At 35.9% G+C, this 72,089-nt stretch overlaps 1 long non-coding RNA gene across 1 annotated transcript; it reads left to right on the forward strand.

Annotated features, from left to right (window-relative positions):
- Positions 1–2,080: 2,080 nt before the first annotated feature.
- On the forward strand, positions 2,081–11,085 carry LOC115837585. The gene is made up of 3 exons (XR_004032578.1): positions 2,081–2,164; positions 4,799–4,804; positions 11,076–11,085. It is a non-coding gene; the product is annotated as an uncharacterized LOC115837585 (long non-coding RNA).
- Positions 11,086–72,089: the final 61,004 nt, after the last annotated feature.

Raw genomic sequence — 72,089 nt, forward strand, 5'->3', positions numbered from 1 at the left:
CTTGTGGGGAACTGAAATAAAGGTGACTCCTGTTCTCCTTTAGTAAAAGACTGGGAACATTTTGCCCCTGCCTTAGAGAGCTGTGGAACTTTGAACTTGAGAGACATGATTTAGGGTATCTGGCAGAAGAAATTTCTGAGTAGCAAATCATTCAAGAGGAAACAGAGCATAAAAGTTTGGAAAATTTGAAGCCTGACAATGCAATAGAAAAGAAAAACCCATTTTCTGGGGAGAAATTCTTAGGGAATAAGCAATGTCACCCTCTAAACCTGCTGCAGAAATTTGTATAAGTAACAAGGAGCAGAATGTTAATCACTGAGACAATGGGGGAAATGCCTCCAGGGCATGTCAGAGACCTTCATGGCAGCCCCTCCCATCATAGGTTGTGAGGCCTAGGAGGAAAAAATGGTTGTGTGGGCCAGGTCCAGGGCCTTCCTGCTCTGTGCAGCCTCAGACATGGTGTCTTGTGTCCAGGCTGCTTCAGCTTCAGCCATGGCTAAAAGGGGCCAAGGTTCAGCTCAGGCCATTGCTTCAGAAAATGCAAGCTCCAAACCTTGGTGGCTGCCAAGTGCTGTTGAGCCTGTGAGTGCACAGAAGTCAAGAATTGAAGTTTGAAAACCTCCACCTAGATTTCAGAGGATGTATGGAAACACCTGGGTGTCCACACAAAAGTTAGCTGCAGGGGCAGAGCCCTGATGGGGAACCTCTGCTCGGGCAGTGAGGAAGGGAAATGTGGGGTCAGAGCCCCCACACAGAGTCCCCACTGGGACACTGCCTAGTGGAGCTGTGAGAAGAGGGCCACCATCTTCCAGACCCCAGAATGGTAGATCTGCTGTCAGCTTGCACCATGTGCCTGGTAAAGCCAGACTCAACACCAGCCTGTGAAAGCACCTGAAAGCGGAGCTGTACCCTGCAAAGGCACAGGGGCAGAGCTGCCCAAGGCCATGGGAGCCCACTTCTAGCATCAGCATGACCTGGATTTGAGACATGGAGTCAAAGGAGATCATTTTGGAACTTTAAGGTTTAATGACTGCCCTATTGGATTTCAGACTTCCATGGGACTAATAGCACTTTTGTTTTGGCCAATTTTTCCCATTTGGAATGGCTGTATTTACTCAGTGACTGTACCCCCATTGTATCTAGGAAGTAACTAACTTTCTTTTGATTTTACAGGTTCATAGGCAGAAGGGACTTGCCTTGTTTCAGATAAGACTTTGGACTTGGACTTTTGGGTTAATGGTGGAATGAGTTAAGACTTTGGGGGACTGTTGGAAGGGCATGTTTGTGTTTTGAAATGTGAGGACGTGGGATTTGAGAGGGGCCAATCATAAAATGATATGGTTTGTCTCTGTGTCCCTGCCTAAATCTTACCTTGAATTGTAATCACCATAATCCTCATGTGTCAAGGGCAGGACCGGGTGGAGGTAATTGAATCACGGGGGTGGTTTTCCCCATGCTGTTTTTGTGAACGTGAATGAGTTCTCACGGTATCAGATGGTTTTATAAGCATCTGGCATTTCTCCTGCTTGCACTCACTCTGTCCTGCTGCCCTGTGAAGAAGGTGCCTGCTTCTCCTTTGCCTTCTGCCATTATTGTAAGTTTCCTTAGACCTCCTCAGCAATGTAGAACTGTGAATCAATTAAACTTCTTTCCTTTATAAAGTATCCAGTTTTGGGTATTTCTTCATAGCAGTGTGAGAATGGACTAATACAAATGCTAACTCTGTTAGGTTGCTGAATAGAGTAATTGTGGCTTGGATTTTACATATGGCACCAAGAGCTAGAGAGTGCTGTCTAGGAGCCATAGCACCATATCACTTCCCTCTCACCTTCCTATCGAATCACTCCCATTTTGTCCAGTTAATTCTTTAGACCCTGACACTATAGTCCTTGGGTTCAAATGTTCACTTTGCCACTTGCTAGTTGTTTGACCTTAGGCAAAATTATTAAATTTTCTTTTTACTAAATTTTGTCTTTTCTGTAAAATAAAGATAATAGTATTTACCTCACAGGATTATTGTGAAGATTATTTGTTTCTTTTCCCTTGCTGCATTTAGGATCATTTCTTTATCCTTGACCTTTGGGAGTCTGATTATTAAATGCCTTGAGGTAGACTTCTTTGGGCTAAGTCTGCTTGGTGTTCCATAACCTTCTTATACATAGATGTTGATGTCTTTCTCTAGGTTCGGGAAATTCTCTGTTATTATACCTCTGAATAAATTTTCTACACCTATCTCTTTCTCTACCTCATCTTTAAGTCCAATAACTCCTACATTTGCCCTTTTGAGGCCATTTTCTAGATCCTGTGGGTATGCTTCATTCTCTTTATTCTTTTTTCTTTTCTTTCCTCTGACTGTGCATTTTCAAATAGCCTCATTAATTCTTTCTTCTTCTTGATCCATTCTACCAGTATGAGACTTTAACTCATTCTTCAGTATTTCAATTGCAGTTTTCAATTCCAGAATTTCTGCTTGATTAAATTTTAAATTTCAATCTCTTTGTTGAATTTTTATGATAAAATTTGGAATTCCTTATCTGTGTTACTTTGAATTTCTTTGAGTTTCCTCAAAATCCCTATTTTGAATTCTCTGTCTGAAAGGTCATATTTCTTCATTTTTCCAGGATTGGTACCTGGTGTTTTGTTTAATTTGTTTGGTGAGGTCCTGTTTTCCTGGATGATCTTGGTTCTTATAGAAGTTCATTGTTGTCTGGGCATTGAAGAGTTAAGTATTATAGACTTTGCAGTCTGGGCTTGTTTGTGCCTGTCTTTCTTGAGAAGACTTTGAAGATATTTGAAGGCACTTGGGCCCTAAGCTGTGGTTTATGTAAACTCATAGAGGTACTGCGTTGTTGGCCTTGGGTAAGATACAGAAGAATTCTCTAGATTACCTGGGAGACTCTTATTCTTTTCCCTTAATTTCATGGAGACTTTCTCTATGCTGAGCTACCTGGAACTGGGGGTGCGATGATGCAAGCACTCCTGCAGTCACCAACACTGGGACTGTGCTGGATCAGACCTGAAGCCAGCATAGCACTGGGTCTTGCCCAAGGCCAACTGGAACTACTACCTAGCTACCACTGATATTCACTCAACACTCTAGGGATCTACACCTAACAGATGATATAGCCAGCCAAGCTTGTATCCCTCCCTTCAGGGCAGTGAGTTCCCCCAGACCCTGGGTGGGTCTAAAGATGCTGTCTGGGATCCAGGGATTGGAGTCAAAAACCTTAGTAATTTGTCTGATGTTCTATTCTACTGTGGCTAAGCTGGCACTCAAACCAAACACAAAATTCTACCCACTCCCCGCTCCTCTTTCCATAGGCAGAGGAGCCTCTTCAAGTGGCCACCACCGCTGCCCATGGGGGGGTTCAGCCAGGCCACTGCTGATGTTCACTTAAAGCCTGAGTGCTCTTCCATCAGCTTGTGGTGAATGCTGCCAGGCCTGAAACTCACCCTTCAGTGCAGTGGGTTCCCCTCTGGCCCAGGCCAGGTCCATAAATGCTGTACAACAACCTAGGCCTAGAACTGGGGACTGCAAGAGCCTACTTGTTACTTTGCCTCCCTATGGTCACGCTGGTCCCTAAGGTGTAAGACAAAGTCCTCTTTGTTTTTCCTCTGCTTTTCTCAGTCTTTCACTGTATTCAGCACAGCTGAGAATATGCTGGGTTATACCCGAAGTCAGCACATCTGGAGCCCAAGGCCTATGGCATACTACCTGGGTTTGCTGCTGGTTATTCAGGGCCCAAGAGCTCTTTAGTCAGCAAGTGATAAATCCTGCCAGGACTGGGTCCTTCCCTTCAAGGCAGTGGGTTCCCTTTTGGCCAAAAGTGTGTCTAGAAATGTCATCTGTGAGCTGCGACCTGGGATGGGGGCCTTGTGACTGTGCTAGGTGCTGTATTCTACTGTGGCTGAGCTAATATTCAAGATGCAAGACAAGATCCTCTTTGCTCTTCACTCTCCTCTCCTTAAGCAAAAGGAAGGAGTCAATTTTGTTGCTGTAAGCTGCACTGCCTGGGCTTGGGGGAAGGGTAGTGCAAGCACTCCCTTAGCTGCCCTGGCTTGTGTCTCCCTAAGTCACACGCCACCCTAGTTCTCTGGCTCTCAGCCCAGCCCAGCACTAGGTGTTGCCAGGGAATTGCAGTCCTTGTGTCCTCGACTGCCTTTCAAGTTTATCCAGGATCACTTTGGCCAATGGCGATGAGGCTTGCTGAGGAACTCAAGTTCCCACCACTGATGGGCAATTCCCCTCTAGGTAGGGCAGGTCCAAATGCTCCAGGGGTGCTGACTGAGCCCAGTGTGGCTTTGCTGTCCACTATCACAGGGCAGCACTGAGTTCAGTGTAAACTTCCCAAGTTGCTGCACTCTCCCTCCCTCAAGTACACAGACTCTCTGTACCTCAAGGCTTCTCCTGGAGGAGGGGTTGTGTCAAGGAATCCAGCTGTCTCTCTGACACTCCTCAATGCCTCTTTCAGTGATGTGAATTTAAAACCAACACTGTGATTGCTCACCTAATTTTTGGTTCTTTCGAAAGTGCTTTCCTGTGCGTAGATGTTAAAATTTGCTGTTCCTGCAGTGGGGATGAATGGTGTAGGCTCCCATTCTGCCACCTTGTTACACTTTCTATCATGAAGATTAAATAAGCCTCATAAAGCAGTTAGAGCAATGCCTGGCACACAGTCATGCTCAGTAAGTGTTAGTGATTATGATCATAATTCTAATTATTATCAAGTGTACATAAATAAAACTTAATAGACCCCAATTTTTTGAGTATATTTTTTCTTCTTTATATAATAAATAGATTTTTGTGTTAGCCATGAAACAAAGTTTTCTCCTTGGTTAAATTTTATAATAAATTATATTTGTTTCTCAAAGTTAAAATTTTGATTATTCATAACAAATATTAGATTGGTACAAAAGCAATTGTGGTTTCAGACCATGAATTTTAAATCATTATAACTAGGCTCAAATACATCCTTATTAATCAAAATAGGAACCATTACAATCAACATATTTTTGCCAACGAGAAGTAAGTTTATTTATTCCTGTAGTATAAAATCCGTGCTTTGGGATTCAATGAACTCACTCTTGGAAAGCATTTTCTGCATCCTGCTGGTTGTGGAAGTGTTTTACCTGCCAAAAGTTGTGGAGATGCTTGAGGAAGTGGTAGTTCATTGGCAAAAGGGCAGATGAATATGGTGGATGAGGCAAAACTTCATAGCCCAGTTTGTTCAGCCTTAGAGTGCTTTGGCGCTTCTTCTCAGTCCAACCACTAAGCTGGCCATTGCTGATTGTTACATAAAATCCATTTTTCATCGCACAGCACAATTTGATCAAGAAATGGTTCATTGTTGTTGCAAAGGATAAGACAACACTTCAAAATGACATTTTTTTTTCTTTTCCTTTTTTTTTTTTTAAATTTTTGCTCAGCTCATGAGGCACCCACTGTAAGGGATAATTGGAAGGACAGCCAAGAAAGGAATGAGGCCAATAGACCCAAGTTCAGGCAAGCTAATTTATTGTCAGTCCTACCAGGCTACCTCCTGACAAAAGCAGAGGAAGCAGCCCCGCTTACAGACGACAGCAGGGCTTTATAGGGAGAGGAACTGGGTCAGGGTTGGGGTGCTGATTCGGGGGTGCAGGTGTCTTGTCCACATCCTGGAGATGATTTTTGCCAGCTTTGTTATGTGAGATGAACAGTCATGTTAACTGCATCCTGTAACTGCCTGGACAAACAGTTAGTGGAGGGGTCAGTGAAGTGGTGGGTTTGTCTTTTGCCCTGGGGTGGCTGTGTGGAGAGTGCAAGAGACTGTATCGTAAGGCCTGTGGGAGGGGAAGGGAATGGTCTTCTTGGGTGACCCTAACACCCACTTATTAAGCTTTTTCACCTTTCCAATTTACTTCAAATGCCGAACAATCATAAAATGGTCAACAATGAGTTCTTTGGCAACTTCTCATGTAGTTGTCAGAGGATCTGCTTTGATGATTGCTCTCAACTGGTTGTTGCCAACTTCAATGGCCGACTACTGTGCTCCTCAACTTCAGGGCTGTCTCCTTTATGAAACTTCTTGAACCACCACTATACTGTAGGTTCATTAGCAGTTCCTGGGCCAAATGTATTGTTGATGTTGCAAGTTGTCTCCACTACTTTATGACCCATTTGGAATTCAAATAAGAAAACTGCTGAATTCACTTTTGGTCTAACATCATTTCCATTGTCTGAAATAAACATAAAATAAATAGCAAGTAATAAGTCTTTAGCAAAAAAATAAAATAAAGTAAGAAATGCCCATTATAATAATGTATAACATAACTGCATTTATTTAAGAATGTATTCCAACATCAAATGGCAAATTCCAACAAGTGCAAAAACCACAACTACATTTGCGCTCACCTAATAGTAACTAAACAAAATTCAACTAATATTTTAAAAAGGGACTATAAGCCACTACACGTACGGAAGCTAATATATGTGATTATACACGACTATCAAGAATATTTCTGTAGTGTAATATTCGCAGAATTGTAATTGTTTAAATAAGTAAAATTAATGTTTATTACTTCCTGTTTCGCTTAGTGATGTTTAAGTCCTCATATTTTAAATTTTCTTAAAAATACAGATGATATAATGTAATAATTTTAATTTTAATGTAAATTTTTTTATTATTATACTTTAGGTTTTAGGGTACATGTGCACAATGTGCAGGTTTGTTACATATGTATCCATGTGCCATGTTGGTTTGCTGCACCCATTAACTCGTCATTTAACATTAGGTATATCTCCTAATGCTGTCCCTCCCCCCTCTCCCCACCCCACAACAGTCCCTGGAGTGTGATGTCCCCCTTCCTGTGTCCATGAGTTCTCATTGTTCAATTCCCACCTATGAGTGAGAACATGCGGTGTTTGGTTTTTTGTCCTTACCATAGTTTACTGAGAATGATGGTTTCCAGTTTCATCCATGTCCCTACAAAGGACATGAACTCATCATTTTTTATGGCTGCATAGTATTCCATGATGTATATGTGCCACATTTTCTTAATCCAGTCTATCGTTGTTGGACATTTGGGTTGGTTCCAATATTGTGAATAGTGCCGCAATAAACATAGGTGTGCATGTGTCTTTATAGCAGCATGATTTATAGTCCTTTGGGTATATACCCAGTAATGGGATGGCTGGGTCAAATGGTATTTCTAGTTCTAGATCCCTGAGGAATTGCCACACTGACTTCCACAATGGTTTGGAGGTTTTATAGCCTATATTCCCTCTAAATATTTTCTCTTAAGGTGATTTTTATAGACATATATTTTTGCATCTTAATAGACAACTTTTTGATTAAAAGTGGAAAGCAATCATACTCCCAAAATAAACACAATAGTACAAAAATAAGTTATTAAGTAATATAATGAGAATTTTCTAAAAAATGCATTAGAGAAGTTCTATATTTCTTTCCTTCCTCACCTGAAATATTTTTGCATGAAATAGTGGCAAATGAATCAATATTATAAGAAAATTTTTGGCATCTTACCTTAAGGCATTTACTTTTCTCAATAAATATTTGTTACTTTAAAGAAATAGTATTTAGCTTATTTATTGTTGCAGAGAAATTATGCCAAAATTTAGTGACTTAAAACAACAAACATTTATGTTCTCACAATTTCTGTGGGTTGGGAATTCAGGCATGGCTTAACTGAGTTCTCTGGCTCAAGGTCACTCATGAACTTGACTGAAACCAAACTTTGGATCAGGGCTGTGGTCTTTTCTGCAAGCTTGATGAAGGAAGATTCACTTCCAGATCTACTCCTGTGCTTGTTGGCAGGATTCACTTCCTTGTGGTCTGTTAGACTAAAGCCTCAGTTCCTCACTGGCCCTTGGTCAGAGGCCTCACTTAGTTCCCTATCACTTGAGCCTCTTGAGAGCAGAGCTCACGTGATGACAGCTGGCTTCCCTAAGAGGGTAAGAGAGAGTTAGAAAACAAGGGAGAGAGAATCCAAGACCAAACCCACGGTATTTTTCTAACTTAATATTGGAATTGACATCCTATTACTTTGCTGTAATATATTCATCAAAACAAGTCACTAGATGCAAGCCACACTGAAGGGGAGGATATTACAAAATAACTTGGTTACCATGAGGTGCAGTCATTCAGGATTTTTTCAGAGGCTGGCTAAACAGAAAATGCTGCATACCTGTGTCACCAACAGCCTTCCCTCACTGAGCTGATAGCAACTCCTTCTTTCCAGTTGCACACTCAACAACCACAGGGTTATCCTTGAATTGTCTTTTTTATTCACATGCAATTATAATCTGTCAGGAAAGCTTATAAGCTCCACTTCAAAAATAAACACAGACTTCTATGATTTTTCATGCTTCTATTGCTGTTACTCTGGTCCTAGGGTCCACCATCTTGTGTCTGGATTATTTAAGTGTCACCTAATAGATGTTTCTGTTGCTGTCCTTACCTACCAAGGGTCTATTCTTTCCACAGCAGTCAGAGTGGCCCTTGTAAAACAAGGCCAGTTGATGTCACTCTTTTTAATATCTACCTTGACTCTCTATTACTCAAAGTAGGAGTAAAAATTTACAGGGGCCTGCCAAGCTTTACATGACTTGGCTGTTCATTCTCTTTCTGACTTCCTCTTCTGCTTCTTTCATCTGTCACATGCTCCACTACAACCACACTGGTTTCCCTGCTATTTCTCAAACTTAGGGGAAAGCTTTGGCTCAAGGTACTTTTCCATTGCTTTTCCACGTGCCTGGAAGGCTCTTTCCCTAGATACCTGCTTGGCAAATTTTCTCTACTACATACTTCAATTCTTTTTAAATTTTCCTTGTAAGGCCCAATCAAATCATTCTACTTGACATTGCAAACTGTCTCTCTCACCTCATCCCTTCATTCTGATCTACTTTTTCTTTTTTCCATAGCACATATCATTTGTTAACAGTTGAATTGTGCCCCTCCAAAAATTTAAAAGTTGAATTTCTAACCTCCATTGATTTAGAATGTGATATTATTTGGAAACAAGTTAATTGCAGATGTAATTAGTTAAGATGAGGTCATAGTGGAGTAAGGTGGGCTTCTAATCCAAAGTGGCTGGTATCATTATGGAAAGGAAATTCAGACACATACATACACAAAAGAACATCATGCAAAGATGAAGACAGAGATTAAGGTGATGCATCCTCAGACAAAGACTGCCAAGAAACCATCAGAAATGAGGGAAGAGGCAAGGAACAGATTCTTCCTCATAGCCCTTAGGAGGAACCAACCCTGCTAACACCTTGATCTCGAATTTCTAGAGCTGTTAGCAAATACGTTTCTATTGTTTAAGACACCCAGTTTTGTGGTACTTTGTTATGACAGCCCTAGCAACTACTGTATAATGTTTAAATGTATAAGGTAATTTAATTTCCATTATTTATTTAGTTTACTGTCTATCTTGCCCTGTTGAAATGTAATCCTATCCAAAACAGGGATGTTTGTATGTTTGTGTTACTGAGAAAGAACTGTGCCTGACACATACTAGGTTCTCTATAAATCTGTATTGAATAAATGAACAAAAATCAAATTTTCTACAAAATCATTTATACCGTATATGATTATGTCCAAAGAACTAATTACAAAGATCTGTAATGTCCTAATATAGAATTCTTCACACAATTGCAGACTTTTTAACAGCCTGCCTCTAAACTGCTAATGCAATACATGAGATCAATATGCAAGGGAAAAAGAAAGTGTGCAATTTTTTGATTAATACAATTAATAGACACATTGATGACATGTTTGATGACAGGGAAATAACTTTAATTCAGAATATTTTTAGATTAAAAATGTTTCATTGCAGATTGAATAGTACTTAAGTAATGTTAGTAGTGAGAATCCCTCGAGAAACTCTTTGAAGAACTGCATTTGTTCCATAAAATACAAAAAAAACCTACTAGGCATGAAATATTTAAATTGATAAGTTAATCATTTGATATAAACCAGAGATTACAGAAATGCTACATAAATCTATGTTTCCTGATAGTGAAGAAACAGTGATAGCAAGTTGTAAAGGCTTTTGGATATGGTTCATATTATAAAACCTAAGATTCAAGAACTACATTATTTTCTTCACAGAGCCATGGAAACATTTGCTGTAGATCAGAATTCCACATTAAATGATATTATCAAAATAATAAATCTTATAAAATCCGAGCTATCCCATCTTATCTCTTTTTAGCTTTATATGAAGAAATGAGATCAGACACCATTATCTGCTGTTTCATACTGAATTGTGTTGCTCATCCAAAGAAACACTTTTGTCAAGAACTTGTAAGCTTGAAGGATCAAAAACACTTTTTTTGAATGATTCTCACCTTGGATATTTTTGAAGCATAGTTACTAGCTTGCTAAACTTCAAATTATTGATCTCTTAAAGGAACTTATTAAAAAATGGCAAGAATCTCATGGAGGTATTAACATATTGAGTTCACGGATTCAAAATGAAAATTAATTATGGAAAACATGGAGGGAAAAATTATGTACTGATGATATTTCATACTACAATTTGAGCCTTAATAAAGTCTGGTAGGGCAACATTTGGCTGTACATAGCAATAGCTTTATCATTATTTTGAAATACTTAATATGATATTAGGATGATGCTGGCCTAATAGAATGAGTTAGGGAGGAGGCTCTCCTTTTCAATTACTTGGAATGGCTTCAGTAGGAATGGTACCAACTCTTCTTTGTACATCTGGTAGAATTCAGCTGTGAATCTGTCTGGTCCTGGGCTTTTTTCCTTGATAGCTATTTATTACTGTTTCAATTTCGGAACTTGTTATTGGTCTGTTCAGGGATTCAATTTCTTTCTGGTTGAGTCTTAGGAGGGTGTATGTGCCCAGAAATTTATTTATTTCTTCTAGATTTTCTAGTTTATGTGCATAGAGATGTTAATAATGTTCTTTGATAGTTGTTTGTATTTCTGTGGGGTCAGTGGTAATATCCTCCTTATCATTTCTGATTGTGTTTATTTGAATATTATTTCTTCTCTATTAGTTTAGATAGCAGTGTATTTTATTAATTTTTTCAAAAAAAGCTTCAGGATTTGTTGATCTTTTGAATTTTTTTTCTGTCTCTTTCAGTTCAGCTCTGATATGGGCTATTTCTTGTCTTCAGCTAGCTTTGGGATTTGTCTGCTCTTGGTTCTCTAGTTCTTTTAGGTATGATGTTAGGTTGTTAACTTGAGATCTTTTCTTTTTTTTTTTTTTTTTTTTTTGAGACAGAGTCTCGCTCTGTCGCCCAGGCTGGAGTGCAGTGGCGCAATCTCGGCTCACTGCAAGCTCCACCTCCCGGGTTCACGCCATTCTCCTGCCTCAGCCTCCGAGTAGCTGGGACTACAGGTGCCTGCCACCACTCCCGGCTAATTTTTTGTATTTTTAGTAGAGACGGGGTTTCACCGTGGTCTCGATCTCCTGACCTCGTGATCCGCCTGCCTCGGCCTCCCAAAGTGCTGGGATTACAAGTGTGAGCCACCATGCCCAACCGAGATCTTTCTAATTTTTTGATGGAGGCATTTAGTGCTATAAATTTTCCTCTTAACACTATCTTATCTGTGTCCCAGAGATTCTGATAGAATGTAGCTTTGTTCTCGTTAGTTTCAAAGAACTTCTTGATTTCTGCCTTAGTTTTATTATTTACCCAAAGTAATTCAGAAGCAGGTTATTCTATCTTCATGTAATTGTATGGTTTTGAGTGAGTTTCTTTTTTTCTTTTTCTTTTTTCAGATGGAGTCTCACCCTGTCACCCAGGCTGGAGTGCAGTGGCATGATCTCGACTCACTGCAACCTCTGCCTCCTGGGTTCAGGCAAGTCTCCTAACTCAGTAACCCGAGTAGCTGGGATTACAGGTGCCTGCCACCATGCCAGGCTAATTTTTGTATTTTTAGTAGAGGTGGAGTTTTGCCATGTTTGCCAGGCTGGTCTTGAACTCCTGACCTCAAGTGATCCACCCACCTTGGCCTCCCAAAGTGCTGGGATTACAGGTGTGAGCCACTGTGCCTGGTTTTCTGAGTGAGTTCCTTAGTCTTGAGTTCTAATTTGATTGTACTGTGGTCTGAGAGAATGTTTGTTATGATTTTATTTCTTTTGCATTTGCTGAAGAGTGTTTTACCTCTGATTATGTGATTGATTTTTGAGTAAGTGCTATGTGGTGATGAGAAGAATATGTATTCTTTTGTTTTGGGTAGAGAGATCTGTAGATGTATATCAAGTTCATTTGACCTAGGGCTGAGTTCATGTCCTAAATATCTTAATTTTCTGCCTTGATGATCTGTCTAATATTGTCAGTGGGGGGTTAAAGTCTCCCATTGTTATTATGTGGGAGTTAAAATTTTGAAGGTCTCTAAGAACCTGCATTATGAATCTGGGTGTTTCTGTGTTGGGTGCATATATATTTAGGATAGTTAGCTCTTATTGTTGAATTAAACCCTTTATCACTATGTAATGTTCCTTGTCTTCTTTGATCTTTGTTGATTTAGAGTCTTTTTTGTCCAAAACTAGGATTGCAACCCCTGCTTTTTTTCTGTTTTCCATTTGCTGGGTAGATTTTCCTCCATCCCTTTATTTTGAGCCTATATGTGTAATTGCATGTGAGATGGGTCTCTTGAAGATAGCATACAAATAGGTCTTGGTTCTTTATCTAACTTGCTACTAAAAAAGAAAACTTCAGGCCAATATCCTTGATGAACATTGATGCAAAAATCCTCAACAAAATACTGAAAAACCAAATTCAGCAGTACATCAAAAATCTTATTCACCATGATAAAGTAGGCTTCATCCCTGGGATGCAAGTTTGGTTCAACACATACAAGTCAATAAATGTAATTCATCACATAAACAGAACTAAAGACAAAAAACATATAATTATCTCAATAGATGTAGAAAAAGCTTTTGATAAAATTCAACATCACTTCATGGTAAAAACTTTCAATAAACTAGGTACTGAAGGAACATATCTCAAAATAGTAAGAGCCATATATGACAAACCACAGACAACATCACACTGAATGGGGACAAGGTGGAAGCACCCCCCTAAAAAAAAACAGCACAAGACAAGGATACTCTCTCTCACTGCTTCTAGTCAGCATAGTATGGGAAGCTCTGGCCAGGGAAATCAGGCAAGAGAGAAAAATAAGTCCATTCAAATAGGAAGAGAAGAAGCCAAATTATCCCTGTTTGCAGATGACATGAACCTATATCTAGAAAACCTCACTGTCTCAGCTCAAAAGCTTCTGAAGCTGATAAGCAACTTCAGCAGTTTCAGGATACAAAATTAATGTGCAAATATTGCTAGCGTTCTTATATACCAAAAACAGTCAAGCCAAGAGCCAAATCATGAACAAACTCCCATTCACAACTGCCACAAAAAGAATAAAATACCTAGGAATCCAGCTAACTAGGGTGGTGAAAGATGAACATCGATGTTCTCTACAAGGAGAACTACAAGCCACTGCTCAAAGAAACTAGATATGACACAAACAGAATAACATTTCGGGCTCATGGATAAGAAGAATAGGTATCATTAAAATAGCCATACTGCCCAAAGCAACTCATAGATTCAATGCTATTCCCATTAAACTACCATAGACATTCTTCACAGAGCTAGAAAAAAAAAAACTATTTTAAAATCATATGGAACCAAAAAAGAGCCCAAATATCCAAGGCAATCCTAAGAAAAACAGACAAAGCTAGAGGCATCATGCTACCGAACTGCAAACTATACTAAATGGTTACAGTAACCAAAACAGTATGGTATTGGTACGAGAACAGACACATAGACCAATGGAACAAAATAGCCCATAAATAAGAACAAATGCCTAAAACTATCTGATCTTTGACAAACTTGGCCAAAACAAGCAATGGGGAAAGTATTCTCTATTCAATAAATGGTGCTGGGATAACTGGCTAGCCATATGCAGAAGATTGAAACTGGATCCCTTCTGTACACCATATACAAAAATTAACTCAAAATGGATTGAAGACTTAAATGTAAAACCCAAAAGTGTAAAAAACCTTGGAAGACAACCTAGGCAATATCATTCAGGACATGGGCATGGGCATGGGCAAAGATTTAATGAGGAAGATGCCTAAAGCAATTACAAAAAAAACCCCAAAATTGATAAATGAGATCTAATGAAACTAAAGACCTTCTGCACAGAAAAAACAAATCAACAGAGTAAACAGACAACCTACAATATGAGAGAATATTTTTGCAATCTATCCATTTGACAAAGGTCTAATATCCAGCATCTACAAGGAACTTAAACAAATTTACAAGAAAAAACAAACAACCCCATTAAAAAGTGGGCAAAGGACATGAACAGACGCTTCTCAAAAGAAGACATACACGTGGCCAACAATAATATGAAATAAAGCCCAACATCACTGATCATTAGAGAAATGCAGATTAAAACCACAATGAGGTACCATCTCACACCAGTCAGAATGGCTATTACTAAAAAGTCAAAAATAACAGATGCTGTTCCATTTGTGGAGAAAAAGGAATGCTTATACACTGTTGGTGGAAGTGTAAATTAGTACAACCACTGTGGAAGACAGTGTAGCAATTCCTCAAAAACCTAAAGACAGAAATACTGTTTAACCCAGCAATCCCATTACAGGGTATATACCCAAAGGAATATAAAGAGTTTTATTATAAAGACACAGGCACATGCATGTTTATTGTGGCACTATTTATTGTAGCAAACTCAGGGAATCAACCTAAATGCCCATCAATGATAGAATAGATAAAAAAAAAAAAGAAAAACACAAAACAGTGGTACATATACACCATGGTATACTATGCAGCAATAAAAAAGAATGAAATAATATCTTTTGCAAGGACATGGATGGAGGTTAAGGCCATTATCCTTAGCAAACTCAGAAAACCAAATATTGCATGTTCTCACTTACAAGTGGGAGCTAAATAATGAGAACACTTTGACACGTAGAGGGAAACAACACACAGTAGGGCCTATTGGAGGGTGAAGAGTGGGAGGAGGGAGAGGATCAGAAAAAATAACTAATAGGTACTAGGCTTAATACCTGGATGATTAAATAATCTCCACAACAAACCCCCATGACACATGTTTACCTATGTAACAAACATGCACATGTACCCCAGAATTTAAAAGTTAAAAGAAAGAAATACTTGATAATAAGAAGCTGTATTGGTCTTAAATCCAATCACATTTTCATGATATTTTTCTAAAATTACGTTGGTCAATGAATAAAAAAATAACTGTTAGATTTTATGATGTATAAGTTAAAGAAAGTAAATGAGCTAAATTTTGGCAATGGTGAGAATTTTATCCATCAGTCAAAAAGCTATTAACAATCTTTGATATTTGCTACCTCTACTTGTGTGAACTAAGTTTCTCACCAATGACCGAGTATAAAAAAAAAAAAAAGACATCATATTCTGGTCATTTATTTTTCCATAGCAAACTACTCAAAAACTTTGTGGTTTAAAGCAATAATTTAATAGTATTGTTGATAATTCTGTAGATTCACCAGATGCAGTGTGCAATTTTTGCTTTGAAGCCCTCATGAGACAGCATCAGATGTCAACTGGGTCTACAATCATTAGGGGTTTGATTAGCCTGGGAATCCAGGAGGGCTGGAAGTTGATGCTGACTGTCAGCTGATAACTCAATTGGAGCTGTCAACTTGTGTGCTTTACGTTTTGGTCTCTCCATGCAGCTTAAGCTTCTAAGGCATGACAGCTTAGTTCTGAGAAGAGTCATTTCCAAAATAAGTGTTTCTAGATACCCAGGTGTAAATTCCAATGCTTCTTATAAAACTTAGTTTTGAAAGTTTGAGAATGTTACTTCCGCTACATTCTTTTGGTTAGATAAGTCACTAACAAAGTTCCAAATTCAGGGGAAGGGGAATTCGATTCTACTTTTTAAAGTGAGGAGTAGCATACATATACAGTTAGAGGAGGACTTTATGGAGGTCATCTTGGAGATGCTCTAACATATACTGATTTTTTTTAAAGGTATACTTTATTTCTTTGAAGCAGTTTGAGGTTTATTGCAAAATTGAGCAGAAGGTACAGAGATTTCCTAAAACCCTGCTCCCACACACTCATAGTCTCCCCCATTACTAATATTCCCCACTAGAGTGGTAATTTGTTACAACTGGTGAATTTAGATTAACACATCAATGTCACCCAGAGTCCCTAGTTTATATCAGAGTTCACTCTTGGTTTTGTACCTTCTATGGGTTTGAATGAATGTGTAATAAAACATGTACTCACTATTATGGTATCATTCACAGTTTTACTGTTCTAAAAATCTTGTGTACTCCACCTACTCATAAAGATTTGATGAGAAATTGAATATAAACATGAGATAAAATATAGTTTAATATGTGCATACTAAAAAAAGTAAGATCAAAATTAATAATATACATTTTTTAAAAAGGTAAGATACACCTTATAAATAGGATTAATGAGTATCTTTCTCATAAGACAGGCTCAGTAAGTATTTGCTATTATTGGATATTGCCTTTTCAGTATCAGAATTCTGGTTAAAGTTGTCAGAATAGCAATCATAACAACCAGTATTTACGTAGTAATTATTGAGTTCCAGGCACCATTCTAAGTACATTGCAAATAATAACTTATTTAAACTCTCACAATTGCCAGGTGAGGTGCATACTTTATTAATCATTCTATTTTGTAGATGATAGAACTGAGGTACAAGAAGATAAAGAAACTTGCCCAATGTCACACGTCAAATTGGTGAACCTCGACTCTGGTTTCAGAGTCCAGGCTCTTAAGTAATACACTATGGTATGCATATTATACTTTTGTTGAAGAAAAATTAGAAAAACACAAATTTTAGGTCAAATCAAGCAATAGGCTGTTCAATTTCATGCTTGCTTATACTAAAATAAACTTGGTGAATAGTTTATTGGGTTGTTGGATATTGTTTCCACTTAAAGGATAATATAAAACCCAGAACTCAGATCTTAAATGTCTAATACCATTCTTTGATAAAGAAATGGAATGAGCCTAACTTATGATGCTCCTTGGAGAAACGGCCAGTTCGAGGGCTGGGGTGACAAGCATGAAGCATCGCATAGTGCCAGAAAGTAAAGAAATAATCACAAACAAAAAAAATGTGGAAATGGGACATTTCAAAAAGACACAAAAGCCACATGAAAGAGCTCTCAATGGCCAAATTGGGATCATTTTGAGCAACAAAATAACACAATGTAACCCAAAGTATAAAACAAACCTTTAGATGTGTACGCTGATGTTAGTAAATAATAGAAAAAATAAATGAATGGGAGACAAGAGGCAAAAGGTAAATCATCATTACAGAAGAATTTCAAATAATATGTGTAGCTACTCCTCTAGGATATGCAGCTTTATTAAGCTCACCTATGTCTTTAGGGTGAGCTGGCTGTAGTGACTCACAAAAAACAAAGGATGACAAAGGAAGATTAGAAACTGACATACACCACCTTGACCAAGTGATCAAGATTAACTTCACGAATGATGAATTATGCTGCTATCATGTACTCTCTGATATATTGGTGGTTAGAATGGCTCTAATCATGAGAAAACATAAAAAAAGTCCAAACTGAGGGACACCCTAGGTAATACCTAACCAGTAGTCTTCAAAGATGTCAAGACCACAAAAAACAAAGAAAGATGGAGAAACTGTCACAGATCAGGAGACAAAGGAGACATGTACCATAGTTATGCAAGATGTTAATTTTAGGTGAAGCTAGGTGAAGGGTTTATAGAACACTATATTATCTTTGCAACTGTTTTTTAAATATAAAATTATTCCAAAAAGTGTATTAAAATATTAATATAGGGTAACATATCTGTTTATAAAAAGTGTATTTCCTCAGAAAAATACACATACAAATGCAGAGAAACAGAGGGAAAATGGGCTAGAAGGAAATACATCATCAAATGTTAACTGTGGTTATTTCTGGGTTTTGAGGATATGGATTAATTTTTTATCCCCTGAATATCTGTCTATATTTTTCAATTACCTATAATGAGCATATTTTACTTTCATAATTAAAAATGTGAAAAAAGGAAAAGCAATGTAGTATAAACACAGCTTATGAACAGCATTTGTTAGAGTTCTCAGAATGTTAATTGATGCAAATGAGAATGTTAACTAATTTTTTCAAGTAGTTAAGAACAAGTACAGTGGGAGCTAGGATGAAAGTTGTGTGAAGCATCTGGAGAGTGTAGAATTGCTTCCTGTTTTCTATTACTTCATCACTTTTAAGAAAGCCATATCAATGATATTGATGTTTTCTTATTATTCCTAATGAAAAAAGAATTGATTCTGCAAATTGTTGAGTTTGAACATCAGTTTCCTCATTTTGTACTAAATGGAGAATTATGACTACAAGTTAGATTTAGAATGAAATGTGTAAATCACTATACACATGATACAGACTATTATTATTATTAATATTAGTAATAGTAGTAGTGATAGTAGTAATACAGTGGTAACAGTAGTAACAACGGTTGTAATTTGCTGGTGATATTGTTCAGTGCAATGTGGTATCCTGTGTTGGATGCTGAAACAAAGAACATACATGGACTATCCAGTGTGTAAGTTGCGTATAATGAACCCTTCACAAATTCATTCTTTTTAGTTTAGCTGCTGTTGGTTCTTGCAGTAAGGTAGAAAGTTCACGTAATGCTGGTAAACTCACCTGCTTAACAGTTTCACCTTGGGTAAGGTGCCTTTTCTGTCTACCCCAGGAAGAACAGACTAGTCTTTCCTTTGCGTCTTCACTAAGCCTTGTGGTTATGAGTATGACAGTAGTCATTATACTATAAAATGTTAATTTACATGTCTGTTTCCTTCACTATTCTGGGCCTTTTGAGGACAGGACCCTGTCTTAAGACACCCATGTATGCTCTACAGCATCCAAGATAAAATTTTTCCAGCATATATCAAATGTTAAAAAATATTTACTATATTGAATTATTTGTATATTATTCAGACAGGTTTAGAGTTTTGTTTCTAGGGTTTTGAAAAACAACCAGATTTTAAAAGGATAACATCATATTCCAACCAGGAGATAATACATTTCGGAATATCTGTTTGAATTGTAAAATAATTCTTCACATCATAACAAAAGAAATGCAAAGTATTTCTTAATGTGCAGTGAAGTACTGGTAGAAATAAGGAATGGAATCTGCAGGCGATTACTTCTTATGGAAGTGATGAGGATGGGCTCAAATAATCAACCTTAATTTAGATTTTGCTACTTGCCAGATACTCTGTGAAGATTTTGCTTCATTTTGTTTGAACTTTCACACCCTAGAAGGATGCTGGTGTTGTTATTCCCATCTTTTAGAAGAACTAGGTTAACACAGGTTAATAACTTGCTTAGGGTTGTACAAAGGTAAGGCCAGTCTGCTCTCTTCATCCTAAACAAGAAAGCCTTTGTGGTATATCAGTTTCTTATTGCCTATGCATATTATTAGTCTGCTCAAGTTGCAATAACAAAATACTATAGATGAGGTGGCTAAAGCAAAAGAAATATATTTTCTAGAGACCAGGGGGCTCAAGATCAAGTACTGGTCAATTCAGTTCCTAGTAAGGGCTCTCTTCCTGGATTGCAGAAGGCTCCTTCTTGATGTGTCATTTCGTGGCAGATGGAGAGATCTGAGAGAACGTGCTCTCAGGTGTCTTCTTCTAGGGGCACTAATCCCATCATGAAAGCCTACCTTCACAACCTTATCTATCCCTGATTACCTCCCAAAGGCCCAATCTTCAAATACCATCACACTAGAGGTTAGAGATTTAACGTGTGAATTGTCGAGAGACACAAACATTTAGGCTACAACATTATAATAATGAATTTAGGGTGTTAGCCTTTTGTTTTGACATATATAGCCCAAAGTTTTCTGAAAGGTACTTATAAAGGCCTTATCCTTTCAAAAGCCATCTTCAATTTTCTAGTCTAAGATACAAACGTTTAAATCAGGGGTAAAAAAGACCCTAACAGGATAGTAAAACATGAGGAGGGATTTTGTGAATTGAGTTAAAATCAGACAAAGGAAAACAAAGTTTATAAAATCAGGTTTTAAGGTTTTTTTTTTTCCTAATTCTTCTAAAACTTGAAGTTATTACCAACTTGTAGCTGCTTTCATTAGTACTTGTTGACTGTCTTTCAGTCCCTTAGGAGTTCCAGGCTCTATTGTATCTGGCAAATGCCCTCCTTTAATGAAAATGTGTTGAGTGTTGTGCTTGACAACCATGGCGTTTGACCACTTTCATGTATTTTCTATGATTAGGTAATTAATTCCCATTGGTAGGTCTCTTTGTATACCGATGTAAGATGCAGAACAAAGTAATATAAAGGAACTAACATGACTGCTTTAACCCTGGGCTGGAGACTCCTTACTGAGATTTTGGTTTTTCTTTTTTTACATATACCTATAGCTTCTGCATAAAACTGCTGTCTGGAAACTGAATTCTGAATTCTGCGTCACCACTTAATGTCACATTTATTCCAGAGGCTGTCAGGGAATGCATGTGTGTGTGTGCACGTGTGTGTAAACAAGAGGAATGACAGAAAAATTTTTCCTCCTCACTTTTGTATATGCAATGAAAGAAAGAGAGTCTATACATAATTCCCTCGCCTGTTCCTACTATACTTTTAAGCAAATTTACTTTCATGTCTCAAAATAAATTTAAAGTGGCAAACATATTGCAGGAAAGAATCTCAGATATGTCTCTTATTCCTTCACTAATATCCTACAAGTAAAATTCGGTTTAAACTCTTCAAATACATGCTTGCTTTTGGTGTTTTCTTTAAGAAAGAGGCTGGGCATGGTGGCTCATGCCTGTAATCCCAGCACTTTGGGAGGCTGACGTGGGAGGATCACTTTAGGTCAAGAGTTTGAGACCAGCCTGGCCAACATGGTAAATCCCTGTCTCTACTAAAAATACAAAAATTGGCTGGGCGTGGTGGCGGGCATCTGTAATCCCAGTTTCATGGGAAGCTGAGGCAGAAGAATTGCTCGAACCTGGGAGGCAGAGGTTGCAATGAGCCGAGATCGTGCCACTGCACTCCAGCCTGGGTGTGACAAAGTGAGACTCTGTCCCCTACCACCATCCCCCAACCAAAGAAAGAAGGAATTTTGTCTCTCATTTTGTAATTTATTGAACTTTAGATACTAGAATTCCATAGGGTTAGAAAAAATGGCTCAAACTCATAATTAGTTTGGAGGGATTTGATGCAGATTTTGTTCATTTTTCAACAATCAAATCAGTCTTCTATGTTCACTACTTGTGAAGCAGCTCTACTGAAGTACCACTCAGAGAAAGAACATCGCCAAATCTTTTATGAAATGACTTCTCTTAATTAAATCTTACAACCCAGATTTCCATTCTCCCAGATACACAAACAAAAGCCTATTATAATGCCCAGTTGAGAACAACCAAATAAAGCCCCAGGTTGTTGCCTACACATTTGAAAACAGAATTCCAACAATGACAGAAGACACGAAATTATTTAATTAAGGTTAAACAAATCTTAAAAAAAAAACAAATAACTGGTTCATGCTCAGACCATATCAGAACCAGATGAAGTTTAAAACTGTTTCCACACTGGATCTTAAGTGACATACATGTTACAATCTGGTTTTTAATCTTTGCCCAAATATTATATTTACCTCAAGTAATTAACCAAGGTTGAGGGATAAAAAGAAAATAATGAAATTGGTTGCATATTTATTGGCCAAAATACAAGCTCCTCACTTACTTTGATGTGGTTTTATAGCTTAATATTTTGTTGTTTGCACTGTCTTTACTGTCAGGTTTCCTGAATATTCGTTCTTTTAATAGTTTTAAGTGTCTTGGTTCAATTCTCCATAAAGGAAAGGAAACGCAGTGTTGCCAGTCTTTCCTTTGGTTTGTAGGTCCTGGAATTGCTTTTATGTATTTTGCTTAAAAGTTACTGGGTTGTTACTGGCCAGGTGCGGTGGCTCACACCTGTAATCCCAGCACTTTGGGAAGGTGAGGTGGGAGGATCACGAGGTCAAAAGTTCAAGACCAGCCTGGCCAACATGGTGAAACCCCGTCTCTACTAAAAATACAAAAATTAGCCGGGCACGGTGGCGCATGCCTGTAATCCCAGCTACTCAGGAGACTGAGGCAGGATAATCGCTTGAACTTGGGGCACGGAGGTTGCAGCGAGCTGAGATCGTGCCACTGCACTCCAGCCTGGGTGACAGAGTGAGAGCGAGACTCCATCTCAAAAAAAAAAAAAGTTACTGGGTTGTCACTGGATGAGTAATGGTTTTGAATAGGTGTCTCACACTGGGTTTTATGGAGTAGACAGAGTTAACTAAATGACTATTACTTCTAATTTAGTACAAAAATGGAGCTCTTTATTAAAACAGTAAAACATTAACTGGGATTCCTAAGAACCATCTTTAAAAGATTATACAAAGAAATGAAGACCTGGAAAAAAAATCCCAAACATCTAGGTGCAATTAGATACCATTTTCATTATCTGTAATTGTTACCTACTTATTCCAAACTCAATCTTATTAGACTCTGATGAGAATGCTCCTTTAAGACTCACCAATTTCTCTTAATGTAGAAGCAATACAAGCCTTTCTAGATTGGAAATGTGCACAGAGATTAAAAGTAGCTTCCCTCAACTTGCTTGATTTTATTTTCCTGAGGTGAGAATTGCATTTTTAACTTATTTTTTGGTTTAACAAAGGCTTCTGTCTGCCTCACCAATATAATGAATCAGTTGTTTACCTAAGAGTTTATTCAAAAGCTAAGAAAAAAAAAATCATAGTCATTGCTGCATGAAGTTATTTGATTACCACCTTCCAATTTCTTTTACATCTTATCTTTGTTATTTACTACTCCTTCTTTCTCAATCCCAAATTGTTTACAAAACTGTAACGCAAAAGTGCACAAGAAAAAAAGTCACATTTGGATTTTTAAGAAAAATTGAGTATACTCTATCAAGTTTTGAAGTTTATCAGCAAATAATTTCTATAGATTATAGAAAACATTATGAAGTGTATATTAAACACTAATTTTAATATCATTTATTCTTACCATTTTCGAGACAAGTCTATCGTTGGACTATGACTCTGCTGATTGTCTAAATTTTTTAAGCCCCAAAATTTCATTGCTTACCAGTAAAAGCCAAGGAAATATATTGTAAAGAGAAGCTGTTATTAATATTCAAGCTCTCTTCCTAAGGATTAATGAAGAGCAAAAGAACAAATAATCTAATAAAAGTACCAATCTTTTTTCTTGGATGATTAGATAAGTTGAGATCTTACATTCCTAATTATAGTTGATATAAAAGTAAATATGTTACAGACATGTATAGAAATTTAGAGCTGTTTATGAAGCCTTTCTCTGTTTCCCTTCACTCCCTCTCTCCCTCCCTCCCTCCTTCCTTCTTTCCTTCCTTCCTTCCTTCCTTCCTTCCTTCCTTCCTTCCTTCCTTCCTTCCCTCCTTCCCTCCTTCCTATCTTTCTTTCTTTTTTTTTTCTTGTACTTTAAGTTCTGGGATACATGTGCAGGACATGCAGGTTCGTTACATAGGTATACATGTGCCATGTTGGTTTGCTGCACCTATCAACCCGTCATCTAGGTTTTAAGCCTCACATGCATTAGTTATTTGTCCTAATGCTCACTCTTTCTTTCTTTCTTTCTCTTTTTCTCTTTCTCTCTCTTTCTTTTTCTTTCTTTCTTTCTCTTTCTTTCTTTCTTTCTTTCTTTCTTTCTTCTTTCTTTCTTTCTTTCTTTCTTTCCTTTCTTTCTTTCTTTCTTTCTCTTTCTTTCTTTCTTTCTTTCTTTTTCTTTCTCTCTCTCTCTTTCTTTCTTTCTTTCTTTCTTTCTCTCTCTCTCTCTTCCTTCCTTCTTTCCTTCCTTCCTTCCTTCCTTCCTTCCTTCCTTCCTTCCTTCCTTCCTTCCTTCTTTCCTCCCTCCCTCCCTCCTCTCCTCTCCTCTCCTTTCCTTCTTTCCTCTTTTCTCTTATTCTCTCTCATCTCTATTTCTTCCTGTATGGAAATTTAAACAAATGGATACAGTAGACAGTGTAGATTGCTTTTCCAAAAGCCATCACTTCTTTCTCCCCTTTCCTGGCTAACAGAGTCCTGATTTTGTTCCGCTATCATTCAGAGGTCTCCTGATGTCAGGAGAGTCAGGCATAATGTAGGGGTGAAAATGAGATAAAGGAGAAAGCTGATGGGTGTCTCTGAGAAGGGAGAGGCAATGCCCTGTGTTTCCTACCTTTGAAAATAGTTATGTGGTCCAAGATTCTTGGTGCTACTGTAGTCTCCTTGAGGCCAAAATGGAAAATTGTAAAAATCCAACTCAAGACCTTGACTGGGCTGAACTTTGGAACCAAACTTGGAACTGACCCTCTCTCTACAAATATTTTTATTATGGGAAAAACTAGTCCGCTATTTACAGGAGTAATGTATTTAAAATAACACTATTCTTTCTCGAAAATAAATCAATGATTCATTCTTATTTTAACTAAAACAATGATATTATTGTTTTAATAAAGCTCATGTGATATGGTTTGGCTGTGTCCCCACCCAAATCTCATCTTGAATTCCCACATGTTTCTGGAGGGACCTGGTGGCAGGTAATTGAATCATGGGGCAGGTCTTTCCTCTGTTGTTCTCATGATAGTGAATAAGTCTCATGAGATCTGATGGTTTTAAAAAGGGCAGTCCCCTGCACAAGCTCTCTTTCCTTGTCTGCTGTCATGTGAAAGGTGACTTTTACCTTCTGCCATGATTGTGAGGCCTCTCCAGCCATATGGAACTGTTAAGTCCAATAAATGTCTTTTTTTTTTTTTTTTTGTAAATTGCCCAGTCTTGGGTATGTCTTTATCAGCAGCATGAAAACGGACTAATATATCATCTTGCTGTAACAAAATTACACATCATTAAAATGTGTAAAAAACTACTTAAATTATCCTACTATCCAGAGATATTTATTTAAAATAAATAAAATCATTTACATACATGTGAGTACATATATTAATATATACATTTTGGTATTTCATAAAATTTTTTCAGTTGACTTTTTTCTGAAAAAATGAAATTAAACTGAAATAGAAGGAATTCAAAACTTTTCAATGTATATTTTCACCTAAAGATACATTGTTTTCTTAAGTACATTTTCAGGTAGTTAAAAATTAAAAAACAAAACAAAACCTTGATTTTAAAAAGAGTGTGAAGTCCTCCTTTTTAAAAAAATTGAATTGGCTGTCAAGAATGGTATACGCTATCCACTGGCAAGGACAGAGTTTCCCTGAACAGAGTGTTCCTGGGCTTTCCCTTAGCTGTGTTTCCAGCTGTTTAGATTTCAATGATCCTTGCCTATTTTCTTTATTATTATTATTATTATTATTATTATTTATACTTTAAGTTCTGGGATATATGTATAGAACCTGCAGGTTTGTTACATAGATATACATGTGCCATGCCGGTTTGCTGCACCCATCAACCCGTCATCTACATTAGGTATTTCTCCTAATGCTATCCCTCCCCTAGTTCCCCGCCCCCTGACAGGCCCCTGTGTGTGATGTTCTCCTCCCTGTGTCCATGTGTTCTCATTGTCCTACTCCCACTTATAAGTGAGAACATGCAGTGTTTGGTTTACTGTTCCTGTGTTAGTTTGCTGAGAATGATGGTTTCCAGCTTCATCCATGTCCCTGCAAAGGACATGAACTCATCCTTTTTTATGGCTGCATAGTATTCCATGGTGTATATTTGCCACATTTTCTTTATCCAGTCTATCACTGATGAGCATTTTGGTTGGTTCCAAGTCTTTGCTATTGTGAACAGTGCTGCAATAAACATACGTGTGCATGAGTCTTTATAGTAGAATGATTTATAACCCTTGGGTATATACCCAGTAATGGAATTGCTGGGTCAAATGGTATTTCTGGTTCTAGATCCTTGAGGAATCACCACACTGCCTTCCACAATGGTTGAACTAATTTACACTACTACCAACAGTGTAAAGGTGTTCCTATTTCTCCACATCCTCTTCAGCATCTGTTTCCTGATGTTTTAATGATCGCCATTCTAACTGGCATGAGATGGTATCTCTTTTTGGTTTCGATTTGCATTTCTCTCATGACCAGTGATGATGAGCTTTTTTCATATGTTTATTGGCTGCATAAATGTCTTCTTTTGAGAAGTGTCTGTTCATATCCTTTGCCCACTTTTTAATGGTTTTTTTTTTCTTGTAAATTTGTATAAGTTTCTTGTAGATTCTGGATATTAGCCCTTTGTCAGATGGATAGTTTACAAAAATGTTCTCCCATTCCATAGGTTGCCTGTTCACTCTGATGATAGTTTCTTTTTGCTCTGCAGAAGCTCTTTAGTTTAATTAGATTCCATTTGTCAATTTTGGCTTTTGTTGCCGTTGCTTTTGGTGCCTTAGCCATGAATTCTTTGTCCATGATTATGTCCTGAATGGTATTGCTTAGGTTTTCTTCTAGGGCTTTTATGGTTTTAGATCTTATGTTTAAGTCTTTAATCCATCTCTAGTTAATGTTTGTATAAGGTATAAGGAAGGGCTCCAGTTTCAGTTTTCTGTGTATGCCTAGCCAGTTTTCCCAACCCCGTTTATTAAATAGGGAATACTTTCCACATTGCTTGTTTTTGTCAGGTTTGTCAAATATCAGATGGTTGTAGATGTGTGAGATTATTTCTGAGGCCTCTGTTCTTTTCCATTGGCCCACATATCTGTTTTGGTACCAGTACCATGCTGTTTTGGTTCCTGCAGCCTTGTAGTTTAGTCTGAAGTCAGGTAGCATGACGCCTCCAGCTTTGTTCTTTTTGCTCAGGATTGTCTTGGCTATACGGACTCCTTTTTGGTTCCATATGAAATTAAAAGCATTTTTTTTTTCTAATTCTGTGAAGAAAGTCAGTGGTAGGTTGATGGGGATAGCATTGAATCTATATATTACTTTGGACAGTATGGCAATTTTCATGATATTAATTCCTCCTATCCATGAGCATGGAATGTTTTTCCATTTATTTGTGTCCTCTTTTATTTCATTGAGCAGTGGTTTGTAGCTCTCCTTGAAGAGGTCCTTTACATCCCTTTTAAGTTGTATTCCTAGTTATTTTATTCTCTTTGAAGCAATTGTGAATGGGAGTCCACTCATTATTTGGATCTCTGTCTATTATTGGTGCATAGGAATGCTTGTGATTTTTGCACATTTGATTTTTGTATCCTGAGACTTTGCTGAAGTTGCTTATTAGCTTAAGGAGATTTGGGGTTGAGATGATAGGGTTTTCTAAATATACAATCATTTCATCTGCAAACAGTGACAATTTGACTTCCCTTCTTCCTATTTGAATAACCTTTATTTCTTTCTCTTCCCTGATTGCCCTGGCCAGAACTTCCAATACTATGTTGAATAGGAGTGGTGAGAGAGGGCATCCTTGTCTTGTGCTGGTTTTCAAAGGGAATGCTTCCAGCTTTTGCCCATTCAGTATGATATTGGCTGTGGGTTTGTCATAAATAGCTCTTATTAATTTCGAGATACATTCCATCAATACCTAGTTTATTGAGAGTTTTTAGCATGAAGGGTGTTGAATTTTATCGAAGGCCTTTTCTGCATCTATTGAGATAATCATGTGGTTTTTGTCATTGGTTCTGTTTATGCGATGGATTATGTTTACTGATTTGCATATGTTGAACCAGCCTTGCATCCTAGGGATGAAGCTGACTTGATCATGGTGGATAAGCTTTTTGATGTGCTGCTAGATTCGGTTTGCCAGTATTTTATTAAGAATTTTTACATTGATGTTCATCAGGGATATTGGCCTGAAATTTCTTTTTTTGTTGTGTCTCTGCCAGGTTTTGGTATCAGGATGATGCTGGCCTTATAAAATCAGTTAGAGAGGAGTCCTTCTTTTTCTATTGTTTGGAGTAATTTCAGAAGGAATGGTATCAGCTCCTCTTTGTACCTCTGGTAGAATTCGTGTGTGAATCAGTCTGGTCCTGGGCATTTTTTTGGTTGGTAAGCTGTTAATTACTGCCTCAATTTCAGAACTTGTTATTGTTCTATTTGGGGATTCAACTTCTTCCTGTTTCAGTCTTGGGAAGGTATATGTGTCCAGGAATTTATCAATTTCTTCTAGATTTTCTAGTTTATTTGAGTAGAGGTGTTTATAGTATTCTCTGATGGTAGTTTGTATTTCTGTGGGATCAGTGGTGATATCCCCTTTATCAGTTTTTATTATGTCTATTTGATTCTTGTCTCTTTTCTTCTTTATTAGTCTTGCTACAAGTCTATTTATTCTGTTAATGTTTCCAAAAAACCAGCTCCTGGATTCATTGATTTTTTTGAAGGTTTTTTTCGTGTCTGTATCTCATTCACTTCTGCTCTGATCTTAGTTATTTCTTGTCTTCTGCTAGCTTTTGAATTTGTTAGCTTTTGATTTTAATTCTTCTAATTGTGATGTTAAGGTGTTGAGTTTAGATCTTTCTCACTTTCTCTTGTGGGCATTTAGTGCTACAAATTTCCCTGTAAACACTGGTTTAGCTATGTCTCAGGGATTCTGGTACATTGTATCTTTGTTCTCATTGGTTTCAAAGAACTTATTTATTTCTGCCTTAATTTCGTTATTTACCCACTAGTCATTCAGGAGCAGGTTGTTCAGTTTTTATGTAGTTGTGCAGTTTTGAGTGAATTTCTTAATCCTGAGCTCTAATTTGATTGCACTGTGGCCTGAGAGACTGTTTGTTATGAGTTCTCTTCTTTTGCATTTGCTGGGGAGTGTTTTACTTCCAATCATGTGGTCAATTTTAGAATAAGTGTGATGTGGTGTTGAGAAGAATGTATATTCTGTTGATTTGGGGTGGAGAGTTCTGGAGATGTCTATTAGGTCCACATGGTCCAGAACTGTGTTCAAGTCCTGAATATCCTTGTTAGTTTTCTGTCTCATTAATCTAATATTGACAGTGGGGTGTTAAAGCCTCCCACTATTATTGTGTGGGAGTCTAAGTCTCGTTGTAGATCTCTAAGAGCTTGCTTTATGAATCTGGGGGCTCCTTCATTGGGTGCATATATATGTAGGTTAGTTAGCTCTTCTTGTTTCATTAGTCCTTTTACCATTATGTAATGTTTTTCTTTGTCTTTTTTGATCTTTGTTGGTTTAAAGTCGGTTTTATCAGAGACTAGGATTGCAACTCCTGCTTTTTTTGCTTTCCCATTGCTTGGTAAATATACCTCCATCCCTTCATTTTGAGCCTATGTGTGTCTCTGCACATGAGATGGGTCTCCTGAATACAGCACACCGATGAGTCTTGACTCTTTATCCAATTTACCAGTCTGTGTCTCTTAACTGGGGCATTTAACCCATTTACATTTAAGATTAGTATTGTTATGTGTGAATTTGATCCTGTCATTATGATGTTAGCTGGTTATTTTGCCCATTAGTTGATGCAGTTTCTTCATAGTGTTGATGCCTTTACAATATGGTATATTTTTGCAGTGGCTGGTACCAGTTGTTCCTTTCCATGTTTACTGCTTCCTTCAGGAGCTCTTGTAAGGCAGGCCTGGTGGTGACAAAATCTCTCAGTATTTGCTTGTCTATAAAGGATTTTATTTCTCCTTCACTTATGAACCTTAGTTTGGCTGGATATGAAATTCTGGGCATATTGGCCCCCACTGTCCTCTGGCTTGTAGGGTTTCTGCAGACAGATCTGCAGAGAGATGGGCTTCCCTCTGTAGGTAACCTGACCTTTCTCTCTGGCTGCCCTTAACATTTTTTCCTTCATTTCAACCTTGATCAATCTGACGATTATGTGTCTTGCAGTTGCTCTTCTCAAGGAGTATCTTTGTGGTGTTCTCTGTATTTCCTGAATTTGAATATTGGTGTGTCTTGCTAGGTTGGGGAATTTCTCCTGGATAATATCCTGAAGAGTGTTTTTCAACCTGGTTCCATTTTCCCTGTTACTTTCAGGTACACTAATCAAACGTAGGTTTGGTCTTTTCAAATAATCCCACATATCTTGGAAGTTTTGTTCATTCTTTTTCTTTCTTTTTTCTCTAATCTTGTCTTCATGCTTTATTTCATTAAGTTGATCTTCAATCTCTGATATCCTGTTTTCTTCTTGATTGATTCGGCTATTGATACTTGTGTATGCTTCACTAAGTTCTCGTGCTGTGTTTTTCAGCTCCATCAGGTCATTTATGTTCTTCTCTAAACTGGTTATTCTAGTTAGCAATTCCTCTAACCTTTTTTCAAGGTTCTTTGCTTCCTTGCATTGGGTTAGAGCATGCTTTTTTAGCTTGGAGGAGTTTGCTATTGCACACCTTCTGAAGCCTGCTTCTGTCAATTCGTCAAACTCATTCTCCATCCAGTTTTGCTCCCTTGCTGGCGAGGAGTTGTGATCCTTTGGAGGAGAAGAGCTGTTCTGGTTTTTGGAATTTTCAGCCTTTTTGCAATGTTTTTTTCTCATCTTGGTGGATTTATCTACCTTTGGTCTTTGATGTTGGTGACCTTCAGATGAGATTTTTATATGGACGTCCTTTTTGTTGATGTTGATGCTTTTCCTTTCTGTTTGTTAGTTTTCTTTCTAACAGTCAGGCCCCTCTGCTGCAGGTCTGCTGGAATGTGTTGGAGTTCCACTCCAGACCCTGTTTGCCTGGGTATCACCAGCAGAGGCTGCAGAACAGCAAAGATTGCTGCCTGTTCCTTTCTAAGGAAGCTTCAGCCCAGAGGGGAGTCTGCCAGATGACAGCCAGAGCTCTCCTGTATGAGATGTCTGTTGACCCCTGCTGGGAGGTGTCTCCCAGTCAGGAGGCATGGGGGTCAGGGACCCACTTGAGGAGGCAGTCTGTCCCTTAGCAGAGCTGGAACATTGTGCTGGGAGATCTGCTCTTTTCTTCAGAGCTGGCAGGCAGCAATGTTTAAGTCTGCTGAAGCTGCACCCACAACCACCCCTTCTCCCAGGTTTCTGTCCAGGGAGATGGGAGTTTTATTTACTATTGCCTGACTGGGGCTGCTGCCTTTCTTTCAGAGATGCCCTTCTCAAAGAGGAGGAATCTAGAGAGGCAGTCTGGCCGCAGGGGCTTTGAGGTGTTGCAGTGGGCTCTGCCCAGTCTGAACCTCCCAGTGGCTTTGTTTACACTGTAAGGGGAAAACTGCCTACTCAAGCCTCAATAATGGCAGACACCCCTCCCCCCACCTAGCTTGAGCATCCCAGATGGACTTCAGACTGCTGTGCTGGCAGTGAGAATTTCAAGCCAGTGGATCTTAGCTTGCTTGGCTCCATGGGGGTGGGATCTGCTGAGCTAGACTACTTGGCTCCCTGGCTTCAGCCCCCTTTCCAGGGGAGTGAATGGTTCTGTCTCACTGGCATTCCAGGTGCCACTGGGGTATGAAAATAAACTCCTGCGGCTAGCTCAGTGTCTGCTCAAATGGCCGCCCAGTTTTGTGCTTGAAACCCGGGGCCCTAGTGGTGTAGGCACAGGAGGGAATCTTCTGGTCTGTGGGTTGCGAAGACTGTGGGAAAAGTGTAGTATACAGGCTGGAATACACCATTCCTTGGGGCACAGTCCCTCACAGCTTCCTTTGGTTAGGAGAGGGAGTTTCCCAACCCTTTGTGCTTCCTGCGTGAGGCAATGCCTTACCCTGCTTCTGCTTGCCCTCTGTGGGCTGCACCCACTGTCTAACCAGTCCCAATGAGATGAGCCAATTACCTCAGTTGGAAATGCGGAAATCACCCGCCTTCTGCATTGATCTCGTTGGGAGCTGCAGAAAGGAGCTGGTCCTATTCAGCCATCTTGCCCAGGTCCCTTCCTTGCCAATTTTCATTGTTTCATTCTTTAGTCTTTTTGTGAATTCTGTAAATGATTGATATTCTGTCAATAAGTTGCTTTCCTATTTAAATTTCAGGACCCATTTCTCTTATTACAGCCCAGAATGCTGACTGATACAAAGGTTATTTGTATTTTTAATAGATATTGACATTATTTACCATAGGGAAAAATTATTTTTCTTTTATTCTGTTCTGTGTCCATTCTCACCAGAAAGGTCTTTAGCTCTCCTTTGGTTTTAATTTTGCCAGTCTGGTAATTACCAGAAATGTCTTAATGATACTAGCTTATATTTCCTTGCCTACTGATGAGGTTATATGTCTACTGACTGTATATTAATTACATTTGGATTTGTTCTCCAGTTATTTATGTGTTTGTATTATTTGATTATTTCTCTGTTAAGTGGTTTGACTTTTTCTTATCAATTTGGATAAAGTTCTTTTTATACTATGGTTAGCAAATTTTTTTTCTGTTAAATATGTTGAAAATAATTTTTAGTCTGTTTTTTACTGTTTTATGGTATTATTTTTCACACAAAAAAGCGTTTAATTTCTACATAGTCAAATATAGCTATCTTATCTTTTAGAACTTCTGGATTTTTCATTTTGTTTAAGAAGTTTTCCCTATCCAAATTTATATTTGCATATCTATCTTTCTTTATGTATTTCATTTTATATTTAGTTTCTTAACACATCTGGATTTATTTTTGTATCTCTTCATGTATGAGGTACCAGTTCAGCTTTATGTATTGCCAGATGGATGGCCAGTTGTTCCAACATTCTTTATTAAATAAATTATATATTTGCTGATTAATTAAAACCACCTTTGTCAAATAGTGGATCTCCACTTATGCTGTGTTATATTTCTAAACTACTAGTTTTGTTCCATTGATCTATTTTTTCTTCCTATGACAATACAATTGAATTGTAGAAAATATATAATAATTTTTAATATCAGGTGGAATGAATATTCTCCCGTTACCTGTTTCTTTACAAGTTCCTATAGTTCTGTTATACTAACTTTAAGATACTTTATCCATATCTCTTTAAAAAATCTGTGGTGTTGGAACTAAAAAATATATATTAATTTTTGGGGACACTTACATTTTAATGATACTAAGTTTTCCTATCTAAGAATACAGTATAGATCTTCATTTGCTTGTTTTGGTTTTGTGCCTTTTAATAACAAGCTTTTCATGTTGTTCTTCACTTAGATCTTGAATTTTCTTGTTAAATTAACGCCTTAGTATTTGATAGTTTTTGTTGTTATTATAAATGTATTATTTTGTACCATTTCAATTTCAAGCCACATTGCTAGTATAAAAAAGCTATTGATTTCTGTATTATATCTTGCCTTTGTCCTCCTTACCAATCTTTCTTCTTAATCTTACTGTTCTCTTACTGAAGAATTTTGTTTCTGCTTTTTGTTCCTTTTTGTTGTATGTTTGAGGGGCTTGAAATGGGCATTAGGATTGCTATAAAAGAAATTCCTAGAGAAATAAAAATTTAATATTATGTTATAGCAGGTTAAACAGTATTTTAAAAGTAAAAAGTTGGTTTGTTTTATTTTTCTGTTTGTTTTTTAATCCTTTACCTCCTATTTGAAATATAAAGCACTGGGCTTTTGGATCACATCATGGAGTTTATTCCATAATGAAAGGAAGTTACCTCAGGATATAACATAGAAGCAGTAAAAAAGAAATTTACTCCTTTTTCATCCTGGGATAATTATGAGTAGAGACAACTGAAGATGACAGCAAAGTTAGTGAGATATTGGATTGAGTATACAGATTCATGAGAACTTGACAGCTTGAAAATCATAGATGGGGAGGACTCTAGCTATAGTCTCCATTAGTGATCCGAAGAGGTCATCATACAGAACAAATCCATGCTAACATGGGAATCATGGTCAACCAAAAGAGGGTCTATTTTGTAGTTCAGGGGGTCCCTTTGGTGGTGTGTGGCATGGACACAGATATGAGAACTGGTAAGAATCCTATGGAGCCATAGTGGAAGCCAGGTGTCATTATACAGTAGTTCCTGGTCATGCAGGTATTTTTCAGAGGCAGAGATAAACCAAGTGCCAGATGAAGTGTTTCATAGAAACTCAAAATGTCTTCGGAACTACTGAGAGCCTAGCAAAGGCTTACCCAGCAGAGAGGGGCCACCAGGTCTGAATCAAGCTGAAAAATAATAGACCACAATTTTATCAGTCAAAGAGAGGTTCCTAACAGTTAAAGATAGGATAAAGCCTGCAAAACACTGGTGGACTCAAGTTGGCACACATGCAGAGATTAGCACAAGGTCAAGTAAGGCTCTCCTACACACTCAGGCACCATTCTAAGGGAACATAGGAAGAAGGGAATAAACAAAAAGCTTCACTAAAGAGAATATTTAAATTGTTACATTATAATTAGTGTAAAAGAATTTGACTAAAATTGGATTTTTTTCTTGCCACTGTTAAAGAAAAAAATTTTTGCCCTGGACACTTAGTAAAAATTGCAAGGAATATTTTATTCAAGACTTGCAGTAAGGGTCAAAACTATTGTAATAAAGAGAGATTGAACTCAGCTCCTAATACAAAAGAACAAATAGGGATTTAATGCCAACTGCAGGATGAGGGAGTGGATGGAAAATTACTAAGAGGAACTTGGTTAGGTATCGATGATGGAGAAAGAGAAGTTTGATTGAATATCAAGGGCAGGGGGTTCTTGCTAAGTTGGCTTAGCAGGATTCTTTGTTAAACTGACTTAGAGGAAGTTGTCAGTAATGCTGAGTTGACAGTGTACAACCTCGCCTGCTGATCCATAGCAATTTTTTTCCTTTAATGTAAAATAAATTTCTCTGTTTTGTTGATATAATGCTCTTCCTGTAATTATCACAAAGCCCTCTTTTACTCATTCTCTAAATTTTTAATAAATGATAACATAACATCCTGTATACTTTTTTCTAACTTAACTTTTAAGTTTTACATACATAGTTTAAAAAGTCAAATAGTTCTATGAGGTTAACAATGAAAATAATGATTCCTACCTCGTTGCAACACACCCTTGATCCACAGATTCTTTAACAAAGGAAAGTCCATATTACCAATATTAATTGCATGATTTTTTTGAATAATGATACAGTTGAAATAATTTTTCTTTCAAAGCTTAGATTTATTTAGAATTCACAAATGAGAATTGTAGGAATTTCTTAGGGATGTTGTGTTCCTCATGAATATTTTGGTAAACATTCCAAATGTTCCTTTTCTTTTTCTGTGTTGTTGTGGTTATTGTTTGTTTTTTGTTTTGTTTCTGAAAGAAACTGCTTTCTTGAATTTTACTGGCCTATTCTTTCTCACCTTTCCTTTTCTGTTTCTTCTATTAACTCTTCTTGGTGCAATTCACATAGCACCTCTTCCTGTAGCTAGTCACCTTCCCTTTTTTGGTCTCATTTGGCACTTACTTCATTATATTACAACTGTTTATGTATTTGTCTCCTCCTCTACCTTGTGAATTCATGAAGGACAGAAGCTGAATCTGACTGACTTTTGTACATACAACACTAACACATGGCTGAGCACAGAAAAAGTCCTCAAAGACAATTTTGTATGTAAGTGCTGTAGAATAAGCAGAAATAAAAAAAATTTGTGATATTTATAAACTATATCAAGAAATGACACAAGGAAGCCAGTTTACTTTTTTTATCTTTGTCACAGAAATAGGATCTCCAAATTATATATTTTTTAAACAATGACAAAACGTTTTCTACTTCTGTATGTTGTTATTTAGTTACATGGCTATTGGGAAAGAAAAAAGAGACACTTAGAAAATATTTAAGGAGATGGAAAAGAGAGTGATTAGAATACTGGGAGTCAGGGGTGAGAAGAAGGACTAAGGATTGTGTTCACACTAGGAAGAATTTTAGTTTTATACTTTTTACTTTTTAATTTTTGTGGGTACATATTAGGTATATATATATATATATAATATATTGGGTACATGAGATGGTTTGATACAGGCATACAATGTGAGATAAACATATCATGGAGAATGGGGTATCTATCCCTACAAGCATTTATCCTTTGAGTTACAAACAACCCAATTACTCTCTTTAATTTATTTCAAAATATACGATTACGTTATTATTGACTATAGTCACCCTGTTGTGACTATAGTTGTGTGTTTTTCTATAGTGTTGTTTGAACTCCTTATACATTCTATCCTGTCAGATGGGTAGGTTTTATTCATTCTTTCTAACTATATATTTGCCATTTGTATGTCTTCTTTTAAGAAATGTCTATTTGAATCTTTTGCCCATTTTTTCATCAGATTATTATAATTTTTTCTATAGAGTTGCTTGAACTCCTTATACATTCTATCCCGTCAGATGGGTAGGTCTTATTCATTCTTTCTAACTATATATAACAATTTTTATCCCCATTAACCATTCCCACCTCCCCCATACCCTTCTATTACCCTTCCCAGCCTCTGGTAACCATCCTTCTACTCTCTATGTCCATGAGTTCAATTGTTTTGATTTTTAGATCCCACAAATGAGTGAGAACATGTGATGTTTGTCTTTTTGTGCCTGGCTTATTTTCCTTAACATAATGATCTCCAATTCCATTCACATTGTTGCAAATGACTGGATCTCATTCTTTCTTTCTCTCTCTCTCTCTTTTTTTTTTTCTTGACATAGTCTCACTCTGTCAGTGAGGCTGGAGTGCAGTGGCACCATCTCGGCTCACTGCAACCTCTGCCTCCTGGGTTCAACTGATTCTCCTGCCTCAACCTCCTGAGTAGCTGTGATTACAGGCACCTGCCACCACACCCAGCTAATTTTTGTATTTTTAGTAGAGATGGGGTTTCACCATGTTGGTCAGGCTGGTCTCGAACTCCTGACCTCATGATCCACCCACCTTGGCCTCCCAAAGTGTTGAGATTGCAGGCGTAGGCCACCGCACCCAGCCTCATTCTTTCTTATGGCTGAATACTACTCCATTGTGTGTGTGTACCACATTTTCCTCATTAATTCATGTGTTGATGGACAGTTAGGTTGCTTACAAATTTTAGCTATTGTAAACAGAGCTGCAACAAATATAGGAGTGCAGACATCTCTTTAATATATTGATTTCCTTTCTTTTGGGTATATACCCAGAAGTGGGATTGCTGGATCATATGGTAGCTTAATATTTATTATTTGAGGAACTTCCAAACTGTTCTCCATAGTGGTTGTACTAATTTACATACCCACCAACAGTGTACAGTTGTTCCCTTTTCTCCACACCCTCACCAGCATTTGTTATTGCCTCTGTTTTGGATATAAGCCATTTTAACTGGGGTGAGACAATATCTCATCGTAGTTTTGATTTGCATTTCTCTGATTATCAGTGATGATGTTGAGTACATTTTCATATTCTTATTTGCCATTTGTATGTCTTCTTCTAAGAAACGTCTATTTGAATCTTTTGCCTGTTTTTTGATCAGTATATTAGATTTTTTTTCTATAGAGTTGTTTGAACTCCTTATACATTCTATCCCTTGTCAGATGGGTAGCTTACAGATATTTTCTCCTATTCTTTGGTTGTTTCTTCACTTTTTTTATGGTATCTTTTGTGGCACTGAAGCTTTTTAACTTGATGTGATCTTATTTGTCCATTTTTGCTTTGGTTACTTGTGCTTGTGGGGTATTGCTCAAGAAATTTTTGCCCAAACCAATATCCTAGAGATTTTCCCCAATGTTTTCTTGTAGTGATTTCATAGTTTGAGGTATTAGATTTAAGCCTTTAATCCATTTTGATTTGATTTTTGTATATGGCAAGAGATAGGTGTCTAATTTTACTCTTCTTGATATGGATATCAAGTTTTCCCAGTACCATTTATTGAAAAGACTGTCTTTTCCTTAATGTATGTTCTTAGCACCTGTGTCAAAAATGAGTTCCCTGTAGGTTTGTGGGTTTGTTAGTTTTATACTTAACCCAATAATTATTTAATTAAGTCAATACACAAGCCTACAGAACTCTAAGGGAGCAACATATTACTAGTAAATATATAACTACATCTCAGTAGCAAAGGCTATTTATAAATGAGAGATCTCATGTCACTGGTGGCATTTAAACTGGAGCCAAATGACTGAGTAATATTATGAAAGGCTTGGTCTAGGTCAATCATTTCCAACCTCTGCTCCTTACTGGAGTTCCTCAAGGTTTGAGAGAGGGGGAGCTGATGAGGTGTTTATCATTCCCTTCAATTAGAACAGTTGTGCTTTTAATAGTTTTATATGTTGGGGTTTCAAGTAAAGAAGTTAAAGGAATGTTCCACTGATTGAACAACTTTTGAAAACTGCTCGTCTATATTACATTGCTTCTCACACTTTGCTGTGCATCAGAATCCCCTGGAGAGATTCATAAAAGCACTAGTTTCTGGGTACTTTTCCATACCTACTAAATCCAAATCTATCGATTTGGGTTGTGATGTCTGTATTTTTACCAAGCTCCCCAGGCAAGTTTTATTCAGCTGGCTTTGAAAGTAATGTCCTCTAAGGATCTTTCCAAATTTTGTTTCTGTAATTCTTTTTAAATTTAGCTAGAGTCATAACAAGAAAAAATATTCACAATCACCGATAGTATCTAATTCCATACTTGTGGATTATCAGGAAGACTAATAAAAGTATAAAAACAACTAAATAGATACCTAACATCACAGTAGCCTAAACTAGATTTATGAAGTACACACAAAAACGGATTGCTTGAGTAAATATAGAAATGCCTAAGCAATACACAGTCTTTATATATACACAATCTTTTTATATGCACAATCTTTATATATATATATATATATGCTATATTTAGAATACTGAGAAGGAAAAATATAACCTAAGGAAGAGGGCTCCACATTTTTATGAAGATTTTAAAGGTGCCCAACACATTAGCATTTCAAAGAACCTAACTCTAGAAAATATAGCAAATGTTGGAAACTGCCACAGAAACTACTTTTTCTCTCTCCGTCTCTGCTGTCTCTCTTTCTCTTACTCTGTGTGTGTCTTTCTGTCTCTCTGTATCTGTCTCTCTGTCACTCTCTCTCACATACATGTGCACGCTGTTGCTCTTTCTCTCTCCCTCTTTATCTCTCAGATATACTCCTAGATACATAAAAGCCAGGAGAAAGAAAAACAAAGGCAAAAGGAGATTAGTGTACAACCAACATTTATGTTTCTTTTATTTCAGTACCACATATACTGAGAAGCTAAGAATTTCATTTGGAGGAAAGAGCAAGAGATTTAGAGATAGAAAACCATAGTTCATGTCCTGTTTGTAACTTTCCTCATCTCCAGGATAAGTAATAACACCACTGACACAGAATATCATGAAGACTAAATGAGGCTTTTTGCAGCAATAGAGCATCCCTTATATGGCAAGGGAGTCCAGATATTTGAGGATGGAATTGATGCATTGCATTATCTTCTATTGAGAGGAACTGTGTCTAATCAAGACAAATTTGAGAAGAATTCGATTATATATGTAGTGTGCATGCCAATGTCTATACAAAGGATGTATGAATGTCTTCCTTCCTTCCTTCTTTCATGCCACAATATTTACTGGGCACTTCCTTTGTGCATTGTCATATTATATTCTGGTCTGTGGGGATGATAGAGAAGGTCCTTGATCTTATAAAACTTACAAACCATTCAAAAAGAGGTAAATAAAAGCAAGTAAAATTCAAAATAAGGTTATTGAAGATGTGTTGTAGCTATGAAAAAAGGAACTGGCAACGATATAAAGCAAGTGTTCTATACTGACAGTATAGTAACGGGGTTGTCGGGAAAGGTCTTTCTGAGGAAGTATTTAAACTGAGAACTGAAGAATAAAAAGGAGATTCATGCAATGGTGTAAGGAAGAACATTCCATGCAGAGGAACAGAAGTGCAAAAGCTCCTTATCCTTCCTGGCTTAGCCCCAGTATCACCTCAGCTCTCCTGAAGTTCGCAGTTCTTGTTACCTAGTCCTAGGTTCTTCCGGACTTGACCTCTTGCTCACTTATTGCATCTTTGGTTCCAGAATATCACTGTCCACTTATATCAATGGGTATGACATTCTTATTTGGATTTTGTTCTTTTCCTAATCAAAACTAAATTCTTCTTGTTTGAACTATGTTCTCATTATTCTAGCCACACAATACTTCTACTGATTCATAGGAATGTGTATCTTTTATTTCCATAAACAGTTTACCTAATAATGTACACAGTAAGTAATTTTCACATCTAATTGTGGTGTCTTTTCAAGGCTGGAATATAGATATACAATTCTGGATGGAAAAAAGCCTTTAATTTTGGAGTAAATCGTTTGCTTCTAAGGGTCCTGGGGATCACGCGATTTAATTGGAGTATGTGATAGTGACTTTCTAATTATAAAAGCTACTAGTAGCTTCTGGTTCCTACTCTAACTCCTCAAAGCTGGAATTTCCTGGGTGAGAGGACATATATGCCAAATTTTGTTTCAATGGCAGACTTGTCAATAATTAGCTGTTTATTGATGATATGCTTCAGGGGTGGTCCGAGAGCTAGTTTTCATTAATATTCATCAATACCTTGAGTGAAGGAAAAGCAAATTAACTTCCTGTGTTAGCAGAAGATTCTAAATGTGATGTGGAATGTCCTCAGAGAACCAAATTGCACTTTAAATAACCATGATAGGTTTATTTGATAGTGAAAATGAATAGTCCAAAGTTTATTCTTTTTTGTTCTTTATAGAATATCCTGTAGAAGTAACAGTGGACTAACAACGGTAATAAAAACTCTGAAAGTTAGTTCAAAATGGAAAAAATATTAAAAGCAAAGGCCATGACTCACTATTCATCTAACTGCTTCGAGCCTCCCTCCCAACCCAAAATGACAGATTATCCTCATCCCCAGCAACCTGGCAGCATGTGAATGGAAACATAGCACAGCAAGTCTCTCACTTTCAATAGATTGGATGTCAAGAATAAAGAGCAATATGATAATAGCAAGAAGGTAAGAGCAATACAACAGGGCTTAATGGGTGAGTGTTTTCAGAATATGGGAAAATTTGCCACCTTTTAAAGATGTATCTGTACAAATGACACCTTCAAAGGAGCAACTAAAGGTTTTAGGGTGTTGGGGGTTTACAGGCACATCTGTAATTTCAGGCATCTGTGGCTGCCATAAAACACAGAGGTAAAAGGGAAAGTCAATTTCACTCTGTGTATGAGCTGTCATTATTATGTTTGTGTTTCATTTCTCTAAAAAAGTCTTTGTTTCATTGCGTACATTCTTTTCACTCTAAGTTCCTTACTCTCGTATTGAAAGAAGGGGCCATCAATAACTATGAAATAAGTATCTACATTATTAAGGAAAGACCATAGAGAAGTAAAAAGACACAGGATAAATATGAAATTCATATTTATTCTAGGCTATCTAACAGTATATGCTATATATCTTTTAATTTGAAGTTGTCACTGAGGTAGCTCTGTGTCTTTATTCAGTCATCATTCATTCATCCATTAACAATTTTTAAACATGTAATAGTGTCTTCTGGACACTCTGATAAATCCTGGAGATTTTGTGGTGAGCAAGATAAACACTTTCTTCTGAGATTATAACTCAGTGGGGAAAAAAATTAAACAAATTTTACAAATAAAATAATAAATTCTATCTTAGAGGAGTATGTTTTTCTCTTAACACACACAGAGCTCAAGTCAAAAAAAGCTTGCATGTGAGCAATGTTTAAGTTGATCCATAAAGGAAGGGAAGAATGATCAGGAGGGAAGGGAGGGACAGATAGGATAGTCAAATCTTTAAAAATGTGAGAGCATGGAGTTATTGCTGTAAGTGGAAAGTGGTGGTAGTGGCGGTGGGGGTTGTGTGTGTGTGCACTGCTACAACAATTTTTGGAATTTCAAAAACAACAATTGTTATGAATTTTAGATTCAGCAAGGACAACTCTGCTCAAAAAATAATGCATATGCTTTATCGTGTTGTTGTGATAATTGTTCTCTGGAATAGTAGCTTTTATTTAACTTTGACCTATACTAAGAAATATGTTTACTTCATTGGTAAGTACACACATATATGAAATAAATGTTTCGTAAAATAATCCCTACCTCACTCTAGTGTGAGGCACTCATATTTTAAAACTATTCTGATTTATTTTTTCCATTTTTTTCTTCTTTTGTTAAAATAACAACATAAAATTGACCATTTTAGCCATGTTTATACACACAGTTCAGTAGCATTAAGTATATTCATATATTGAGCAACTACCACCGCATCCATCTCTAGAACATTTTTAATTTTCCTAAATTGAAATTTTGTACCCATTCAACAATAATTCTCCATTACTCCATTCCCTGGCAACCACCATTTTACTTGTTGTCTATATGAACTTGACTGCTCTTGACCTCATATAAGTGGAATCATATAATATTTATTCTCTTGTGATTGGTTTATTTCACTTAATACAATGTCTTCCAGATTCATACATGTTGTAACATATGTCAGAGTTTCATTCCTTTATAAGGTTTTCTTCATTTTGAAAATTTAGTGTTCTAATGATTTACATATACAAATTCATTTAAACCTAACAACAAGCTATACATGTATAAATATATTTTTTTCTATTCCATTATAGAAACACATTTTAGATCCACTGAAATATCTTTGTCTCACCCATGAGTCAAAGCTCATATTTTGAAATCTCTCATCAGTGGCATGTCCTGAAGCTAAGTCTTAGGTAAATGCAAGGCATGGATTCAGGGAGAACATAAGATGAAGAAAAATAAAGATATTAAAAAAGCAACCAATTGATATGAGTCTATATTGTGTGCATACTAAAAACTAAAAGCAATACAGTTTGCACTGGTTAGGATCCAAGATGATGGTGACATTATGAACTCTGAGAACAGATGAAGGCCCTGAACCATGATGTATGAAAAAATGACAAAAAGAATGCTTAGTCCAGCAAATATGATGACTTTTTAAGTATCAAGGACTATTTTAATTATAATTGCTCTAGTTACTATTATCACATGGCATGGTAATAATAATAACCCACACTTAACAGTGTGTGTTAAAGTGTTAGACACTCTTCTCAGTCCTTGTGGCAAAGACATATATATATTTCACTTAGCATAATGTCTTTTACATTCATACATGTTGTAGCATGTGTCAGAATTTCCTTCCTTTATAATGCTTTCTCCATTTTGAAAACATAAGATAAAGAACAATAAAGGTATTGAAAAATGAACCAACTGATATGTATCTATGTTGTGTGCATACCAAAAACTAAAAGCAATATACTTTGCACTGGTTAGGATCCAAAATGTTGGTGACATTATGAAATCTAAGAACTGATCAAAGCCCCTCAACCATGATGTGTGAGGAGCCACCAAACCAAACCCACTTACCGTTCCTTATGCCTGCTATTTAGAACAGAGGTCTAATAGCAGCAATCAAGTCTCCACCCGTGACTGGCACCAAATCTACTTACTATTTTTCCTAGGCAAATCACTGGCCTTCATTTTCCAGGGCTTTTATGTGTGAGCATTGCACATGACTGATGACTAGTTCTGGGCAGTAGGATGTGAGTTGAAGAGGTGTGGGACAGTTTTAGGCCATGGTGGCTAAGATCCTGTGTCATTCTTCACTCTTCTGTGTTGTGATTACCTGTATTGAAAACAGAGAATACAGTGGAAGATGCCAAGGTCCTGTGGGACAATGATGCTCCCACGTAGAAGGAGACTGTATCCTTGAATTGTCCAGTTTTATAGTGACAACAGCAAGAAATAAGTCTTTTTTCTCTTAAGGCTCTAGGATTTGGGGCTTTTCCTTTGATACAGGAGTTGGCTTACCCTGATTAAAACTGGACCTAACATATTAACTTACGAATCTTCCAAACAACCCTCTGAGATAAGACATGTTACTTTCCTTATAGCTATTGTAAATATGATAAAAAGGAGTCCAGAGAGTTTAAGTAGCTTTCCCAAGGTCACACAGCTAGTAAGTTTTAGGGGCCAAGGTTCAAACCAAGCAGCCTGGTTCCAGAGTTCATGATCTTTACCATTCAAGTCTACCCATTGGCACTATGTAGCATTTAACTCATTTAAGTATAGCAGCAATTCCATGAGGTGTTATCCTCATTGTATACGTGAGGAAACTGAGTTTGAGAAATAATAAATGTTTCTTACATCCAGAATTAACATTTGAGCTCATGTTTGTAAGATTCCAGAACTCTTTTTAGGATGCCATGTTTTTTACAACATGGCATACAAAGTAGATGAAGAAGAATTGATGAAATTCTGTAGAGCAGAGGAAGCCACAGCAGCAGAAGCCACAAAGAACTCAATTTTGGTTTAACCTCAGAAGATTTTTCTAGCGACTTCACCTATCCTAAAAACAGAATGAGATTGCCTCATGAGGTGGTGACTCCCAATCACGGGATTGTAAAACAGGCTAGATGAGATTTTGAGACAGATTTCTTTTAAAGAGGATTAGTGCGTGGGCTGTGTGTTCTACTTGGAAATCGAAAATGCCTTTGATATGCGAAATTCTGTGATAAGGACCTGTTAGAAGGTTGGGTACTAAGGATTCCACAGTGCAAAGCCTTGACTGCACAGCCATATGGGAAGTGACAATCTGTGGAACTTGAATGTGGCAGGTTAGAGTTAATAATTAATGATCCATAATTTCCATTATCTATTTGATATTGTTAGAATTAGGTGCCAGTTGCAGGTGGAGACTTGATCGCTGCTGTTAGACCTCCCTTCTAATTAGCAGGCATAAGAATCTGGTTGTGAACCTGCGATGTTGCTGAAGGCAAGGGAAACATCCTCAAAGAGAAGTGACAGAAGAAGAACAGATGTAAATGTTTTATGCCCTGATAGGCCATTTCCTTGCCCCTGCCTCTGTCTGGAGACTCAGTGTCCTGAGACACATCTACTCTCTTCAAGGAGGCTGCCTGACCCTGACCAGACGCTTCATCATTTAATGTATTCATTATGTCTGAGGTCGGCTTCAATTTTTCAGGTCCTCCTCTAGCTGCCTGGGGATAAGTGCATAAAAAGCCTATCATCAAAACATCATGCCCTCAGCTCCACAAGTCTTCTGGTATCCTTTCTGAATTTCAAAAACATAGATAAAATGCAAGTCACATTTTACATCCAATGTGGGATAATTTTTTTCTTGGCTTTACAGTATGTGCCAAATTTGATTCCTGTGACAATTCATATTGTACAAAGTGAAAGGAAGCTTTTTAGCCTGCTCTTTTTTTCTTCCTTCCATATGGCTGATTGATTCATCTCATACTACAAACTTTTTCTCTCCCTAAAATGTGATCTCTGGTGCTTTAAATGAATATATCATTGCTTAAATGGTGCAGCGTGGCACAGTGTTTCCATTTCAAAGCACAGGCTATGGAGTTGGAGGGAACTGGGATTAAAATACAGCTCTGACAACTTATTATCTATGAAACACTGAGCAAGTCACTTAACTTCTCTGGGTCTCCATTTCCTCAACTGAAAAATAGACATTAATCTGAAGCTGCAAATTTCTTCTCTCATCTAAGATTTTTCATATTCCTTAATTACATTATTTACTATATATTAATTTACAACAAATATTCATTTCACGATTTCTGTGTTTCAGTCAGTTTTAAGCACAGAGCCGATATCAGTGAATAGGGGGAGAGCAGTACCTGCTCTCATGGATCTCAAAGTATGCTAGAAAATATAAATTAAACAACCAATTACCCAGTTTATAACTTAATTACAATGGTGAGTGGTGCCATGAAGGAGAAGAATAGGGATTTAAAGGTGATTAATAGGGGACATGACCTATTATAAGGGATTGGGGAAGGTTGATATGAGAAAATGATACTTATGTTAACTTCATTCAGTAATGTATTTATTATTTATTCAACAATAATTTATTAAATACTGATAATATCCCCAGCATTAGAATACGTTTTAGGGATATTGTGGAGAAAAAAGGTAGGCAAAGTTCTCTCGGAGAGCTTAAAATCTAAAATGATTTTTTTTTTCCTAACTTCATTCTCAGTACCAAAATAGACTATTGGAGACTGAGGAGAACTTCTTAAAAGACAATAAAATGGAGAAGTCACTTCGAGGTGAAAGTACTGGCATTTATTTTATGGAAGAAAAGAAAAACAGGAAAGAAATTTAAAGTAAGTTGGAATAAAGCTTTGGCTGAAAGAAATATGGAGAAGAAAAAATTTATATGTAAAACTTAGTAATTTGTCTGGGGAACTTAGTTTGATGCCAGAATGAGTTCTGATGGGAATATTACCGGAGCCATTACTTAGCTCTCTGATTTGGTTGGGTGCTTATTCCCTTTAGAATAAATGGTCACATTGTTCACTAGCTTGCAGACTCAATCACAGTGCAAAGCAAGCTACATAATCTGTAAGTTTTGTTGTCAGATTCAAATAATACCCTGATATCTACCTATTTAGAAAATCAGAAGACTTCTTCCTCATTATGAACATTCCATCTCTTCTTAACGTTGAGGGAAATTCATGCTGTAATTTATTGGTAGTAGTTTGTTAGCATGTAAATATGACTACAGCATCCATATACACACAAATGCAATAATCATCAACTTGTCTGCTAATCAAGTGAGGGTCACATATGAAACGTTCAATACATCAACAAGATTTTTGACTTTGCTTCTAAATATCTCTCATGCACTTACTCTTCTTGTCATCACTACCTTTTCTAAGTTGCAATAACTTTTCTACTGGTCTAAATTCCATTTATTGTGGCACCCCCCACACATTAATCTCCACATTGCAGACAGAATGACCTTTTCAAAAATGTAAACCTGATCAAACTAGTTTCTATTTATTATCTTCTGATTTATGACAAAATTTCCCTATGACCTGGACTGATTTGACTCCTATCTACCTCTATAGCCTCATCATGGAAGAAGTCCCCAATAACATTTTTAGAAAATTTATTTGATATATTTTATTTTTTTAGAGTAGTTTTAGGTTCATAACAAAATTGAGACATTTTCCACATATCCTCTGTCCCTACACATGCATAGCCTCCCCCGTTATCAACATTCCCAACCAGAGTGGTGCATTTGTTACAACTGATGACCAACGTTGACACATCATTATCACCCAGCACACATATTTTCCATTAGGATTCATTCTTGGTGTTGTATATCCTATGGGTTTTCACAAATGTATCATACAGAGTAGTTTCACTGCCTGAAGTAACCTCTCTACATTCCCTAAAATCCTATCCACCACTGATCTTTTTGCTACCTTCATAGTTTTGCCTTTTTCAGCATGTTGTATAGTTGGAATCATACATATGTGGCCTTTCAGATTGGCTTCTGTCATGTGGTAATATATATTTAAAGTTTCCTTCTTGTCTTTCCACAGCTAGATAGATCAATTTTTAGTCCTAACTTATATTTCACTGGTTGGATTAATGAAGGATATTTGGGGTGGCTTCTAAGTTTTGGCAATTATAAATAAACCTGCTATAAAGTGCAGGTTTTTGTGTGGACATACTTTCTCAACTCTTTCAAGTACATATCAAGTAGTGTGATTGCTGGATTATGTGGTAAGAATATGTTTAGTTTTATAAGAAACTGCCAACCTGCCTTCCCAAGTGGCTGTACCGTTTGCATTCTTACCAGTGACGAATGACAGTTCCTGTTGCTCCACAACCTCACTAGTATTTGGTGTTGTCAGTGTTTCGGGGCTTTGGTCATTCTAATAGATGTGTAGTGGTATCTTATTCTTGTTTCAATTTGCATTTTCCTGATGACAAATGATATGGAACATCTTTTCATATGTTTATTTGTCATCTGCATAGCTGCTCTGGTATATATATGTATGTTATATATATATATATAATAAATATATAATTTTTATATAATTCTGCCTCTCACAGAGCAGAATTTTATATATATTATATATTTATATAATTTTTATATATTATAATATATATAATTTATAAACATACATATAATTTATTTGAGACAGAATTTTGCTCTATTGCCCAGGCTGGAGTGCAGTTGTGTCATCACAGCTTACCACAGCCTTGACCTCCTGGTATCAAGCGATCTTCCTGGGCTCAAGTGATCCTCCCACCACAGCCTCCTCAGTAGCTGGGACTACAGGTGCACGCCACCATGCCTGGCTAATTTTTTTGATTTTTAGTAGGGACAAAGATGCACTATTTTGCCCAGGTGGGTCTCAAACTCCTGAGCTCAAGAGATTCTGCTTCCTTGGCCTCTCAAAATCCTGGGATTGCAACATGAGCTGCTGCACCTAGCCTGTTAAGTCTTCTTTTTAAAATCAGGTTTTTTTTTTTCCTTCTTGTTGAGTTTTAAGAGTTCTTTGAATATTTTTGACAAGTCTTTTGTCCAATAGATGTGTCTTCTGCAATTTTTCTCCTAGTCTTTAGCTCATTTTTAAAAATCTTTTATTATCTTGACTATTTCTCACAGAGCTGTTTACCATTCTTCCACAGATTGTGCCTTTGGCATTGTATCTACAAAGTCATCATCAAAATCAGTGACATCTACATTTTCTCCTATGTTATCTTCTTGGAGTTTATAGTTCTGCATATTATATTAAGATCTGCAATCTATTTTGAGTTTTTGAGAAGGTCATAAGATCTGTGTCTAAATTCTCTTTTTTGTTTTTTTGCATGTGGATGCTTAATTGTTCCATTTCCATTTGTTGAAAATAGTTTTTTTCTCCATTGTATTGCCCTTAACCCTTTGTCAAAGATTAGCTGATTATATTTATTTGAGTCCATTTCTGGGCTCTCTTTTTTTATTCCATAGATCAATTAATTGATTCTCCAATATCACACTGCCTTGATTACTGTAGCTCTATAGGTAGTCTTGAAATCTGGTTGTATTATTTCCTCCAAATTTGTTCTCCTTTAATATTTTGTTAGCTACGGAGGGTCTTTTGCCTCTCCATATAAACTTAAGAGGCATTTGTCAATATCCACAAAATAACTTTCTGTGAATTTTGATTGGGATTGCATTTAATCTAGAAATAAGCTGGGAAGAACTGACATGTTGATAATATTGTCTTCTATCTATAAATATGAGCTCTCTCTCCATTTATTTAGTTTTTTAATTAAGAGACTTAGAGTTTTTTCATGTGCTTCTTATATGTTATTTTTTAGATACTATTAATATAAATAGCATTGCTTCCTAATTTCAAATTCTACTTTTTCATTGCTGGTATACAAGGAAGTGGTTGACTTTTGCATATAACCTTATATCCTGCAACCTTACTGTAATCATTTATTGATTCGAGGTTTATTTACTATTTTTGTAAATTCGTTCAGATTTTCTACATAGATAACCATGTCATCTGTGAACAATTTTATTTTTTGTTTCACTTTTCTTTTCTTGTCGACTCTTTGAATTATCTAGAACTTCCAGTACCATATTGAAGAACAGAGTGAAATGGGACATCCTTTCCTTGTTCCTGATTTTAGTGGGAAAGCTTTGAGTTTGCCACCATTAAGTGTGTTAGCTGTAGGTTTTTTTTATAGATGTTCTCAATCAATTTGAAGATGTTTTCCTCTCTTCCTATTACTGATAATTTTTACTGTGAATGGATGTTGGATTTTGTCAACTGATTTTTTTTCTGTATCTATTGATATGACCCTGTGTTTTAATTCTTCAGCCTGTTGAGGTGATAAGATTACATTAACTAATTTTTGAATGTTGAACCAGGTTTGCATACCTGGAATCAGTTCCACTTCGTTATGATATATAATTCTGTTTACATATTATTGAATTTGATTTGCTAATAATTTGTGAAGATTTTTGGATCTATCTATCTATGTGTCTATCGTGAGAGATACTGGTATCTAGTTTTATTTCTTGCATTGTCTTGTCTGGTTTTGATATTATGGAAATACTAGTCTCAAAGAATTCATTAGAAAGTATTTCTTCTGCTTCTATCTTCTGAAAGAAATGGCAGAGAATTTATATAATCTTTTTATTAAATGATTTCCCTGACTCTTCAAAACCCCGGCTTTATCTTCCCATACATCACTCTCATATTTCCTTAAAGAACTTATAAATGTTAATGTTTTACATTCATTTATGCCATTATTATTTATATCCTCTTCCCCTATTCCCCTTTCACATAAAAAAGGCTTATAAGGTTAGAGGTTGGCCAGGCGCAGTGGCTCACTCCTGTAATCCCAGCACTTTGGGAGGCCAAGGCGTGTGGATCACGAAGTCAGGAGATCGAGACCATCCTGGCTAACATGGTGAAACCCTGTCTCTACTAAAAATACAAAAAAAAAAAAAAATTAGCCGGGCGTCGTGGCGGGCGTCTGTAGTCCTAGCTATTCGAGAGGCTGAGGCAGAAGAATGGCGTGAACCCGGGAGGCGGAGGTTTCAGTGAGCCGAGATCGCGACACTGCACTCCAGCCTGGGTGGCAGAGCGAGACTCCATCTCAAAAAAAAAAAAAAAAAAAATCAGGTTAGAGGTTATGTCTACGTTTGCTCATCATTCTAACATTATCATTAGGTTTGAAGTAACTACTCAACTAGTCAGTGAAAACCTACTGAATTGGATTGATGGATGAAAGAATACATTTGATGGCAATCCCAAAACCTGAAATGTCACTGTGGAACCTCCTACGATTAATTTCTCCTACTGATATATTTTAGAAATCTGTATTCCTTTACCTCTACCCCATAGTCAAAACTATGCCACAGCCTACTCTCATTAGCGGACTTGGAATCTGAGAAGACATGCTCTAATAACAGCATTTCATATTACGGCAGCTGATTCAATAGATTTCTTTGCAACTTCTTCACTTTCAACATATTCTCTCATTCTTTCTTTTATTTCAAGTTACCAGTGTGAAGTTCTTTTACCTTCTCTATCAATTTCCTGCTTCAATGGGATCTTCACACATTGAATTCCCAGACTTCCATCACTTCTTCCTTCCTATGTGGTTTGTCCAAAGATAACCTTTCTACCTGCTTTACATCATTCTCCTCCCATCTGCTCAGGGACATTACTTTATCTGTTAGTACATTTTCTTAATTGTCAAATACTAAACACCTTTCTAATTTATCATTCTTTCTAACCTTTCTGCAGCGTCCAACCCTTTCCATTTCTTCCTCCTCCTTCTTAAAAGCCTCTGTCTTCCTATTTTTTCTTATACGAGCTCTCCTGGTTCCTCTCCTATCTGTCACATGCATTTTGTGTCTTCTTGTATTTTTCAATCCCCTGAATATATATAATCCCCCAAAACAAAGATATTGGGCCACTTTACTTCCTTCTATGCAGTTTCTCTCTTAGAAGTGTCATCAACTTAACTATTTAAAATTGTCTTTTTTCCCTGTGCTTAAAAACAAAACACCTGCTATTATCTTAAAGGAAGCTCCCAGAACCACATGCTTGAGAAGTCACCGGGCTCTACAATGGGTATATAGCTTCTGATGCACAGCAGGAGATAATGAAAAGATTCAGTCTGCTATTCCTTGCAACCAGACACACTGACATGATAGAATTTGACAGTGGTTTTCTATGCTTTTATATTTAAATGCAAGAACTCTGATTGCATATCACTTTGTGTGTGGTGCCATTTTCTGTGTGTTCCTTGGCATCTTGCATGACAATAATTGGGAGCCTGGGAAATATGAGAGTATACCAAAAGCTGAATATAACTTACCATCAAACTTCTCACCATTTATAATGACTTTAGTTGTTTTCATTTTCTTCTCTTTTACCTTATTCTCTTCTTACTAATTCACTGACTAACTCATTCATTCAACACATATTTATGAATTACCACTAAGATACAGTGGTGAGTAAGAACAGACAATAATCAAACAGCTTCCTGCTTAATGGTGGGACAAATAATAGTAACTTGAATTTTCCCAGGCATTTCGCCATACAGATACAGATTGGATCACTTTAATATTTACATTATATTAATAATTTTTTTTGTTACTTCCTGCAATCTGCAAAGGACACCTAGGAACTTTCAGAATCTCCCTCAAGTTATTGAGAGTTTTCAGGGGCTGTTTCACATGTGTTCAGGAATCATCCTCTCAGCACTGGCTTTATCTCATACCTGGGCTCCTTTTCATTGGTATTCTTAGTTAGATAAGCTATTTAAAAGAGATTCATCTTACTAAAAGAATGTGAAAGTCCACACCAAAATTTATGTCCCAATGTTCTCAAGGCCTCCAAATGCTTAAGGTGCCAAAATGATTTTATATTCACTTCAGACTCCTCATGTCAGTGTCATACTTTATTCTATGAAAATATGTCTTAAATTTCTTATGCAGATAACTCTACTTTCTGTCTATAGCAACTCATCTCCTTAGGTAATTGGGTGGATGGACGGACAGTATGCTGTCTGTGATTTTCAATTTTGTGCATCAACTAGGCTATGAGTACTATAGACTCAGACCTAGTTGATGCATCAAATTGACAATCACAGACAATTCAGTGCATCGTGCTCAGCTGCTGTTCAAGCAGCAGTCCAGAAGTTACTGTCAATGTATTTGAATGCATTTTTTAGATTTAAATCAGGAGACTGAATAAATCACATTACTCTCTATAATGTGGGTTGACCTCGTCCAATCAGATGAAGACCTTAAGATAAAAGACTGAGGACGGAGGTCCTCAGAAGAGGAGAGCATTCTGCCTCCAAACTGCGTTCAACTTAAGCCTGCAGCATTGACATCTGCTGGAATTCCCAGCCTGCCAGGCTGCTCTGCATATTTTGAATTTGCCAGCCTCTAAAATTATGTGCACTAATTTTTTAAAATAAATCTTTTTCTCTTTCTCACTTTCTTATCTCTTATTCTTCTCTCTCCATCCTACTGTTCCCGTTTCTGTGGAGAACCTGACAAATACACAGTCTTCTCTGTTAGCTCACTCCCATGGCCAATTCATACAATTTCTCCCTTCCTGCCTAATTTAAAATCCAGAATCTTCACATAAATAGATTCTTATGTGATTTTTACACAGATTGCCAAATGTAATAGGCTGAAAAATTCCTCAAAGATGTCCAAGCCCTGACTGACAGGTGAATATGTTATTTTATATGGCAAAAGGACTTCGCATGTGCAGTTAGGTTCTTGAGATGGATAAATTATCTTGGATTATCTAGGTGGCTCCAATGTAAACACAGTGTCCTTATAAAAGGGAGGTAGGAGTTTGAAAGTATGAAGAATGTGATGTCACAACAGAAGCAGAGATTGGAGTGACATGGCTGTGAGCCAAGGAATGTGGGCAGCCTTGAGAAGCTGGGAGAGACAAGGAAAGGATTCTGTCTAGAGCCTCCAGAAGGAACTGTGCTGCCAACACTTTGATTTTAGCCCTGCAAGACTCATTTAAGACTTCTGACTTCCAGAATTCTAAGAGAATAAATTTGTGTTGTTTAGAGTTACTAAATTTGTGTTAATTTGTTACAGTACAACAAGAAAAACTAATACATCAAACATGCCTGAAGTTCAGCCCTGCAAGTAGCCTGTGCTCAAACTGAGATTCCTACTACACAAAAATGAGCAATTAAAATACAGTGTGATAGACTCCCACTTCTAGCCAACTGGTACCAGACTTGCCTTCCTGCCATAAATAACTGGAAAAATGGACCAGATATATTAAACAGCTCTTTTCAGGCATTGGACAGCTGGCATCTCAGCAATGTGATCCTTTGGAGAAGGGAAACAAATGAGGTGACTCCTGTGTTTGTCCCAGCTTTCTTTTTGTAGGCATTTTCTGTACTGCGGTAGAGAAAGGGGAATCTAAGCAAAGTATAGTAGACTCTCTGACTTGAAGAGACAGAGATTAGAGTTTGAGTAATCTGAGGTGGTTGAAATCTGGAATCTACATAGAAAAAGAGTCCTAGACTCCTTCTCAAAAAAAAAAAAAAAAAAAAAAAGAAAAAGAGTCCTAGAAATATGTGTATAGGCCTTTGAGTTTTTAGCTGACTACTAACCTGCATAACTAATAAATAATAGTTTTATTATATTATAAAACTATATAATACATATAGTTTTACTCTATATGTATAGAGTAAAACTCAGTGTTGTAGAACAAAGAAAAACTTGAAGTTGTAAGCTGAGCAATGTGCAGAGCTTATATATTTCTGTGAGACATTTGAGTCCCAATCATGCAAAGTGGAGGGTGAACCACAGAGCACTTAGTAGACACCCCAGAATGGCGGTAGGGCTAAAGCAGGCTTAGAGGAAAATCTACTCTAGTTCCACCTTAAAAAGCTTATGAAGGGGTCTCTAAATAATTAAGCTAACCTGCAAGTTATGTAAGTGTCTGTTAGAACAAAGCCCAACATTATTTTTAAAAAATTACTGAACACCTTCATTATCACTCATTCTGTATCTTACATCCTCAGAATGTATTTATCTTACAATATATTAACACTTTGACCAATATCTCCCCATTTCTCTGAACTACGCCGTAAACCCCACTAGCCTTTGGCAACCACCATTCTACTCTCTGCTTCTATGATTCTGAGTTTGTTTGATTCCACATATAAATGAGATTGTGCAGTATTTCTCTTTCTGTGCCTGGCTTATTTCATTTAGCATAATATTCTACAGGTCACAAATGTCAGGATTTCCTTCTTTTTTATGGCTGGATAATATTCCATTGTTTGTATATGTGCGTATTTATTTGTTTATACATACATAAATACATATGATATTTTCTTTATTCATCCATTAATGGAAACTTAGATTGTTTCAATATCTTGGCTATTGTGAATAATACTACAATGAATTTGAATGTGCATTTATCTTTTCAGGATACTGATTTCATTTCCTTTGGATATATATCTAGAAATAGAATTGCTAGATCATAGAGTTGTTCTATTTTTACAGTTTTGCAGAAACTTCATACTGTTTTCTATAATTCTTCTTCTAGTTTACATTTCCACCAACAGTGTACAAGATTTACCTTTACGCTACATTTTCATTAACTCTTGTTATCTCTTATGTTTTTGATAATAACCCTCCTAACGGATATGAGGTGATATCTCATTGGGGTTTTGATTTGCATTTTCCTAATGATTAGTGATATTGAGCACCTTTTCATGTACATGCTTAACATTTTTGTCTTCTTTGAAAAAAAAAGTTTGTTCAGGTTCTTTGCCTATTTTTAAGAATAGGTTTTTTTTTTTTTGTTTTGCAATTGTGTGAATTCCTCATTTAACCCTTATCAAATACACTATTTTGAAATATTTTAGTTCATTTCATAGGTTGCTTTTTCATTTTATTGAATTTCATTCTTTGCTGTACAAGTGCATTTTAGTTTGATGTATTTCCATTTGTTTATTTTTGCTTTTGTTGTCATATATAAAAAAATCAATGCATTAAAAATTCAAGGAGCTTTCTATTTCTGTTTTTTTCCAGAAGTTTTGTGATTTTGAATTTTACGTTTAAGTCTTTAATCCATTTGGAGCTAATTTTTGTATATAGTGTAAGACAAGGCTCCAATTTCATTTTTTCATGTTAATATCCAGTTTTCCCAACATTTATTAAAGAGACTATCTTCCCATTGTAATCTTGGCACTCATGTCAAAGATTAGTTGACCATGTATGTGTGGGTATATGTCTGGATTCTTTGCTCTGCTCCATTGGTCTATGTATCTGTTTTTATGTCAGTATGATATTGTTTTGATTACCATAGCTTTGTAATATAGCTTGAAATCAGGGAGTGTGATGCCTTCAGCTTTGTTCTTGCTCATGTCTGCTTTGGCTATTCAGGGTGTTTTGTGATTCCATATAAATTTTAAGTTTTTTTTCTATTTCTATGAAAAATGTCATTGGAATTTTTATATAGATTGTATTGAATCTGTAGATCACTTTGAGTAATATATACATTTTAACAAAATTATTCTTCCAATCCATGAATGGAAGATACTTTTTCATTTATTTGTGTCTTTAATTTCTTTCCTTAATGTATTTTCACTGTACAGATCTTTCACCTCTTTGTTTAAATTTATGTCTAAGTATTTTATTTTTTTGATGTTATTGTAAATTGAATTGCTTTCTTAATTTCTTTTTTGAATACATATTTTTTAGTGGATAGAAACCCAGGTAATTTTTGTGTTTATTTTGTATCCTGAAAATTTACCAAACTACTTTATTAGTTCTAAAATTTTTTTGGTGAAGTCTTTAGGGTTTTCTATATATAAGATCATGTCATCTGTAGAGACAATTTTACTTGTTCCCTTCCAATTTGAATACCTTTTATTTATTTTTCTTGCCTAATTGCTCTGGCCAAGACTTGTAGTACTATTTTAAATAGAAGTGGCAAAAGTGAGAATGCTTTTCTACTTTCTGATGTTATAGTAGAAGTTTTTAACTTTTTGACATTGAGTATAAGTTAGCTATAGGTTTGTTAAATATGGCCTTTATTGTGTTGGGTATATTTCTTCTATATTTAATTTGTTGTGAGGTTTTATTGTGAAAGGATGTTGAATTTTGTCAAATGCTTTTGCTGCATCTATTAACATGATAATAAGTTTTATTATTCATTTTGTTAATGTGGTGTATCACATTTATTAATTTGCACATGTTGAATTATTTTTGCATCCTAAGGATGAATCTTGATCTTGATGTATGATCCTTTTAATGTGAATTTTATTTGGTTTGCTAGTAATTTTTGTTGAGGATTTTTGCCTCTATATTCATCAGATATATTGGCCTGTAACTTTCTTTTCTTGGTGTCCTTATCTGGATTTGGTATGAGGGTAATTCTGGACTCCTAAAATTAATTTGGCAGTGTTCTGTTCTCTTCAACTTTTTGGAAAGGTTTGAAGGATTGGCATTAATTCTTCTTTAAATGCTTGGCAGAATTCACCAGTGAATTCATCTAGTCCTGAGCTTTGTTGTTGTAGGGAGATTTTGATTACTGATTCAATAATTCTATTTGTTATTGGTCTGTTCAGATTTTTATTTTCTTTATGATTCAATCTTGGTAGACTGTATGCTTGCAGGAATTTACTATTTTTCTCTAGGTTATCCAATTTGTTGGCATATAATTATTGTAATTGTTCATAATAATCTCTTGTGATCCTTTGCATTTCTGTGATATTAATTGTAATGGTTTACCTTTCATTTATAATTTTATTTGAGTTCCCTCTTTTGTTCTTGGCCAGCATAGTTGAATGCTTGCCAATTTTGTTTATATTTTCAATCAAATTTTTAGGTTCATTGACCTTTTCTATTGTTTTTCTAGTCTATTATTTTATCTGTGTTTACTCTTATTTTTATTATTTCCTCCCTTCTGCTGCCCTTGGAATATTTACTTTTCTTTTTCTAGTTCCTTGAGGTGTGAAGTTGAGTTATTTGAAGTATTTTTTTCCTTAATGTAGGCTTTTATTGCTAGAAACTTCCATGTTAGAACTCCTTTAGTTGCATTCCCTAAGTTTTGGTATGTTGTAATTTCCACTTTTGTTTTTCTCAAGATACTTCTTTTTAATTTCTTCTAAATTTTTTTTCAGCTGAGTGCAGTGGCTCATGCCTGTAATCTCAGCACTTTGGGAGGCTGAGGCGGGCAGATCATGAGGTCAGGAGTTTGAGACCAGCCTGACCAACATGCTGAAACCCCGTCTCTACTAAAAATACAAAAAAAAAAAATTAGCCGGGTGTGGCGGCACACGTCTGTAATCCCAGCTACTCAGGAGGCTGAGGCAGGAGAATTGCTTGAACCTGGGAGGTGGAAGTTGCAGTGAGCAGAGATCGAGCCACTGCACTCTAGCCTGGGTGACAGAGGGACATTCCAATCCAAAAAAAAAAACTTTTTTCTTTGATCCAATGGTTGTTCAGGAGTGTGTTGTTTTTAATTTTCACATATTAGTCTATTTTCCAAAATTTCTTCTGTTACTGATTTCTAGATTTTACCAATATGATTAGTAAAGATATTTGAGATGACTGTTAAATTTGTGAAGACTTGTTTTGTAGCCTAACATATGATCTATCTTGAAGAATGTTTTTTGTATGCTTTAAAAGAATGTGCTATTGGATGGGATGTTTTTTATATATATATACACACACATATATGTATATACATATAAGTTAGATACATTTGGCCTAAACTGTTATTCAAGTCCACTATTTATTGATTTTCTGTCTGGATGATATCTCTGGTGTTGAAATTGGAGTATTAAAGTAATTTACTGTTATTGTATTACTGTCTAGTTCTCCTGTTAATTCTTTTAATATTTGCTTTACATATTTGGGTGATATGATATTCATTAAAAGAACATAATAATTTTAAATGCACCCAACATTGGAAGTCCAACATTCTTTATATTAAAAAAAATTTAAACAATTTAAAAACACAAAATTTACATTATCCAGAATTTGATTTAAAAACAAGAGAAAAAGCAGAAAAATGTGTCCCATTACAAAGAGAAAAATCTGTCAATGGAAACAGATCCAGAAATGGCAAATGATAGAGTTGTTAGACAATGACTCTAAGATAGTGATTAAAAATGTATTTAAAGATTTAAAGGAAAACATTAACATAATTAAGCTACAAACTGAAAATCTGAATCATAATGAAATGATTAAGAGTTGTAAATGCAATAAATGCAGAGAAAATTTTAATGAGTTGTGTTAATAGTAGATTAGAAACTGTAGAGGAAATAATTAATAATCTTGATATGGTTTGGATTTGTGTCTCCGCCCAAATCTCATGTCAAATTTTAGTCCTCAGTGTTGAAGGAGGGGCCTGATGGGAGGTGATTGCATCGTGGGGGTGAATTACCCCCTTGCTTTTCTCATGATAGTGAGTGAGTTCTTACGAGATCTGGTTGTTTAAAAGTGTGTAGCACCTCTGCCTTCTCTCTCTTTCTCCTGCTCTGGCCATGTAAGACATGCCTAATTTCCCTTCTGTTATGATTGACAGTTTCCTGAGGCCACCCCAGCCATGCTTCCTGTATATCTGGCCTAACTGTGAGCAAATTAAAAACTTTTTTCAAAAAATTATTTATTTCAGGTGTTTCTTTATAGTAGAGTGAGAACAGAATAACACAAATCTGAATGATATATTAATAGAAATTACTTGAATTGAAACACATAGAAAAAGAAACCAAACTGTCATAGAAGTTCTCATTAATATGTGGAACAAATATCAAGTAGTCTAATATACATGAAGGAAAAACTAGCAAAACTGAAAGAGATACAGACAAATTGACAATCATGGCTATAAATTTCTAGAATCTTCTTCCAGTAACTGGTAGAAGAAAAACGCATTTCAACAAACATCAATCAACTAGACTAGATAGGTCAAAGTGCCCACAGGTCAAGCAGAAATTACGTGAAGATTTAGAAAATATTTCTAATTGATTGACAATGAAAAACACAACATGTCAAAATTTAGGTGTACACGAAGAGAAATTTATTCTCTTACATGCATATTTTAGAAAAAAAAAGTGTCTAAAATAAAGTCTAAGCTTCTTTCTTAAATGCTACCAAAAAATTTTACTCAAGGAAAGTAGAAAGTAATAATAAAACAATAAAGATAAATAAGTACAATAAAACAATTAGATCGTAATAAGTACAAGGTATTAATAAAGCAGAAAGCAATAAAAGGAGAGATCAAAATGCAGTAGAAAAAAATTAAATAAAAATATTTTTCCTTGAAATTATCAAAAAATGGCAATCAAGCTACACTGAACAGGAAAAAAAAAGACACAAGTTACCAGTTTCAAAAATGACAGAGGTATTGCTGCAGATTGTACAGGCATTAAAAGGGGGACTGTTATATTATGATATGGATAAATGCCAAGAAATTGATTACTTTAGATAGGATAGATACATTTCTTAAAAGGTACAAATTACAAAAGTTGAATCAATAAGAAGGAAAATTTTAATAGCCATGTATCTATGAAAGAAATTAAATATATAATTAAAAACTTTCCCATGAAGAAAAATACAATCCAGAATAGCTTTGATTGTGAACTCTAGACAATCACTTAAAAAAAGAAATACTAGCTATTGTTTGAAAATTCACAAATACTGAAAGGAGAAATAGTTCCAAACTCATTTTATGGTACTGGCATTACAGAATGCATGTAAAATTACACATGAATATACTTTATGAATACAAATGCAAAATCCTTAACAAAATATTATCATAATTAAATCCAGCAATAAGCACAAAATATAATACTTCTTGGGTAAATAAAATGTATTTCTGGAATGCAAAGTTGGTTTATAATTTGAGTATCAATCAATGTATTTTGTCATATTAATATAACAAAGGAGTTAAACTATATAATAATTTCGATATGTGAAGAAAATGAATTTAACAAAACTCAATACTAAATAAAAAGCTATTAAGAGGACGGGAATAAATAGAAACTTATTCAAACTGAAAAAGAGTATACCCAAAACCTTCATCTGACATCATATTTAATAGCTCTAAGGTTGGGAAAAAAGATTACAATTTCTCTCATGTTCCTCTTCCACATTTTAATGGAAGTTCAAGCCAGTGTAATAAGAAAAGTAAGAGAAATAAAAGACATATACATTGGAAATAAATAGATAAATGTGTTTTTGTCAATGACATGATTATGCATATAGAAGATCCTAAGAATCAATAAAAAAGCAAGTAGGACTAAAAAGTAAATTTAGCTAGATCACAAGATACTAAATCAACATAGAAAAAGCTATTATATTTCTCTATATTAGCACTAAATAATTAAAAAAAAAATTGCCATCTACAAGGCCAGCATAACCCTAATACCAAAGCCAGACAAGGACACAATTTTAAAAAAGAAACTACAGGCCAATATCAGTGATGAATATAGAAACAAAAATTCTCAACAAAATACTAGCAAACTGAATCCAACAACACATCAAAAAATAATACACTATGATCAAGTGGGCTATATATAGATCAGTTAGACTCATAGATCAAGTAACATCACACATTACATCAATAGAATGAGGGACAAAAATCGTATAATTTTCTCAATATGTGAAGAAAAAGCTTTTGATAAAATTCAACATCTCTTGATGATAAAAATTCTAAACGAATTAGGCATAGAAGGAAAATATCTTAACATAATAAAGCCCATATATGCCACATCCTGTTCAGCTTACATCCTACTGAATGGAAAGTTTTCAGGTTTTCCTCCAACTGGAAGAAAAAAAAAACAAGGATCCCCATTCTCACCAATCCTTTTCAACATAGTACTGGAAGTCCTAGCTAGAGAAATTAGGCAAGAGAAAAAATAAAACACATCCAAATTGGAAAGGAGGAAATTATATTTTCCCTGAAGGCAACATGATCATATGTATAGAAAAACCCGAAGACTCTATCAAGAAACTCTTAGAACTGATACATGAATTCAATAAGTTGCAGTGCACAAAATTAAAATTCAAAATCAGTAGTGTTTTTAATACATTAACAACAAACTAAAATTTAATACATTAACAACAAACTAAAATTTCACTTCTTGAAAAATAATCAAGAAGCAATCACATTCATAGCAGCTATAAAAGTATAGTACCTAGGAATAAATTTAATCAAAGAGGTGAAATACCTTCACAAGGAAAACTACAAAACACTGATGAAAGAAATTGAAGAGGCTGGGCGCAGTTGTTCACACCTGTAATCTCAGCACTTTGGGAGGCTGAGGCAGGTGGATCACTTGAGGTCAGGAGTTCAAGACCAGCCTGGCCAACATGGTAAAACCCTGTCTCTATTAAAATTACCAAAAAAAATAAAAAAAATTAGCCAGGCATGATGGCAGGTGCCTGTAATCCCAGTTACTCGGGAGGCTAAGGCAGGAGAATTGTTTGAACCTGAGGAGGTGGAGATTGCAGTGAGCTGAGATCACACCACTGCACTCCACCCTGGGTGAAAGAGGGAGACTCTGTCTCAAAAAAAAAAAAAAAAAGAAGAAAGAAATTGAAGAGGGAACTAACAAATGGAAAGACATCCCATGTTTATGAATTGAAAGAATTAATATTGTTAAAATAATAATATTACCTAAAACAATCTACAGATTCAATGCAATCCTTATCAAAATAACAATAATATTCTTCATAGAAACAGAAAAGAATCCCAAAATTTGTACTGAACAACAAAATACCCCAAATAACCAAAGCAATCCTGAGCAAAAAGAACAGAGCTGCAGGTATCATACTACCTGACCTCAAAATATACTACAAAGCTGTAACAACCAAAACAGCATGGTATTGGTATAACAACAGATACATAGACCAGTGGAACAAAATAGAGAACACAGAAATGAATCCACATATTTACAGTTAACTGGCTTTTTTATGAAGGTTAGAACAGTCATTGAGGAAGAACAATGTCTTCAATAAATGGTGCTGGGAAAACTGGATATCCATATGCAGAAAAATGAAACCAGATCCCCACCTCTCACCCTGTACAGAAATCAACTCAAAATACATCAAAGACCTAAATATAATACTTGAAACAATAGAAATACTAAAATAAAAAAGGGAAATAGTTCAGAACATTGGTCTGGGAAAAGATTTTATAAATAAGACCTCAAAAGCTCAGTCGACAAAAGCCAAAATAAACAAAAATGATTATGTCTAACTGAAATGGTCTGTGCAGCAAAGAAAACACTAAACATTTCAAGACAACCTGCAGAATGGGAGAAAATATTTACAAACTACTCATCCAACAAGAGATTAATATCCAGAATATACAAGGAACTGACACATCTCAACAGCAAAAAGTAAACAACTTAATTTAAAAATGGCCAAATAATCTGAATAGACATTTCTCAAAAGAAGACATATAAATGAACAATAAATACAAGAAAAATTTTTTAGCATTACTAATCATCAGCAAAATGCAAATCAAAACTATAATGAGGTATTGTCTTACCCCAGTTAGGATGGCTACTATCAAGAGACAAAAATTAAAAATGCTGAGGAGGATGTGGAGAAAAGGGAGCTCTTACACACTGTTGGTGGGAATGTAAACCAGTGTTGCCACTACAAAGAACAGCATGGAAGTTCCTCAGAAAGACTGCAAATGTAACTACCATGTGATCTAGAAATCTTACCATTGGAAATTTATCCAAAGGAAAGGAAATCATTACATCAAAGAGACATCTGCACCCCCATGTTTATTACAGCACTTTTCACTATAGCCAAGATATGGAATTAACCTGGGTGTCCAAAAACAGATGAATGGGTAAAGAAAGTTTTGTATATGTACACATGGAATACTATCCAGCCATAAAAAAAGAATTAAATCTTGTCATTTATGGCAATGTGGATGAAACCGGAGGACATATGTTAAGTAAAATAATCCAGCAACATAAAGTTAAACACTGCATGTTCTCACTCATATGTGGAAGCTAAAAAAGGTTGGTCTCATAGAAGTAAAAAGTAGAACAGAAGATACTAGAGGCTTGGAAGGGTGGGGGAAGAGAGGGATAAAAAGAGATTTGTTAAAAGATACAAAATTACAGCTAGGTAGGAGGAATAAATTCTGACGTTCTATACCACTGTAGGATGTCTATAGTTAACAATAATATATACTTTCAAATAGCTAGGAGGATAGTGAACATTCCCAACACAAAGAAATGATAAATATTCGAGATGATGAATATGATAATTATTTTGATCTAATCACTACACATTATATGTATTGAAATATCACTATGTACACCACGAGTATGTACAATTATTTCTTGTCAATTAAAAAAGATAAATAAGCATATAAGAAAAAGCAAAAGATTAAATTAAATTAAAAAGTATTATGTGAATGTGTTGTAAAGTTGACATAAAATGTGTAATATCTAGTAATAAATTTAATTAAATATATATAAGAACTATATACTGGAAATGACATAAAATGACTGAAAGAAATTAAATATCTAAATTAATGAAGAGATATACTATGTTTGCTTAAAATCCATGGCTCATATTTTAATGTAAGTTATGATTCAGTAAATTTGCTTTAATATATATATGTACACATGGAATATATATATATATATAGTGTGATAAATGTTATACTGAGGGTAAGGATTCCTAATTCAATTTTGTGTGTAGGCAGTATGTTCCAGAAATTCTTCCCAAATTTGCCAGCTGTAGGAAGAGTAGGATTTAGATAAAGGGAGGAGAGTGTTTCTGATAGTCGTTTAGGAACCACCAAGTTGTTAAGTAAACTTGGGATATAGTATGTGAGGCCTGGATTCTAAGAGATGAGACTGGGAAGGATCAGAACATGAAAAGCCTCATAGTACGAACTTGAGAATAAATATCTTTTAAAATTTTGTACCATAGGTGCCTCTCTGGCTTCATTGCAACACTATGGGATTTGAGACTTTCCTTGTGAATCCTTCATTGTGTAGAGACAGATTAAAATGTTGATGCTCTGAGGGGAAGAGACAGCTCTGAGTGGTTTCCCACTTGAATCTTCCAAGATACTCCTAGACTGGGTAGTAATGTCCCTCCTAGCAGGAATAGAGAAATTAGAAATCTAGGAGGTCTGGGAGGAAAATAACTCCTGGAAGCCTTTCTGAAGGTAGTAGAGGCTGTTTGGCTAAATTTGTGGTTCAGATTCTTCTGTTTGAAGTGTGCCTTTTACTGAAGTGCTAAGAGGAACCAGGGTGGGGATGTCGGTTACGATCAGTTTAGTACTTATTCCCATTTGCAGAGATATGTTTATCTGTGGGTTTTCCTCTATATTAATCACTTAGCTCCCAGTTTAGGAAGAATGACAGAAACCATCTCATAGAAATCTTTCCCAGGATTTGGTTTTAGTGGATGAGGTGCAGCAGCCCTGGGGAGAAAAGGGGGATTTTGAAGATCATCTCATTAAGCATAATCTCTCTTTCTTCTTTTTCTACATAATGTTCTCAGCATCTTTAATCATTGCTCATTATGTTGATCATCATTCAATTACCCTAGTTTGCCAATGCTCTTTAGAAATTTTCCGTGCCTTTGTTTGTTAGTTAAGTAAATCTTACCTGGTTCTCAGGGGAACACCATTATCACTGATTAGAGTGTCCTGTGCAAGGCAGAGTAGGACAAGTTCCACTGCTGACATGAATCTACTGTAGCCCCTAAGTTTCCAATAATTGTTGTTTTTCCCCTCTACCTTTCAAAACAAACTTCATTCCACATACCAATTCCATGGTATAAAACAGATTTGAGAGAATAGAAATATGGACTGTTACCATTTATAATGGAAATGTAGAAGATTCAATTAAAGGATCAAATGTTAAAATATTTTTAGCAGTACATACACTTATATAAACTATGTTACTAAAAATTAAAATTAAAAAGTTTTAATGATGGATTTGATTTTTCATGTTTACTTAGTTCAATAAAAACAAACAGAAGCCAAAATAGTTTTCACCACCATGTGAGATACTAGAGAAGTATCAGTATATATGGCAGGATTAAACACCATCAGGAGGTTATCACTCAGCTGGAAACAAATTGAACATTACTTTCTTTCACTTCTTTTATTGCTGTCAAAAAATAAAAGCTATCTTTTTTATGCAGATTAAGAAAACATTTAGGTCAGGAAGCCTGGCACTTATTTCTTCTACTGAATTTCAGTAGCATAAAAAGTTGTATTCTTGACTCAAAGATACATTTGCTTTTTTCCTAGAAAATAATAACAAAAAGAAAATTATTAAGCTGAGAATAGTGCTCCTGAAATTAGTGTGTTCTTTAATCTAACAAATGTGAGACATCAGATCATAATAATCAGTGATGAGTAAACCCACTGTAGATAATTTGATATCCTGTGTTATTTTACTTCTTTCATAAGTAAGCTTCTAGCAACAATCTTCATAGGTGAATTTCCTTTGAAGGATGCCTCTATTAATTCAGTAAGGTTTTGCATAAAGCCCCATTATCAGGGGCCATGTTACAGAGGCCAGTCCGCCCTGATGGAAGATCCTCTTAGAACCAAAAAATGAGGTCAATCTCACACTGGAGAGTCAGACAGTCTAATGGTCAGGAAGCACCTGAAGAATAAAAATTACTTAACTGACACTGGTCAAGATGAAATTTACCTTCAACCTCAGAAGTTGGAGACAAGCACATCTCCACAAGCCCAGTAAGAGGCAAATTAATCAGTCTTTAGCTAGGCATCGTGGTAGAAGGTATTATTTTGGAAAAAAAAATCTGGCAAATTGCCGCTCAAATTCTAGAAATAGTTTAAAATGTCAATCCTTAATGTGTCGTAAAGCATTGGAAGTTTTTGTTCTGGTAGACATGGATGGCAGTCTGCAAATCCAGTTGATTAAGGTTTAAGTCATATAAAGGACATGCATAAACCTTTATATGACCCATCAAAGGCTTTCTGATTTTATTAAAACAACATCTTGACTACACTCTCCAGTGATGGTGAGAAAAGTTTTGAAAGTAGCACCCCAAATTTCAAGCATTTTCCAACTTTTTGTGGCTCAAAGTCACATGGGTATTACCTGGCTATTGGTCACTGCTATCTCTCGTCCCTGCTCCCCCTCCATAATGTCAGAACACTTGCTCAGTTTGGAGACTAATCAGTCAGACGTGAGAGTCTAAGAGGATGCCCTATTGATCACAGTAAGTTCGTTCCAAGATTGAGTGAAGACATTGGAGTCACAGGCATTGAAGATAGGGGCTGAGTGATTCACTAGATCACATCAGATTTCCACTGTATATTTAGATCAGAGCAAGATCCTCCTTGGTGAACTCCATCGAGCCATTGCTTTGGGTTTAGATGGCTTTGTCCAATTGCTTAGCTTCCACTGAGCTGAGCTTGGGGGTTCTGGAATTCTCTTGCAGTTACTGTTCTGTGGATTTCTACCCACCCACCCCCCCCGCCCCGCCCACACACACACACAAATCATTAGCTTAATCTTCCATCTTCTGAACAGATTTCAGGAGATTTTCTTTCATGGCAAGTTTTTTTTTGTTCCCCCTTCCAAGAAGGTGGTTCTTTTATTGGTTTAATTCAGATACAGTTTAGACTCTTGCAGAGACATAACGGAGGCTAATTCTGCTTGTTCCATGGAATCACTTGTTTGCCCAGCTCTCTGATATATTTTTGTAATTCATCTGCAATTCTTTTAGTTTTTACTAGGCCATTCTGTACTGCAGAAATCTCCTGGATGATTCCGGAATGTTGCTTTTTGGAAAGATTCTAACTCCATCAGGAGGTGGTTATTTTCTGACCAGAGAATCCCTGTTCCTATTTTTAATTTGTTGCAGCTGTGCCTCCCTGTCTTTTTTTTTTTTGCTTCCCTCTGGGGCTTTTTGCAATTTCTCTGCATATTCTTTGACCTTTGCTTCTTTGACATAGCTAGATCTTTTCAATAGCAAGTTTCTTCCTCCTGTAGAACTAAAAATATTATCTTCCTTTTAAAGTGGAGGAACAGCTTCACACTTCTTGTGTCCTGGTATATGAGTTCTGATGGTGACGGTTGGCTGGTTCCTGGGGTTACCAGGCCCCAGGTCTTTAGGCCACAGTCACAAACCTGCATTAGTTTCCAAAGAGGCTGTTTCACACTGGTTCATTTTGATGTTGTGAACTATAATTCCTGAGAGTATTTTTTATGAATTGCAGTTTTGTCAATTTCCTTTCAGATCTGTATTTGGATATTTTATTAAAAAGTCTGAATAAAGGATTTGAAAATGCCACTTATTAGATTTTAGCTTGATTTTAGAGATAACTTGGATTATTGACTTTGTACTCAATGTATGAGCTGCCCATCTCCCTAGCTTTACGTCATTCACAGATTTTATGAGTTTAATTTTGTATATTATCTTAAAAATATTTATTGTGTGCCATGCATGAACTAAATATTTTGTCAAGCACAGTACAAAGGCTCATAAGATAATTCTTCTCTTAGAGTTGATAACAGGTTGGTGGAAATCAGGTTAAGTAACCAAATAATTGTAATGCTGTGTGATATAAACCATAATAATGATGCAAGTTTTCATTGTTTTAGAACTGCTGAAATTAGAGATGACTCCCTTCTTTGGACAAAACCTCATTCTTGGCTGGGTACTGTGGCTCACGCCTGTAATCCCAGCACATTGGGAGGCCGAGACGGGCAGATCACAAGGTCAGGAGATCAAGACCAACCTGGCTAACCCGGTGAAACCCTGTCTCTAGTAAAAATAAAAATAAAAAAAAATTAGCCAGGCGTGGTGGTGGGTGCCTGTAGTCCCAGCTACTCCAGAGGCTGAGGCAAGAGAATGGCGTGAACCTGGGAGGTGGAACTTGCAGTGAGCCGAGATCGTGCCACTGCACTCCAGCCTGGGCGAAAGAGCAAGACTCCGTCTCAAAAAAAAAAAAAAAAAAAAAAAAAGAAAAAGAAAAAACCATCATTCTTACTCTTTGTTGAAAGAAAAACTTGAAGTTTTAGGCTAAGAGAAAGAAGCCAATTAAAAAGGTTAGTGTATTGTATGCTCATTCTCTATCTATAAGACGATGTTAACAACTTTAGATATCAGCCATTGATTTTCAGCCCTATGCCAGAGTTATATCTGCGAGCAATTCCAGATTCCTTGCTGGCAGAGTTTACTTGAAGGTAGAGAAGTGATACAGATGTATTTTATCACAACCACAGCCAAGCTCTGTGCATGACTGGATGACTTCTGGATAGGTAGAAATATGCCCTGATTTTATCACTTCTGAGACATAAATAGTGCACCATAATGTAAGCTCATCACAGCTTCATAACAGTAACTGAATGAGCTTTACCCAGGAGTTCCTTCACTGTTTAATAAAAGGGAATTCTTAGAATTGTTCAAATGTTATCTGCAATATGTATAATCTGTTTTGCAGACATACACAGTAACTCTCTTCATAATAGTATGTCATAATCACACTTCCTTACTTTCATTTTTTTCTTGAAAGAGAAAAAAATTATTAATTGCATGGTGAGTGATAAGGTGCTCTTATATCCTTCAAAAAGCATTTTCCCAAAGTTCTCCCAGATCAGTGTTTAAAATTCTACAGAAGTGCAGAGGAGGTAGTGACATGATTCCTAATTTTTTATCAATGTTGTGAGAAAAAGAATGCATTGATCAGACCTACAAAGAGAAAAAAAAATATGACATGACATCGGAAAACGCCTTTTGCTTTGACAAGATTTATCAACCATGTAGAGAATACTTACGAAATTATAGATTTTTGATTTAAATTAATTTTCCAGGTTGGATACTTACAAAAGAGTAGTGATCATTCAATGTCTTTTGCCTAAGTGACTATTTTCTGTTTTCCCCTGTTTATTTTATTTTGTTTTATTTTTCATAAGGTATAGTAATGATGGTTTGGATGATTCAAGGGTGAGAAGGATATTGATAAGATCATTTTCAATCTAACTGAAAATTAATATCTTTTAAGGATCACATTTTGAAAATAATCAAATTTTTTGAAGATGCGAAAGTGAATCTTCAATGTAGTATTCCTTTACCGTCAACCTTCTTTATTTTTCTCCTAGTTCCTCTTAGTCAAGTGCAAGCTCAATTTTATACTTCCATTGTCACCTTATCTATATAATATTTTCTTTATATAAACTCATGAATTCATTTTATTTTAATACCATTTATATATATGGTATTATATAATGTGTATTGTATAATAAAGTACATTTACATGGCATTTGATTTTGCTTTTTTGGTTTGTTTTGCTTACACTTTCTTTTGTGTTTGGTTACTCTGTTACTTGCTTAATGAAGTAGTAGTTTAAAAATAAATATAAGTTAAATGATTCCTTAGAAAATGATACCTAAAGAGGAGAAGAAATATAATGATGAAGAAGGGTGGGAAGGAGTGTTAGGAGTTAGTGGTTTTAGATAGAGTGACCAAAAAGGACTTCGTTAAGAAAATGATGGTTGAATAAAGAAGGCAGAGCCATGTGGATATCTTCAGGAAGAGCATTCTAAGTTAACTAAAGCAGTACGTGCAAAGGACTTGAGTTTAGAGTGCTCTTCATGTGTTTAAGAAGCAAAAGGGTTGCCAATGTGTCTGGAAGTAACTGAGCTAGAGAAATAATGCGGTACCTGATTCTGTAGAGATTTATAGGTTCTCAAAGGAGTTTGGCTTTTACTCTAATAGATCTGGAAATACACGGGGGCTTTATGATTGACATGATTGAACTTGCATTTTAATAGGATTACTGTGACTGCTCTGTTGGGAATGGAATGTACGGGGCATGAGTAGGAGCAGGGAAACAAGTCAGAAAGCTACTCTAATTATCCAAGTAGTGAAAGAGGAAAGAAGTAGTCTGAGCCTAGAAGGTAAAACTATACGTTAATTCATTAGTACTTTCTTTGTCTGAGCCCTGGGATCAATGATCAGATCCTAGAACCAGGATCCTTGGCTTCTATTAATGGAGAAGGGTAGGTAGAAATCAAGATCTGGACACTAGGCATACTTATTGCTACTGAGCTATTTCAATGAACAAGAAATAGATTATTATTACCTTTTTAAAAATGTCATGAGTGCCTACTGAAACTTTTTTTAAAAATTCCAACCACAGAGGTTTTTTTTGCCTTTTCACATTCTCAGTTTGTGTTTCCTTCTCCCATAGTGAGAAGTAAAGGTCCCCAAAAAGATCAACATATTTACTCATTGGCTCAAAATTAAATACACACAAAATAGTTTTAGAATTGATACATCTATACCACTATCAAGATAAAAGTTGAAGATTTTTTTGCAATTCTCTTTGTCTTTAGACTAAAGGTAAGTAAATCAAAGTAATGTTTACAAAATATTATTTGGATTATATTTTTTTTCTGATGTGGTTATATAATCCATTTGATACACAGTGTAACTTACTTTTGTTTATTTGTATTCAAATTTAGTTTGTGTCAGTTAATTTTGATTTGTTTTTTGAATATATAAAATGATAATGTGGTATTTAAAGTCAAAAGTACACAAAGGACCATTCTAAGAGAAGTGCTGCTTCCTACCATCCAATTCCCATTTACTTCCTAGAGGTAGCCAATTAAATTAATGTTGAGTGTATTATCCTGTATTTCTTTTTGCAAAAATAAGCTAATATATGTATATGCCTCCTCCTACTTTTTCTTATCCAAGACACAGTAAATTATACATACACCATTGTACATTGCTTTATAACTTAATAATACATACTGAAAATCATTCTATATCCCTTTATAGAGCTTCTCTCCATTCTTCTCTAGAGATTCAGGTACTCCATTGGGTGCATGACTCATAGCTTACTCAATTAACTTTTATGTTTAGTTTTTTTGTTCTTAATATTTTGTAGTAACAAAAAATGCAACAATGAAAATCCTTCCGTGTATATATTTCTCAGATTAGAGCTATATCTTCAGAAAAATTCCTAGAAGTAAGATTTCTTGGCCAAAGGATAAATGAAAGTATAGGTTTTTAATTTTTATTTAATTGACAAATAAAAACTAAACATTTATTGTGTACATTTGATGTTTTCAAATATGTATATATTGTGGAATGGCTCTATCAAGCTAATTAACATATGCATTATCTCACATCTTTTATTTGCAGTGAGAACAGTCAAAATCTATTATCTTAGTGATTTTCAAAATACAATACACTATTATTAACTACTGCCACCATGTTGTACAATAGATCTCTTGAACTTACTTTTCAGAATAAGTTCTAACTGAAATTTTGTATCCCTTGACTTTATCTCTCCAAACCCCAAATCTTCCCAGCTTCTGGTAACCAGCATTCTACTCTCTACCTCTATGAGTTCATCTATTTTTAGATTATACATATAAGTGAGATGATATAGTATTTGTTTTTCTGTCCCTGGTTTATTTCACTTAACACAATGTTCTCAAGGTTCATTCATGTCGCTGCAAATGACAAAATTTCTTTCTTAAGACTGAATAGCATTCCATTGTGTATATATAACAAATTGTCTTTATTCATTCACTTATTGATGAGGATCAACATATTTACTCATTGGCTCAAAATTAAATACACACAAAATAGTTTTAGAATTGATACATCTATACCACTATCAAGATAATAGTTGAAGTGTTTTTTTTTTTTTGCAATTCTCAATGTCAAAATAATGCATATAGTTAGAAAAGAGAAGACACACAAAAACTTAGCCCATTGTCTCTCTAACATTGAGAGGTTTAGGAAATAAAGGAGAACCAGGTAAGGAGACTAAGACATGTTCAGAGAGGTAGGGGGAAAATGTAAAGTTGATATCCTGGAAGTCACA

This window comes from Nomascus leucogenys, chromosome 12 (assembly GCF_006542625.1).
Source record: "Nomascus leucogenys isolate Asia chromosome 12, Asia_NLE_v1, whole genome shotgun sequence".
Lineage (NCBI taxonomy): Eukaryota > Metazoa > Chordata > Mammalia > Primates > Hylobatidae > Nomascus > Nomascus leucogenys.